Source organism: Strix aluco, chromosome 18 (assembly GCF_031877795.1).
Source record: "Strix aluco isolate bStrAlu1 chromosome 18, bStrAlu1.hap1, whole genome shotgun sequence".
NCBI classification, from domain to species: Eukaryota; Metazoa; Chordata; class Aves; order Strigiformes; family Strigidae; genus Strix; species Strix aluco.
Genome location: NC_133948.1, coordinates 2,259,211 through 2,316,181, shown reverse-complemented (window position 1 = coordinate 2,316,181; position 56,971 = coordinate 2,259,211). Strand labels below are relative to the sequence as shown.

At 45.2% G+C, this 56,971-nt stretch overlaps 2 protein-coding genes across 5 annotated transcripts; one reads left to right on the top strand and one right to left on the bottom strand.

Annotated features, from left to right (window-relative positions):
* Positions 1 to 4,044: 4,044 nt before the first annotated feature.
* On the bottom strand, positions 4,045 to 8,120 carry RPL6 (ribosomal protein L6). The gene is made up of 7 exons (XM_074844570.1): positions 8,096 to 8,120; positions 7,155 to 7,421; positions 6,963 to 7,061; positions 6,335 to 6,478; positions 5,318 to 5,366; positions 4,713 to 4,897; positions 4,045 to 4,240 (listed from the first exon to the last, which is right to left on the bottom strand). Exons 2-7 carry the CDS (start codon positions 7,419 to 7,421, stop codon positions 4,088 to 4,090), a joined length of 897 nt encoding a protein of 298 aa, XP_074700671.1. The 5' UTR covers positions 8,096 to 8,120; the 3' UTR covers positions 4,045 to 4,087.
* Positions 8,121 to 8,505: 385 nt separating this feature from the next.
* PTPN11 (protein tyrosine phosphatase non-receptor type 11) lies at positions 8,506 to 54,727 on the top strand. 4 transcript variants are annotated; one of them, XR_012625679.1, is made up of 17 exons: positions 8,506 to 8,723; positions 13,362 to 13,484; positions 14,645 to 14,839; positions 15,994 to 16,186; positions 17,428 to 17,544; positions 18,065 to 18,178; positions 22,979 to 23,075; positions 23,703 to 23,782; positions 23,902 to 24,060; positions 27,231 to 27,362; positions 28,233 to 28,387; positions 29,077 to 29,144; positions 29,807 to 29,958; positions 33,565 to 33,677; positions 33,904 to 34,005; positions 35,029 to 35,086; positions 53,748 to 54,727. XR_012625679.1 is itself a non-coding variant. In XM_074844567.1 (16 exons), exons 1-15 carry the CDS (start codon positions 8,710 to 8,712, stop codon positions 33,971 to 33,973), a joined length of 1,782 nt encoding a protein of 593 aa, XP_074700668.1. In that variant the 5' UTR covers positions 8,506 to 8,709; the 3' UTR covers positions 33,974 to 34,005; positions 35,029 to 38,747. The 4 variants fall into 4 exon arrangements, 2 of the variants coding, with proteins under 2 accessions (XP_074700668.1, XP_074700670.1); XR_012625678.1 differs by lacking the exon at positions 53,748 to 54,727 and adding an exon at positions 38,225 to 38,747; XM_074844567.1 differs by lacking the exon at positions 53,748 to 54,727 and having other exon boundaries at positions 35,029 to 38,747.
* Positions 54,728 to 56,971: the final 2,244 nt, after the last annotated feature.

Sequence of the window (56,971 nt, the reverse complement as noted above, 5' to 3'; positions counted from 1 at the left end):
CAGTTTCAAATTGAGCAGGGTAATTGCTTGCCTGGAGTTAGAAAACTGTAAAAACCAGTTTTGATCTTAAAAAACAGTTGATTTTAATAAGGACAGACCAGGAAGCCCTCTGCACTGGAAGACAAGAAACAAAATGTACTGAAAGAAGAATATACAGAGAATCTGGAACAAATTCTGGTAGTAAAATCCATTTGGATGGGGTTTCTAATGCTTGAATCATTGAAAATGAGATGGAAATCAGCATTTGGAGAAAAGTGGAAGGAGTTCTCTAGCATTTGCTAGAGGAAGGCTGCCTGGGCCAGCTCTCCTCTACGAATGGTTTCTCAGCTGATCTTGCCTGCATTTTCTGTGAGGCTAAAGCAGAGCTTCTTCCAGGCGTTGATGACAAACTGTCCCCAAATTCTGTTTATTCTTTATTGAGCTTGTGGAGAGCTCCAGAATTACTTTTTGCAGAAGCTGGGCTGGGTATACCAGTGGCAACAGTTGTGAGCTACGAGGAGAGGAAGAACAGGGATCAGGTGAAAATACGCTGGTGGAAAAAGGCTCAGCTGCCCCTGCATGACAAGGCACATCCTACAGGTATCCTATAGCACAGGGGAACTGAGTAGCTGATCGCTGGACATCTGGGCATATTTGGCATATTTTCCTCAACACTTGGCCAAGATGGTACGTGGGGCAGTCCTGTGAAAGCCCCTTCACGCTCCAGCCATAGCATTGTTTCTTAATTAAGGTTAAAACCGATTGTGTCACACCTGAAATGTCAGAGGTCCTGTTCTCTACAAACCTGGCACTGGGAAGTTCTTTGTCTTGCAAATAAGCCTCAGTTTCTCCTAAGGCTCCTAGTCCCAGCAGCAAGGCTGCTGTCTGCCTCTGCGAGGCTGCGGCCAGCACGGCAGCTGGGTCAGAGCCTCTCTGGGCTGGACTGAATCCACCAGGTCATTTCAGAGAGGCAGCTAATAGATAAAAATAGGTGCCTGTAGATAATGAGCCATTGCATCTTATTACCAATTCCCCGAGAAAGCCAACATCCCTCTATCTTTCCTCTCAAAAGGATGCTTTATTATAATTACATATCACTTTATTAGGCAGCTGAAGCAAAGAGCACATTTGATGCTAATGAAGTGCTGCTGTGGTTGAGTCTGTCACTATTTTTGGACTTGCACATCTCCAGCACTTTTGATTGGGTGACTGAGGCTTTGGATGTCTCTAGCTTCTTCTGTGGGGGATGCTCGGTGGAAAGCAATGACTCAGCGAGCCAGGACTGCAGAACTGTTTACATGCTCAGAATGAGAAAAGCTGCGGGACAGCGAGAACACACACAAAAGCTCTTTATGTGGTGGAAGTATCTTTCAGGTAGTGGACAGTATTATCTAGATTGAAAAATCCTTCTGAATATTCACTTTGTTCCTGTGTCGGTCATCTGTATAGTCCTTGTTTTTTCGCTTTTCCATCCCCCACCGCAGAGCATTCCAGAAAAAAGCCAGATTTCACAGAACTCAAGGAAAATATTTTAGAGGTTAAAAGAGAGACAAATCACAGCTGTCCACCAGCTGCCTTTCCCTGAGAGTGTTTTGCCGTCTCCATTTTCTGCAGCAGAGCCCGAGGAGCTGCGCGGCACTGGGAAGGCATGATTTGGTGTTAAAATTTGACTTCACAGCTAGCACCTCCAGAAGCAGGCCCGCTCCCACGCCCCTTTGTGCCGACACCAACATTCATCTGGTCCCACAGTGACTCAGTTCAGGGATCTAAACCAGCACGAAAATACTCAATTCCTCCCCCTCTCCCCACCTTGCAGGGCTGTGTTACTGGCCATCACCTAGTCAGACAAGTGACAGGGCTGGGGCGAGGGAGGCGATGGCAGCACGTGAGACCGTTTCTCCACGCCAGGACCTATTAAGACAACTGAATTACGTTACCAAATCACTTCCTGACAGCACACTGTGAGACAAAACCTCCCCATTCAGTAAAAAAGGTTAATGGTTTCAAGTATTATTTCACATCTTCCGATACACAAATGAGGAATGTATCATAATTATAAAAAACACCATTGTATCTAAATGCCTGGTTATTCTTAGACTATTTGTTACTACCCCTAGACTAGACTAGGGCTATTTTGTTACTACAACTTCCCCATCCCCAGAGACAAAGGGAATGACTGAAGCACTAGTACCTCTTAAGTGTTCTCTTAGACAACTGCGTGACCAAATCTCAGTTTGCAGCCTTTGCAATACCACATGCTATTCTGATCAAGAGGTCTAGCTCACTGGTTTTGGACTTTTCCCATTTAAGTGTTCTGATGTACAATTTTTACTTTAAGTGAGCTTTCTAAGCTATCAGTAAACTTACCTTAGTACTAGCAGAGAGATGTGTGCAACACTTTTGTATCTTTTTAGAGTTGATTTATATAAACAGGCCAGTCCCATCACTGCAGTAAAACATCAACTTAAGAAACCTTTGACTATACGCATTATCCACCCAACCACGTACAACAGAAGGTGGAACTACGTCTGTGGTGAGTTACAATGACGCTGAAAAATAAAGAACCTGGAGTACCACAGGGCAGAACCTAGCACAGAGCAACGTGAGATGCACAGCTCTGCATTTGGGGCTCAGCTGGCTCGCTGGCTCCCTCTGCTGAACCACACTAATATTGAATATGTTAATTACCAAGAGGAAGATGGTGGAAGAGTAACCAGTGCTACATACTTCCCTACTCTCAACACCAGCCAGCATCAGCTGTAAGGATGACCATAGTCCCTTGGTGCAAGAATCCACTGAGCCAGGTATTCTTGTTTCTTCCTCAGCTCTGGAACACCCAAAGCCCAATCCCTCCTCCCCCATGAACGTGGCACGTTGCAGACTTCTGCCTCTGTGAGGGTCATATTACTCCCTTTTCTATTCCTTTTTCCTGAAGCTTGTATGAATTTGATGAAATCTCTACTCCCCGTCAAGTTTGACCCCATTGGCTACTTTCAGCTAAGAATTAATAGGAAGACAGATGGTGCAGTTATATAAGCCTCGTTTCCTGCCTAAGTCTGGCTAAGAAAGAGCTCAAGCGTGCCAGATTTGTTAATATGTACATCCTCAGTTTTTCTAAGAGCAGAGCTATCGCTACCCAAGCATCCTCTTCCAGATATCTGGTAACTGACCTCAACAGATAAGAGAAAACAGACAGCACTAACTTTCTTAACTCACTTTCTACCAGTTTTTGAGACAGGAAAAATTGTTGAGATTCTGGAAGTCTCCCAGGCCAGAAAAATACTTGCCTTTCACAGAAACAGTTTGTTTTTTAACTCATTTCTAAGCCTACAGAATTAAGACTCACGCTTTTTGATCTAAGCAGGTGGTATTCTTCCCAACTAAAAGCGTTACATCCCATGTGGATAAACAAAGAACAGGAAAACACAGACAGGATTTGGGGAGGGACGTACATTCTAAATACTGTTATGGTTCTGGGGTTGATAAATGACCCTGCAAAACTTTGAACTTCTTTCAAAAATGCAAGGCACAGCTCCTGAAATGGCTCTAGGAAGTTGCTATATTAGCTGTGGTTTGTGTGGTGATTGATGGATCAAAGCAGTTCGTCAGAAATACCATCTCAACAAAGCTTTAAAATGCTAACGAGTTACCTAGCAGTGGTTTGCTGCTAAGACCTGGCTGTTCCCAAGACACCTGAAGCAGTAAGGGTGCAGAAGTACACCAGCACAGGCATCGGGCTGGATGTTTGTTCTGGAACGTGTCCAGATGGCTAGTTGATCCAGCACATATCCTCTTTCCCAAAAGAAAATAGGTTGGTTTTGTTTTTCCCTCCCCAACTCATTTGTAGTTAAGGAAACTGAAATTCAAGTGCCAATTCCTTTCTAGTTATACCAAATTGGAAAAAAAATCCTACCCCAAACCCTTATACACTCAAAACCCAGTCATCTACATACAGTTGCTCAGAATTTCATGCTACAACCAGTTTTCTTATCCATTAAGTAACATGTACTGCAAGATCTGCACAACACGTTCTATTATGGATTGCAATGAAGACACCAGAAATCCTTGCTTTTTTCCCTTCGGATTTAATGTGGTGCTTTCAGAACAGTTAGAACACCAATTTGTGAGGATAGACTCCATTTGAGAGACAGAACGTAGAACGCAGGTACCCACGGAGCTGAGGGACCTTCTTGATTCGCGCAAGGATCTGCGAATCCACTGCCTTCTGGTCTGACTTGCGTTGCTCCGTTATCTCGTATTTCTAGAAAGTACAAAGAATAATGTTAAAATCCCGCAGAGCGACTTCATCGACTTTTCTGCGGAGATGAGAAAATTCAGGGCAAACCCTGAGTTCTGGCATTTTCAGGAAATCTTTTCTCCATTTGTTCTAAATGTGGGAAAAGTGGTAGGAGACCGGAGGTGGCAGAGAACTGAAGCCACTGTTTGGCTCATGTTGTAGATATGAGAGCCAGCAGCGTGCTGTTGGCAGTATCAAAACAGTAAAGGTGTTTCTTGGTCAAAAAAGACATTTAACTTGAATAATCATTGCTGCTGTTCTACCCCAATTAAAAAGGGCGCTATCTCAATGCTCTGTATTAATTCATTTTAATGGTATTACCTCACTTTATTGAGGACCACTTAAAATTCTATTGTCCATTCATGGTATTTCCCCCTTTCCAGCCTGGCTTTAGGTAACAAGGCACTCAGAAGGAGTGAATAATCATGTTCCTTACTTCTTTCTCAGTGTCAAAGATCTCGCCTTCCTGGTGCTTGGGCTTACGCAGCCTCTTCTTCTTAAAGTACGCATCAGTGAGATGCTTGGGAATTTTCACTCCAGAGATATCAACCTTTGTAGATGTAGCGATGACAAATTTCTGATGGGCCCTACGCAGAGGGACACGGTTGATAACCAAGGGTCCTAAAGGCAGAGTGAAGACAGAAGAGAGAACAAGGTTAGCTCTCCTGGCAACAACCACTGCTTTTGACTTTTTGTAGGGTATGAGATGACTAGTTTCTTCAGAGATGCCTACAGCTAAAATCTGACCAATCAACAAAGCCCTTCCCCACAAACTCCAGAAAAGCCAAAAAAATGCTCCCTGATATCTTCCAGGTAGTCAGATACTGAAGCTTAATGATCTCCCCTGAACCTCCTTAGAAAGTCACAGAATGTGATTCCACGTAGTCACGTGAAGACACAATACGCCAAACCACGCGCACACGAATCTGCAGCGCTACAGACAGCGGAGGCAAACATGAACTTAAACCAACCACTCAAATCCACCCCCCCCCCCCCCAAACAAACAAAAAAATCATTATACTTATATGAAAGTTTTTTTACCTGTAACAAGCAAAAGGCCAGTAGCAAGCTGCTTCAAGAAGACGACACGCTGGAAAGAGATGAGATGCGACATCAGTCCTCAGGTCCCAGCACTCATGTACTGCAACCGGGCTGGGACCGCACCCGTGCTTGGCCTGTGCTGCGGGTGTAAGCACGGACAAGGCACCCAGGCACGGGCACAACTGCATGACCTGGGAAGCGACCACCACCTGAGCCAAGCTACCAACCTTCTGAGAGTACAGCCCTGGCAGAGTTACCTCATCCAGGACAGGTCGCGACTCTCCACATGCTCCATCGTTCAAGGCTGAGCGAATTAGTTTGGTTTTGAATCTTTGCCTATTCTACAGGATGGCGAGGCAGCCACCTTGTCACCCACGTTCTTTGTGCAAGTTAAAGGGAGGGACTAGATAAAAAACAGAAGGGCACCACAACATATCCCACAGTCAGAGCCATCCCCCACTTGCACTTTGTTCTTTCTGCTCAAGTTTTCCTTCTCTGAACAGCATTAAGTAATGTGACATCAAAGCCAAAGAATTCAACAAAATAAATGATATCGGTTAAGACCTATTAGCAAACATCATTAAGATGAAGGCACGTCTTAACATTTAACAATCAAGTGTTACCTTGGTAATTAATCACTACTCCAAGACGAAGTTTCATCCTCATTGCAACAGTTAGAAGCGGGTGTTAGAAGCAGCACAAAGTTAGCACGACACAAATCTATGCGCTTTTCTGCACTGCAGTAAGACTCCCTTAATTCTAAGTAACTGGACTAGCCTGTTTTACTTCCAGCTCTGTGTAGAAGAGTATTAGTTTAAAGCCTGTTTCTCCTAAAGGCAGGATGAGAGAAAGCATCTAGACAGAAATCACAGAAAAACAGATTTGCATCTAGTGGCTGAGCAGCGTCCGGTGCAATCAGCTGGTAAATCCCTGATACCTCTGCTCAGTCCAAACGGTTTCAGCACAGAAATGCTGCAAAGCCACTGGGGGAGCCAACAAGAAGCAGCCTGGGGTTACCTTGCCTCTGTGACGACCAGTCAGAAGGATCAGAACGGTTCCTGGAGTAATAGAGGCCCGCAGCCGCCTCTTGTGCTGGCAAAAGGGCTTTTTGCCGTGACTCAAAAGCTTGCGAGGAACATCTTCAGTGGGGTAATATCTGGGCTGGAAAAAGAAGAGCAAAATGTTGTACTGCCATGTATTCCACGGGACAGAAAGCCTGCGCTACAGTTTATAGATTCTTCCATTTGTAAAAGATACTGTTTCCCCAAAGATGACCTTTATGAAAGATTTTTTTTCTTCTGCTGCAACCAACACTTCGGGAACACACGGAATATTTTTTGTCCAATTGTGCAACAGCGAAAGTTGACACCAGCGCTGTATTTCTGCGCGTGCTTCTAATTCAGCCCAGCGATACAAGAAGCAGAGGAGGCCCCGCTCTTGTCTACTGACCATCCTCTAAATCACCAGCATCTCCCCCAAAACCGACAATCACCGGGTCCGTATCTTGGGGAGAGAACAGCCGGCAGTTCAGCTGAGCACGACACGGGCTGAGGCTGCTCTGTTGCCCCAGCCCAGAGGTGCATCGTCTAGTCAAAACTTACAAATAACAGCCTTAAACTGTGCACGTCCGAGTTCTGTTTCTTACCATTTTGCGGATTTTAACCACCCGGCTGCCTCCATTCTTGTCTCCACCCACCGGCTTGGTGATGGTTGCGCGTGGCTTTTCTTTCCTTTTCTTTTCTATCTGTAGACAAAGAAAAGGGAAAACATACGACATTTCAAACCAAAGTCACTGTGAAAAACCATGATTATTCAAACACAGCATTTCTTATCTTACCTTTGTTTCCGGAGCAGTATACTTGCGCTTGTACAGCGCTTTTCTGGCATACATGGCTGAGCGGGAATACCTCCCGATACCCCGGGCCAGGACAGGGTTACGGCTGGCATGATGCTTCTTAACCTTCTTTTTCTTCTCACCCGCTTCCTTCTGGCTTCCTTTCTGCTCAGCCGGCGGCTTCTCACTTGTCTTCTTCTTGCCTGGCTTTTTCTCACCAGCCGCCTTCTCGCCTGGCTTTTTCTCAGCAGCTGCCTTCTCGCCCGCCATCTGTGAATCCCAGTAAAATGAAAATTATGATTTATTACAAGGTGTGCCGACGACTAAGTCGCAGAAATAAAAGAAAACAATCAGAATTTGATCTTTTACACCATTCTAACAGCTGTCAGCCACCTCCTGCAGCCGTGCCTAACCAAGACACTACAGAGCCAAAAGCTCTGTCTGCTGCAGGCCCAGCCGTAACGCAAAATGCTCCTCCACGCCGCTTCCTGCGGGTACGAGCTCCCCCACCGCCCCCCAGCCCCGCTCCACCGCCAAGCCCAGGAAAACGCACAGGCCGAGGCCGCAGTCACCCCTCTGCTCCCGAGGATGCTCGCGGCTCCCCTCAGCCCCACCGGGCCCTGCCACACCGCGGGGCTACGCCAGTCTTCCCCAGGCTACCGCTCAAGCCCCACGAAAGCCTCCAGCACCGGCCACAGCCCGCTGGGCTCACGGGCTCCGGTCGCGGCCCAGCCCGGACCCCGCAGCCAGCCGCGGGCCTGGCCCGGCCGAAGGCGACTGAACCTCCCGCTCCATCCCCACATCGCCCCCTCCGGGCGCCATCACCGCGTCCCCAAAGGCACCGGGACAGGCCCGTGAGCCTAACGCAGCCGCCCGAGGGCAGATGGCGGCGGATGGCGCCCGCCGGGGCCCGGCCCGGCCCGCCGCCGCTCCGCCATTCTTACCTTCCGGGGAGGGAAAGGGACCCACATCCGGGTACGAGCGGCCTAAAGAGAGCGCGGCGTCTGACGTCACCGCGCCGGCCGCGGAGCACGCTGGGATTTGTAGTCCGGGCTGGTGCGGCGAGGCCCGGGCCAGGCCCCGGTCACCGGGGAGGAAGCATCGGCCACCCACATCCCGGCTCCGGGGGGGGCTGTGCGGTGGCCAGCGGCTCCGGGAGCGGGGCTCGCCGCCCTGCCGCGGCCTGACCCTCCCTCCCCCTCGGGGCGCCTCGAGGCGAGGCTCCGCCAACGCCCGGCCCGGCTCCGCGGGACGCGGCTCCGCTGCTCCCGTGGCGGGGGACACCGGGGCCCGCTCCCGGGGCGGGGGGTTGAGGCGGGGGCGGGGCGGCGTCGCAGACCGATGACGCAGCGGGCGGGTGACGCAGGGCGGGCCGCGCCGCGCTCCGTGCGCCTCCGGGGCCTGAGGCGGCCGTTGTTCACGCTCCCTTCTGGGCGCCCGTAGGCCGCGGCCCGCGCCGGGGGGGGGTCCCCCCCGATGTGAGAGGCGGCCGTTGAGGAGGAGCGGGGGGGGGGAGGCGGCTGGGCGCACCGCGACCCGCCGGTGCCACGGGAGAAAAATGACATCGCGGAGGTGAGGCGGGAGCGAGCGGCGCCGAGCCCGGCGGGGGAGGGGGGAGGGTGGCGGGCAGGGGGGCCGCTTGCCCCCGGGGGCGCGCAGGGCTCGGGCCCCTCGTTGCCCGCTCTCGGGGGACCCTCGGCTTGGGCCTCCTCTTCCCCGCGGCCGTCCTGGCCGGGCAGGGCCTCCCGCGCCCTGGGGCTCTGGTGCAGGGGCAGCCCCCGCCCCGCTGCCTGCAGCCGCATCGTAGCCCCTCTCCCCGCCCGGTCCTGGGGTGGGATGTCCCCGCTCCCGCCGCCGTGGGGCTGCGGCCGCCGCCTCGGCTCCAGTCGGGGCCTGGCTCGCTCGGCTCCCCGCCCCTCGCCTCGCTTTCCCCGGTGAGCGGACCCTCACCCAGCCGGCGCGGCGGGGGGACGCCCTCTCCGGCGTGGCCGGGGGCCCGGGGGGGCGGGGGGGGGGAGCGGCTGACCTGCGGCTCCGCCGACCCCCGTGCAGAGGCCGGAGCTGCCACAGTAACGTTGGCTTCGTGGGGGGCTTCAAGCGAGTCACCCCGTGCCCGCGTGTGCGTTCGAACCGGAGCTGAGGGATGAATTTTATTCGTGTGGCAACCGCTCGGTCCAGTATCCGAGGCCAGGGAGGGTCGTGCTGCTCTCGGTAGTCCGGCACTAGTGACGTTACTGAAACTAAAACATCAGCCAACTTTAAAACTACCGTTCGTAAGCTGGTCTGGGCTCTCAGTTTATTAACAGCATTCGGTCTAATTTCAAAACCTTGTGGGGTTGCAAAGTCAGCACGATGAACAGTTGAATCTGTTTTCTTTGTTGTAGCTTCTCACTGTCCTGAATGTATTTTGATGTTTGTCTTATTTTAGCAGCCCTTTTTGGGCTGAGGGGTTAAGGTAAATGTTAAACTGAAGAGGAATTAATGTCACAAAAAGGAAGAAGATAGTTATATTCTTATCAAACATACCTATTCTGAAGTTTGATACATCTTTTTAAGTAATATCTATTAAAGTATAACTTCTTCAGCATTGGGTTGTCCTCTTTCTTCTTCTGCTTAAGGTGGTGGAACTAGACAGGTTGTTTTTCAGTCCGTGGCCATTTATGGTTAAATTTGGGTCTGGGGTCTTGAGGCGTGTGGGAGATCTCTACTGTGTGTTGGGTTTTTCTGAATGTCCCTACTCACGCACTGGCTTGAGTAGACAAGTTACCTTTGGAAACACTTGCGAATTTCCTTGTTGTTGGGAATAATCCTCATATTCTGCTCAGGACTTTAAATTGTAACTTGTGAGGGAGAGTGAAAAAAGATGAGAAATATAAACTGATGAGCCTATAAATAGGTGTAATTAAACTACCAGTCACCGCCTCCCTGAATGCTATGGTTGTGACAGCTGAGACTCAGAACTGATTTAATCTCTCCTGCTCTTGAAAAGGTGATTAGAAAAGCCCGATCACAGCATGGAAAAATGTATTGATTTTTTTCTTTTCTCTCTTCAGTTTGGTAAGAGAGAAATATGCTGGCGATGTGTGACTTACAAAACACAGATCCTGATGATCTTTTCTGGCCTATGCTAACAACAACAAAAAAAAAGAGATAATTGTAGCAATTCCTACCATGTGTTAGTTTTCATCAAAAGGTTTCTTGCTTGGCTAATATCCCCTTAGTTTTGTAAATGAGATCCCTGCTATTTCACTGGTTACTTTTCTGCCATCATTTTTGTCTTACTGTAAACTAATAAGGGACTTAGAATGGTGTGTTGCTGAACCCCCCAAATCAGAACTGCTGTAAGGAGTATTCCGTGCATAGTGAGGACAGCTAGGTTAATTAGAGTGTGGGGTTACGTGTGCGTGTGTTACTTTCTTGATTGTATTTGTTGGCTGTGATGTCCTTTGCTTGGGATAGCCTCTGCACCTGCTCATAATAGAGGTTGAAGAAGGAAAGTAGAAAAAAGTCTAAAATGCATTCCATCCCTATAAAAGGAAGTGCAAGAGAAAGTTCTCTATAGGGCTTATGTTACTGGTATCGGTGTCTGCAGTCCCCTTTGCTCTCTCCTCCGGTTTTGGAAGGGATGTAGCCGCCAAGGTTCAAAAGCACATGTGATGGCAGTACTTCAAATGAAGCGAGCTCGATCACCGGTCCGGAACCATTTAACAGAGATCACTAACACCCCCATTTTTCTATTTGGGGTGGCTGACAAATGCATCTTCCTACTCAAAGCCAAAAATATAAAGATGAGAGAGCAGGAGTACAAGTTACCATTAGAACAAAAGTTACATAAAGTGCAATAAACTCCATCGCTCTCCCAGATGTAGCTTTTCTTTTGCTACACTTGCTTGCTTTTTGCCATCTTCAGTAGGAGTGTGTGTACGTGTGGGGGTGAGATTTTTGTTTTTAAACAATCTATCATCTTTTTAACCTCTCCTTTAAGCACAAGTTATTTGTAGTCCCTTCTCTTCATTAAATTATTATTTTTCTGTTATTTTACATCTTTTTAACAACTTGTCTACAGTTACTTCCAGGTGTATTAGGGTTTAGGATAAGATACAGAAGATATTATATTAATTACAGTTTATGGAATGTTGCCATACAATAAATTTGTAGAATTGATCCCAATAATTTCTCCTTTGTATATTTATCCATTTTTGTATATAAACTCAGAAACTTGCAAAGGTGTCTCTTGAATCCTATGTGTGTTTGAAAAGCTTATAAACTCTTCAAAATGGTGCTGCACTTTTTGTTTGTTTGTTTTTTGCTTTCTCCTAATGGAAGTAAAATTTTAGGTGTGGAAGTGTGGCAAATACATTATCAGCTTCTGCAGGCCAACCTGTCATATTCCAAAATGTGGTATTTAATGTTCAGTTCATACCAGGTACCGATGCTTGTGCAGTTTCTTTTGTGAGACTTTTCTTAAAGTTTGAGTCGTCATTACATAAGTGTAGCGTTATTTATTAATTGATTCCCATTTGCTATAATAACTTGAAGTATTTTTAAATATTTTTTTCATGACCCGTGCTGCATAGGTTTGATTATTTTTTTGTTGTTCTTCAGTTAAAGATGTAGTAGTATTGACTAGATTTTCTTGGTGCAACTAGACAAAAAAGCAAGATTAACAGGAAGAATCATAAGACACATAAGTAATCCTAATTCCCAATCGAATGATGTGCTAGGAGTTTGGATATTCTGGAATCTCTAAAACTCTGCAGGCTGTTTCTGTGAGAATCTGTCTCTGAAGAGAATAGGCTGGATAAGGCCTTGGTGGGAATACTGTCGACTTTTCAGTACAGAAGGAATTGCTGGAACAATTACAGTAATAACCCTAAATTTAGACATGCATACGCATATTTTGCTGTTTTAGCAGTTTATGAAATGAATTGAAATGCTGACTGTATCGGGTAGGATCAGAAACGCTATTCAATTTTTTTTAGATGTAGCACTCATATATGTAATGAGATTGGTTGCAGAGTCATTTGCCTTAATATTTTGCTTTACTTCGGAGAAACTGAGAACCTGGTGTACAAAGAGAAGTAGCCTGGGTTCTTTCTGCAGATATGGATGTGCGTTTTCACTTGTTTCATAAATAGTCTAATTTATGGCAACTCTGAAAAATAAAGGTGATCTTTTAATTGCCAAACACAAGTCTGACAAAGCCACTAAAACAGTTCTTAGTTGCTGCGTTCACATCTCTGTCCCTGGGCTGTGTGGTGGTTGGTTTGGGGTTTTTTTTTAAGTTTGCCTTCTAAAATCGTGCCTCATTATAAACTCCTTTCATCCAGAACACACAGATGTAGTTTAGTACTGCAAGAGGGCAATAAAAATCCTCAGTTACAGATAAGAGAAAACACAGATGCGTTAACTGAATGGCTAAGAATAAATTGTCTCTACAAAGTTAATGCCATAGGTGGGGACACTGAGCTTCTTGGATATAGACCATATAGAGCTCTCCTTTGGCAGGGCACTATATTAGTCATTCAGAAGGCTGTTTGTGGGTGGTGAATATCAATATGAGATTCCTCGGTGTTTGTATTTAAGTGGGATATATTCGGACCAGAGAAATTGCCATGGTAGTTAGAAGACAGAGCGGCGCTCTGGCAGCGGGCAGCACCACGTTCTGTTGAGGACGGTGGAAGAAGACGGGACAACCGCGTAGGTTGTCCACAAGTGAAGCTCCTTCCTGACCCCTATCACCTGGTGATCAGCCTGTGCCCTAAAGCATGAGGTTTTGTTAAATTTTTAACCTTTAAAATGTTGTCAAGTTGTCACTTTGGAGGTTTTGTTTTATTTTTAAGTATTTTTCCGGATTGTCTTTCAGTTTCTTTGTGTGTCCTGTCTTCCCAGAGTAAGGAAAATGCATGACTTGTGGTCGCTGCTCACATTGTATACCTTTGATACCCTTTTAATTCAAGCAGTAGAGGTATAGGTCTTCCTCTTACAAAACATCTCTTAGCAATATGTAAAATTGCAATGTAATACGAAACGGACAATTTATACTCTCTGCTAAGATACAGATTCTTATTTCTTTAGGAACAAAATTCAGTACTTTCTGGTTTTGAAGCTGTTGAATTTTTCTGTTTAGTCTTGTCGCGTAAGTTAACTCTGAAAACCAGAAGATCTTCCGTTTATTTATTAACACTCTTTATTTTTAACCTCTTCTAGATGGTTTCATCCAAATATTACTGGGGTGGAAGCAGAAAACCTGCTGTTAACAAGAGGAGTGGATGGCAGCTTTTTGGCACGGCCCAGCAAAAGTAACCCAGGAGACTTTACGCTCTCTGTTAGGTGCGTTTAAATGGGGTTTTTTTGTCTTTCTCCCCAAATTAGTCAGGGTCTTCATTTGGTGCTGTTCTATGGGGAAAGAGTTGCAAGTGAACTGCTTCTAAGAGATGAAAGAATGCACGGATCACTTTTTAGTCTGTTGTTCACTGTTTTCCTCTCTTTCTCCTGTTTTCCATGCAGAGGTTCTCAAATGCTTTTACCTAACTTGGGGAAACTATTGGTTGGAGAATAGTGAATTCTGATTCTGCAGAGGGACAAAAAAGATAAGGGGAAGCAGAAGTAGATTCATAATAACATTACTTTTAGCCCTTTGAAAATCTATTCGGTAACTATCTGAAAGTAGCAGAGACGATAGGAATTACTGATCGAGCACGTGCAAGGAAATGCTCTCCAGACTCTCTTCTTACAGGAAAAGTCAGCAAGTTTTTAAGGGCGACTGCGGTGCTGTTTCAGCTTCCAAAATAGGCCTTTTGTAACACTTGTCCCCTGACACTGTGTGTATAGTGGTAGGGATGGGGAAAGGACGGCAGGAGGAAGTAGATAAAGGAAAAAGGAAAAGTGGGATTGGTGATAAGAGTAATGCTTCTGGGATACCTTTGAGATAATGGGCCTTGTTGAACAGAAGGGGACTGTCAGAGAGCTGTTCCTCGTTAATACTAGAGACTGTGGGAGCAAATGACTTGCATCAGGCAAAGGCAACTGTTTACTGAAGGGGAGATCTTAGTGATTAGTGTGAAATTCTGGGGAAAGGAGTAAACAGGCTTTGATGGGTGTCTTGGATAGGCTGAATTCTTCTCACCCCTCCACCCCTCGTGCTTGTGTGTGCAGTTCTTGGGGGTTTGAGGGACTTCTGTTGGAGATTGTGAGGCCGCAGAGCTTACACTGGCTTCAAGGATCCCTTCGTTACAGAATTAAGATTTTTTCTTTCCCTATTCTTCCTGACTGTTGGACAGCCACTTCCCCTTCTTGCAAGCCACTGAAATGTGGCTGAAGCACACTGCAGAGGTGCTCTAGCTTAGCTCTTCTGCAGTATTTCAGTTGGAAAGCGATGCAAATGTAAGTATGGATTTCTCCAACTCAGACAACAGAACACTAAATATAAAAGTGATTGATTGGAAATCAGCTGACTCGTGTGGGTTTTTTTCCTTTGTTTCAATTATTAGACGAACTGGAGCTGTCACCCACATCAAGATCCAGAACACGGGAGACTACTATGACCTCTATGGAGGAGAGAAGTTTGCAACGTTGGCTGAGTTAGTCCAGTATTATATGGAACATCATGGACAGCTCAAGGAAAAGAATGGAGATGTTATAGAGTTGAAATATCCACTGAACTGTGCTGATCCTACATCTGAAAGGTCAGAGAAACGGTGGTGAAAACCTCAGTGTCCATGCACTTGCTAAATGCGTGTGTTTATCCCTATTAACACTGCAGTCAGCTTCCCTTTGATGAAAGGGTGGCCACTGTCTTGTACCAAAAGTGGTCCCACTGATTTCAGAGAAGTTATCTGCAAAGCAGACTAATAAACATGACTAAAGATAAAGCAATCTAAGCCTCATAACCTATTTTCTTCAGCATTCTCCTGGTGTGATAAAATACTAAAAGAGAGGGCGTAGTTCCCTTTATTTTTACTGGGAGAATGTTTTGTTGTAGAAGTTGTCCCAAAGCTTCCTGAAGCTGTTATTACTGCAAGGAATGCCCAGGTCTATTTCTGGGCATAACTTTATACGATTTTTCCAGCAGTGGGCATATGTGTAAGAATGTGAATGACAGGGAAACCCTCAAATTGCTGAAACTCATGTTTTGAGGAGTGTGGCTGATAAGGAGAATCTGAGACTTCAGACATATACTGAGGGAGTATGTGTCTGTCAGAAATAAACCTCTATGGCCCATAGATATCAGTTTATTCTCAGAAGTGAAAAAACAAGGGAAAATATTCAAACAAGTTCTCTCACTCCTCCGAATGGCTTTTATTTAACAGTAGTGGGGAGGGTTATTGCCTTTTTGGCCATGTTTCTTGAAGAAATGAGATTGAGGTGATTCTCCTGTCCAGTTCCTAATCTGATGGAAGGATAGGGTCTCAAAGATGCTAAGTTCCCACAGGTTTATCAGCAAAGGGCATCCTCATGAAGGATATAAAAGAATAAATGCCTTGACTGAGGAAAAGGCTGCAGTATAAGCTTGTGTTTACTGGACGCCATTTGGATTGTTGTAAAGGATCCAAATTAAAGCTTCATTTGAAGCTTGTGTGAAATGCAGATTTCAGTGCTTATGGAGGTGCTTGCTTTGATGTGTTTCTGTAATCGCTGGTGTGTATGTTGCAGGTACACTTCCAAGGCTTATTTTGTTTTTTATTTTTATAAACTGAGGCTTTCTGTAGACCCGGACACTTGTTCTGTGTATAACTTAGCACGAGTGTTTTACTTCTGTTATAAATATTTAGAACAAGCAGATTCAGCCATGGCTGGAATGACAAGTAGGGTACCTGTCTATATCTTACTTTATTTAAAGGTGGTTTCATGGACATCTCTCTGGAAGAGAAGCTGAAAAACTATTAACAGAAAAAGGAAAACATGGAAGCTTTCTTGTGCGTGAGAGTCAAAGCCACCCTGGGGACTTTGTTCTTTCTGTCCGGACAGGAGATGATAAAGGAGAGAGTAATGATGGGAAATCTAAAGTGACACATGTCATGATTCACTGCCAGGTATGATGAAGCACGAGCTTCTTTAACAGGGCTACTTCCACGGGCAGTGGGTTTATTCTAGCAGGAGGCCATCTTGCACTTTGCTACGGAGAGCTGAATACATTTCCCTTTTCCCTGTGGTACTGTATGTGCTATATATCATCTGTTTGATCAAATTGACTAATTTGGTAGTATCAAAATTCTATTAGGGTTTTATTGTTTTTGACTGCTTGCCTGACTGAATCATGTCACGCTACACTATGCTGTCAAGTACCTTCTAATAGATTTGCTTTTGAATGCATCAGAAGTCTGTCTCAAATCCTCTGCTGATGGAGCCTTTCGTGTTCATGAATCTTCTTAAGTGAGTTGCAGTCTCCTGGATGAATTATATAAAAATAGGAGTAATTGGGCAAATAGAGATCTATCCAAATATATTTGCTTCTCCTGTCAGTTTGTAAAGTTGCACCTAATAGATGGTCAACATTCTGTGAAAATTGAGTATTGAATCCAAGGAGTACTTTTAAATCTAAAGCTTGAATTGAATATAGGGTAGTTCTTCACTGAAGTATTATTAAATTATGGTCTTTTGATTCATAAAAGCCCATGGGTTGCTATTAAAAAAAAATTTATAGATGTTATCATTTTCTTCTATTACTCTAAAAGACAGTGAAACAACTTAGTTGTTTAAAAACAACTAAAATGCAATAACACAAATAGTCTGGAGGTAGAAATGGCCTGCGAAGACTGTAAAAGCTGAAGTACCAGAACATTTTTTTTTTTTTTTTCCAAGAAAATCTCTTTGATTTGCAGTTAACTACTAGTAGCATTTATGACATTGAAGAAAATAGTTCAGCATTGTTTCCTTAAATAGGGCTGATGCCAGTCAATACCAGCCTTTCAGGAGCCAATGATTCCCAATGATAGGAATTTGAATTGATTTCCAAAGTTATCTCCTGGATTCTGGTCACACAGCTCAGGTAGCCTGCTTGAGCTGCCCGAACCTCAGTTCAGAAGGAATCAGCTCTCCTGAAAAGGCAGATAAAATGATTTTCAATTAGATGACAAAAAGGGTAATGTCCTCCATAGTGCATGGGTGGCTTTTTATTAAAATTCTACCATTCCTTAGCAGAAGGATTTTTACTAGATTCTTCTATATGTGGCTTTAAAAAGAATTTCTCATATGTTGTGTAGCCTAAAGATGATGTTAGCGTAGACATCATTGTATTAAGTGCATTTATTTTGATGAGCATCTGTCTTTCAAGGATCTAAAATACGATGTTGGTGGAGGGGAAAAATTTGACTCTCTGACAGATCTAGTGGAACATTACAAGAAGAACCCTATGGTAGAAACTTTGGGCACAGTATTGCAACTCAAGCAGGTGAGTGAATGGAGAAGACACCACTAAGCTTTGTTACCTGCAGCATTTATTGTTGAAGTGCAGGCTTTTCCATGTGTTCTGTGAGACATCATTTTTTTTCTTTCCTAATGCAAAAATGAAGATTTAAACTTCGTGAAACTGGATGAAGAAGTCAGTCATTTAAACGGGAACAGTTTTTTATATGCCTGTGAAGGATAGACTCTTGTCTGTGATGCATGCAGAACTTCTCTCGGTGTCATCGTGGTCCATAGGGATTGCAGGACTAGTCCAGAAATGAGACAACTTAATGTATTGAAGAACAACCGTGAGACTTTATCTAAAAGCAATTGTTCCCTGCCCCCTTCCTTGGTACCCTCGCTGCCCTTCATTGTATGAATTGTAAAGTTTTGAAGTCCAAATAGATGCCTGGATCCTAGAATTGCCTATATAAAGTAAACTTAGTGTAGGATATTTGTGTTTTAACTCTCTTCTCACGGTTGTCATTTGTTATACCTTTGTTTAATATTTGTATCTTTCTTAGCCTCTGAATACGACCCGTATTAATGCTGCAGAGATTGAAAGCAGAGTGCGAGAGCTAAGCAAGCTAGCAGAGACTACAGATAAAGTCAAGCAGGGCTTCTGGGAAGAATTTGAGGTACTTCATTACATTCCAAGTGTTATGGTATTAAATCTCTACGCTACTGAGAAGTTAGGTTTGCTGCCTTCCTGACATTTTCTCATCTCCCACTCTCTCGCTTCATATCCCTGTTCTTGCTTCCATCTCCTGTCCGGTACAGCAAGTGTTAAAATTTTACCAGTTTCATTCTTGTGTCTGCTAGTAAAACGTCTGAAATATTTGCCTCTTTTCCTGATTCTGAGAGCTAATTATGTTCTTCAATGCCAGCACAATCCCTCTTGAATATCCTCCCTGCCATGAGGGAGCTCTATGTACAACTGTGTCTGGCCTTCCAGGACAATTAAATCAGGTTCATTCCTGTGTTCCTTTTCTTCACACGGACAGGAAGAGGTCCTTAGGCTGGATTAACGTTTCTGGAGGCAAAGGACTAATTCCCAGCCTCAGTTACTCTTGGTGGCCCGAGCCCCAGTACAGCAGCGATAGCCGATGCAGCTGGAATATGTCAGATGTATTGTGCAAAGGGAACTGCACCGTGCTTTCTGTTGCATGTCTTGGTGCAGAGGGTGTTTCAGGTTGCACTCTGCTGTGTTTGGGAGGTTGGGCACTATTGCTTTAAGGTAATTTCAGCGTGATTTCTCAGTCAATATATGCTCTTGCCCTTGCGTTTGTGGCTTTTTGATAGCTGTTTTTGGGGATCTTAAAACTCTAAGCAAGCTCTAAGATGAAGCACCATTGATTATGTGTATTCCTTAGACTCCTGAAGATTTATTTTTGTTTTGTTTGGCTGTTTCACTTCTGCCTGGAGCCAAAATTCCATTTCCCTTCTAGAAAGTAGCATTGCCTTTCCTTCTGTCTTATCCGTGCACATCTCATGTCTGTAACATAGCTGTGCTGGCCAGCTCTCCCCTTCTTTGAAATCCTAATGATTTCAGGGAGCTATTTATGTTTGAAAGAAAATACCAGTGAATCTGTTAATTTCTCAAGTAGAGCAAATTAACTGACATATTCCAAACTACTTGAGTCTAGCCTGGGTCCTAACCCTTCTCTGACAACTGGAGTCACTTAACAGCTGCCTGCATGTGATGGTCATAGCCAAAATCTTACAAGTGTCTGAAGTACAATGGACTGGTTTACGCCACACATACAGAAGAAAACCACAGTGGAGTCTGGAACTCTACCAGCAGATGGCAACAGGAAACTGGAAAGTCCTGGTCTTTGAGAGAGAGGCTGGTTTTGGCTGTGTAATGCTATTTTGAGAAATTTCTTGAATAGTGATGGATTTGCAAAGCAACCATTCTTGAAAAAACTCTTTTTTGATCAGGCGTATTCATAAGTTAAATGCACTCTCCAGTCTGCTCTGAGATTGTCAGGAGGTGAAAAATAAATCTATGAAAAGCAAAAGACTTTTACTGAAGGGGTAGCACATTTCACTGTGAATGTGGATGGAATATAAGAAAGTTGAGGTCATGGCAGTGGGGAAATCATAAAATGAGGATTAAGCGTTCTCCTCACTCTTCCCCCTTGCCCAGTGTGGGGGGGCAGAATCCCACCTGGAGGGGGAAGCAAGGCAGCAAAGCCTGCTCTGGCCTCTACTGAGGACCTGGGGCTCTGCTGTACCCTGACAGTAGAGTGGTGGATCCTCCCCCGGGGAGCAGATCTCATCTATTACTTGTGAACCTTGCCTGGAGGTAAAACGGCCTCAACCTTTGAATTGCTTCTCTTGCAGAGTTCAACGTGTGAACTTTGATACGGGGCCTGAAGGGTCAGGAAGATTAGCCACGCCTGCTCTAATGGCTAAAACTTGAATATGGGAATTAACTGCTTTTTCCAAAGACTGATTAGTGGTGTGCTTGATCCAATCATGACACAGTCGTGTAGATTGCCTGTGATCACTGCCTGAACGTACATTTACAAATTCACCAAGCAGAGGGTGTCTGTTGGCTTCCCTGGAGACTCTGAGCATACCTTACCTTACTCTTATTCAGAGGGCATAATAAGGAAAAAGTGTGCCCTGTTGGCTTGCCCTTCTTGTAACTGGTGCTGGCTTACTAGAAGCCTTGTGAATTAATGTTGGTTTTCTTTGTTTGTTTGTTTTTGTTTTTTTTTTTCTCGAGGGAAGCATTCTTGTGCGGTGTGTTTAGGAATGGATTGTTGATTTGTCAAAATATGACTGAACTATTACTTGACACTTATGACTCCTTTTCTGACCTCTGTTCTTTATTGAATAAATTTGTCTTGTAATGGATTTTTTGGTCCTTAGAAGTAAGGTACTTTCCTGAAGAGTGTTTGCTAGCGAGCCAGAAGTCTTAGAGAAAAAGTAAATGTAACAAATGAGAGATTTTAACTGTGAGACATTCCACTTCTCTTTCCCCTTCACTGCTGTTAGTGAGGTCAGCACTAAACCTTATTTTTTTTTCCACTGTGTTTTTGGAAATGAAGCAATCTCCTAGCAGTTTGTGTCATGCTTTTTCATTCACCTCAGCTATAGCTGTCAACCTTGGTAGCAGGAGGCAGGGGGGGGCAAACTCCAGGTTGTCCATGGATCTCTGCCGGTGCTGTTTATGATTTGGCAGTCCAGATGGTAGTTATAAATTACTTGTCTTCAGGCATATTTAAGAATGTACCTCTCATCCCATGAACCACTAGACAGAAATGTTGACAGACCTTGTAATGTTTTTGCTTCTGAAAAATGGCTGTTTGGTGAGCTTAATGCTTGGATGTTGTAGTGGGATTGAGGACTACGTTTCAGATTTATTGTTGCATTGTGTACATCTCTTAATGGGCTTGTTAGAAGTCACCGCTGCTCATAGATCTCTCCTCAGGGATGCTCAAAGCAATAATAATTAACTGTATGAAGTGAAGATGTGTTTGAAGCTATGGTTTCCACACACTTAATTGTTTCCATTTTTTAACCTGCTAGCAAAGTTTAACTTTCGGTTCATCTCTTTGGCGTTTCACTTGGCTGAGACTCAAAAGTGTTAAAATTATCTAAAGATGCTCTCTGACAATGGCACTTGAAAGACCCTTGCAGCGTAGCAAGAGGTGAGCTTACTACAAAGTGCCATTTCACCTGTTGGTAGTAGTAGCAAGCAATGCTTTATGGGGATGTGTTTTCTGTCTTTGCTTCATAAGCATGAAACCTCACAGCTCTCCTGTATTGCTTTTGTTCTTTGGTTTCCCTGTCTTTAGGATGAGCCTGATTGTCCAAGGTCACTAAGTGAGGCACTAACAATAACAGAGACTGAAATAGAAGTGAGCAAATGCGCCTGACGTGCCCAAGCTTTGAAGTAAAAGCAATCTCTGCAAGAGTATTAAGGGTGGTAATAACAAGGGGAGCAGCTTCCAAAGCCTGAGTCTTCTTTTTAGTCAGGCCAGTACTGCTTTTGGGATTAAAACTTGGAACAAAGACATGGAGATTCTGGTCCCTCCAGCTTCATTGCAAGGAGGGAGATTTGCTACTAAGCTGCATGGCTGTGAAGTATGGAATTGCTGTTGTCCCTCTCATCTTAACTGTGAACCAGGCACTGAGAAATTAACTCCTTGCCAACAGGAGAAATCCCCATGCAGATTTATTGTTTCTGCACTGGGATGTTTTATGGATAACCCTGTTTGTAGTTACCTAATTGCCCCCCTTCTTCCCCCAACAGGGTAATACGATAAAGTCTGCGCAAGGTTTTGTACTGATTTAGTGAAATGGCCTTGTGTTGGTAGAAGAGAATAATTAGAGCACTTAGTGGTGTGTGGCTGTGGTGGTGGGTTGTACATTGAATTGTACCCTTCTCAATCATACCTTTGAAATACGGTAGCATTCCCATGTGGACTTTTGTTTTGGGGGAACAGACAAGAATATCTTCCTAATATGCTGCTTCTAAGCACTGAAGGACTTTTCCTTGTGCTTGATATTTAAATAGAGTTGCTTGTGCTGTGCTTTGCTGGGTTTCCTGTATGCCCCTTCCTCCTCTTTGGCTGTCTGGAGTTGGTCTGGCTGCAGCTCGCGTGGATCCGCTCTTGCGGCGTTGCTGTAACAGCCCTCGTAACCTCAGGGACTTTTTGGGGGCTTTCCAGCGGCGTCACTCCAGACGCGCTGTAGCTGAAGGAGCGGGAGAAGACTGGTGAGGTCTGGAGGAATCCAGTACAGATGAGGGACAGAAGCACTGGATCACAAAGTGCCTTACTCCTTTGCAGGTTGGCAATGTTGTCTGTGCATTAGTTACTAATCTTTATTAATACTAAAGCTAATGCTGGTTCAGAGGAAAGTTTTTAACTCTTTACTGGCCTGATTCAGCAAAAAGGAGAAATATGATAGTAGTCCTAACTTTTATGCTTGGTGAGAAAGACATAGTGATAAATATGTTTATTTGGACTTGCTCTGTAGAATGCTGCTGGTGTTGTTTGGTTTATTTAGCGTTCCCTTCTAGGATGGCCGCATTTCCACAGGCAAAAATTTTGTTGTGGTCCTTTGTAACCACTTAGGTTTTCCTTTTACAGCTGAAAGCTTTAAGGGAGCAGCTTGTGTCTGCTTGGCCAGAACAGTATCATGAGGACTTGCTGGCTATAGTCTGTGGTTTAAAGAAGCTTTGAATTCGTAGGTGTTTATCAGGTGGAAAATAGCTCGCCTTGTCACTCATGCTGCTGTGTTTCTTATATACCTTGGAAGCAATGCTGTACTAAGTCTGAATGGAGAAATCCAGTATCTCTCTGACTATCTGGTGTTATAATCAAGCAGCATCATTTTTGTGAGAAAGGATCGCTGTAATGATGGTGAAACAGTCCATACTGCTTTTATTTAAACCAGTTATTTGTGCTGTTTTCGTTTAGACTTTACAGCAGCAAGAATGCAAACTTCTGTATAGTCGTAAAGAAGGTCAGCGTCAAGAAAACAAAAACAAAAATAGATACAAAAACATTTTACCCTGTAAGTATTGATTTCTTTCATTATAGTGTAAGCCTGCTACCTTTCTACGCTTTCCTTTCTTACCTCGTAAATACAGGGTTAATTAAGCACCACTGTGCTTTTTCTTCTCTTTAGTGATAATTCCCCTCTTACGTTGTCAGTATTAGCCCATGCGATTTCCAATTCGTGTTCAAACGTTTGCACTTTGTAGATACCAATATTTTGATTCCCAAATATTGTCTTTATCTTCAGCTTTTGTTTAAAGCATCACATCCTTAAACTGCTGTTCAGCAAACTGGAATGCTTAAATTTAAGAGGATTAATTTGTGGTACAAAACTGCAAAGAGCAAATCCAGGGGCCATTTGCCTTGACTTAGTGCTTGGCTGTCCGTGTACTCATGAGTTACTAGGGGGCATGAACACGTATTTTGGTCTAGCTTGCTGTGAATGGGCCAATTGTTTTAAGAAATGGCAAAAGAGGAAAGCTTAAATATTCTAGCCCCTAATTGACTGAGTTTGAGAACTCAATGGCTTCTGGTAGCAGTAAGAAATGTACCTGTCTGTGCATATTTAAATAAATATTTAAAAACAGCTGTGTGTTCGCAACCATAGGATGCAAGTGCTTAACATTCATATATATTCTTCCAGTTGATCATACCAGAGTTGTTCTACATGATGGTGATCCAAATGAGCCTGTTTCAGACTATATCAATGCTAATATTATTATGGTAAGTATACTCCTACCTACAGAAGCCTTGTTGGTACAGCTCATGTCTCCTCTTTAACACTTAAATCCAAGTTAGTCTTGTACCATTTGTCACCATTTGTTAAATTGTTTTTTCTCCAGCCTGAGTTTGAAACCAAGTGCAACAACTCAAAGCCAAAAAAAAGCTACATTGCTACTCAAGGTTGCCTACAGAATACAGTGAATGATTTTTGGAGGATGGTGTTCCAGGAGAATTCCCGAGTTATTGTTATGACAACAAAAGAAGTTGAAAGAGGAAAGGTAAAAACAGACTCTTAAACTGGCCTTGGGAAAGGTAATGAAGTTTGAATGCAAGCAAGGACTAAACTGACTTGGTTATATTGATTTATATGCTGAAATCTGGTGTGTGTGGAGACCTGGAAGGTGCTGGGTGTCCTTTTTTATTGGTGCCTGTGGCAACTGAGGGTATACTCATATCATCAGGCCTCCCTTTTTTAAGGGTTGACTGATTAAATTTTAGCTACTGAATGTGAATCTGTGTATTTTAAAATTATTCAGGGACTGAGGCACCGGAATGCGAGATGCAGCCACACGCATTCTGCGTACTTGAAGGGGTAAAATCCCTGTTCCTCTAACAAAAGTATTGCCATTTCTTTTAGCTTACCAAGCCGGTATAGATTTCACTAGAAAAGCAGAATTGTGGGACTTTATTATAAGAATGAACGTAGATGATATTGCTTCTTAAAAACTACAATATGTGAAAGTGGTTGCCCCAGATTCATCTTAGTCGAGTCACATTTACTAGACTACTAGAATGCTATTCTCTCTTCTGACTTGACTTTCTGTGCTTGAATTTGATAACAATACGTGCTGAGCTAGTGATTACGGCTGATACTGTGCCTGGTTAGAAAGCCCCCAGCCAGGTGTAATTTAGCACTTTTATTCCTAAAGTCAGGTCCTTTGCCTTTGCCCTGTTTGCATGAACGCAGCTGCCTGTTCAGCCTTGGTAATCTGCAAACTCCTTGTGAACTGCTTGGGCAGTATTTAAAACTCCAAAAGAGGAAATTTTCCTGCAATGGTGTATCCCAAGAACCTCCATTTTACCTTTTGAGTACAGAGATCTTGTCTTATTCACTGTCTTCTGGCAAATCTGAGGCTATTAGTTTGTTTCTGGGTTCTAATGACATGGCAGGAAAGTATAGGAAATAGTTGAATACTGATATTCTGGCAAGTCATGTACCACTTCCTTTATATAGTATAGTTTTATCTTTGGAATGGGTTGCTTCTGATTTTTTTTTTTTTTTCCTGTTTGGTAAACAGTTTCTATTTTCTTTTTTTTTCTTTTTAAAGTTTCTCTGCTTTTTCATGTACCATTGTCCACCTTTTTCAATAATCCGATGATCTGTTTCTGAATGGAAAGCTGTTATCTTGGTAGATGACTGTCACTTCTGAAGAAAATGGAATTGAAAGTATAGCTAATGTTTTTCTATGGGTGATTGATAATTGTGGGTGTTCCTTACCACTGCCACAAAAAAAGAGGCTTTGTGTATATGTACTGAAGATAAATAGCAGTGGATTTTATGGGCTTCTGTTTCTAATCTAGGTATCAAAGCTGCCATTGGTGCTGTTTGTAGAAACCATTAGACTTTTCTTGTGAATTTTTTTTAGGCTTTGTGAACTTCTGCCCATTCATCACCCTTATAAAGGGGCATGATTTGTGTTTCCTTCCTGAGAATGCACTGAAGGAGGGAGAAGCTACCCCTTTCCAGTGACCTTCATCTTAGAACTTTCTCTTGGAAGAAGGGAAATAATTTATGGGGTTATTTTGGAAGAGTTGACTTGAATAATTTTTTTTTTTTTTTTTTGATAATCTACTGAATGGCCTGGGCTCGTCTGCAGTTTCTCCATGATTCTTTCCAAATTTTGCTAAGCCTGTTCTCTGTGCTCTGGCAGTATAAAACATTTTAATGTCTGATTACTTAATTGGTGCTATATGCATTGATTTTGTTTTTTCTTTTTTCTTTTTCTTGATACCTATTTCACTACTTTAAGAATTGCAAATAACAGTCCTGATATAAAAGCTTTTTTTATCTCAGGCCAAGATGCTTTCAGCTCTGCAGAAAGGAGAGAAACCTCTGCATCAGAGATGACTTCAAGAGCACATTGCCTAAGGAAGTGAGGCACTATGAAACATCTCAGATCTGCAGAGAGATCTGAATATGCTTTAGAATGCACTGCAGGAGCAGCGAATACTTACAAATTAAAATAGTGGTGTTTTGGAGGCAGTCATTGAGCCGATAATACATGCATCTCCTCTATCAGACTAAAGCTTATTTTAACATTGCGTGTTACTGTTCAGACTCGCTATACCAACTGCTCTCGCGTTCAGAGTTCTGTATTGAAACTGCAAGTTATGTTGGCATATGCTAAGATCAACATCTTTTATCTTGTACCCTTTTGGAGATGGCAGGGAAAGAAGGGCAAAAGGAACAGAAAAGCATCTTGTTGCCAAAGTAGGCTGGAAAGCATGTGTTCCATCATCTCTTACTGTATCTTGTGTTGGCAGAAGGAACTTTCTTGTTGCCATGTCTTCTCATACATATGCAGTAGTAGCTGCAAATAAGAAATGTTTCTCCATAGTATTCGGTGTTTGGTCTGCATTTGCTATTGCTGGAAGCTGCATCTCTATGTGCTGTAATTTCTCATCCGATATTTGGGGACTTGGGTTACATTCCCAGGCTAACAGGTGTTGCTCTTCCCTGGACTGTCACAGGAACCAAATCCAAGTAGTAATAGGTGAACTTGTTCTTCAGTGGATGGAATATATCCCTGGCCAACGATGAGAGAAAAGCAGCACACCAAAAGCTCTAAATTTCAAAAGCTGCAACAAACACATCAGACTTCACTCCCCTGCCACAGGGAACGCTTCTTTGTTCCTTTGGTGATCGAATTAGAGAGCTATGTTAGTCCTTTCTGCTCCAAGCGATGAAAAAGCAAGCATCCACCTTTCATTGCCACTAAAAATGGCTTATGCCTTTGGTATTTATTTTGCAACCTGCTGGGTTTTGATTGTAGAATAGCCTGTAAGGCTACAGCATTCCACTGGAAGTTCTCAGTATTTTGAAACCTGTAGCTGGCTGGAGATAAAAGTAACAATATTTTAATCTCTGGGTTTTGAAACTATCGAAGAAAAGCAGGTACTAAAATGATTACGAAACCTGCTAAAAGGAGAGATTGCCTGTACCTGTTTTTCTGAAATCATCTGGTGTTTGTTAAGGGGAAGAGAAACTTCCCCCTAAAATGTACTTCATCTTGTCAGCTAGCTAGTAATTGTGTATGTATTCAGAAATCAAAGCTTCAGAAATGTGTTTGTTAACCAGTTTATGAACCAGCCTGCCTTTTTACTGATTACTCCTTTTTACTGATTACTCCTTTTTTTTTTTTTTTTTATCCCTCTTTTAATCTTGCAGAGTAAGTGTGTCAAGTACTGGCCTGATGAATATTCCCTAAAGGAGTATGGTGTTATGCGTGTTAGAAATGTGAAGGAGAGTGCAGCACACGATTACACACTAAGAGAACTTAAACTTTCTAAAGTTGGACAAGTAAGTATGTTAATAACTCTGCCCTTTTATTTTAGGTTGCAGATCACAGAAAAAAAAATTACAGAAATAGACTGTTTCTTTGGAATCAATAAAAGCACTAAGAGATTAATAAATTGAGCCCTGTCTCTTTGAAGCTCCAGGTTTAGTTCCATACATCTTTCTCTTTGTCCTTGGAATAATTGAAGGTTCTTATACCTAAGCACTTCTTGGCAGAAGATGCACGGCTGCAGAGCTTTGAGGAAATCTGGAAAGAGGGATGATGCTTTTAGGTAATCACACTTAAGTTTAGCTAGTATTGGCTCCCTTTCATGGAGATGATTGTACTAGAAGAAAATGGTTGTGTGTAGATCCAGTATGTAGGAAAAACACTTAAGGGAAGGAATACAAAAGATGAGGAAGGAAACAGTTAACTAGTGTAGAAATAGCACTTCCTTGTTAAGGAACAAATTGGATCAGGGTGCAAAATGAATTGTGTAAGAAGCAAATAATCAGGATGTGTTAGATTGGTATGTCTCTGGGATAGAACTGAGTGGGAAGGCGAGCGTAAGGTAAGTGCCGCTAGGTACGAATCGTCAGTACGACAGATAAAGGTCCTTTTGGACAAAACTTTGCCCTGGCTTCTAAAGGTGAAGCTGGAAATGTTCTTGGAAACAATTGCATGAGAAAGAGAGAACTGAGCAAGCAGGTGGTGTGACTGGCTTGTCAGGCCAGGAAGAACTCTGGGTTGTTCCCTCCTTTGAGAGAGTTGTGGTGCCGTGGATACCGAGCAGCAGGTTGGATGTGCCGCCTTCTGATCTGACTCAACTTTGCCACATAATCCTTTTAGCTGGATTTTGATCTGAAGGATTTTGTTTGGCATCTTCCTTCCAGGGGAACACAGAGAGAACAGTCTGGCAATACCACTTCAGAACTTGGCCTGACCATGGAGTCCCGAGTGACCCCGGTGGGGTACTGGACTTTCTGGAGGAGGTGCACCATAAGCAGGAGAGCATTTCTGACGCAGGACCAGTTGTGGTCCACTGCAGGTATGGCGATGCACTGTGCCTCCTCTGCTACGAAGACAAAGGCTCTCTGTGCCTTTGGAGTTCTGTTGGATGTTGGATCCTTTTCAGCTCTCCCTGCCAAAAAAATCCACCTAACTTCTTTTAAAAGAAGACAGCTTTCCCTGAGAGCTACTCAGACTTTGATCTGTCAAGGCGTTTGTGCTTTGTTTTGCAAAATGATATATTCTAGATAGCTGTCCAGTGGTTACATTTTGGAGCAGGCCGTCTTTCAGAGTGTGTGTGTCTGTATGAATAAGAATTTCTGATGTTGTAGGAGAAGGTGTTACCACTCTTGGCTGATACATTTCAGGTACAGGATCATGGAAATTCTAGTATCCCGTCCCACCTCCTGTGAGTGCTCTGTCCTCAGTCTTGGCTCATAAATGAGATATTTTTTATAAGGCAAGGAAATGTTAGATATGACCTTGTAGGTGTTTTTCTGATTCGAGGACATTAATAAATGCTGAGGTACAGAAGTGCTGTTATGACTTCTGTCTCTTCTGTGTTAACCTGATTAAGTCTCTAGTTACTTTTGGCTGCGTGGTTTGGTTTGGCTCTGGTTATAATTTGGAAGTCTAATGTCTTTAATGTTAGACTCTTGGACTGGCGTTTTGATGTCTGTTCAGGAAGAGCAAAACAATTAACTTTATTTTTCCCTTCTCTTTTTACAGTGCTGGGATTGGGCGAACAGGAACTTTCATTGTGATTGATATTCTTATTGACATAATCAGAGAAAAAGGTAGGTTCCACCCCCTCCTTGAGTTTTATTTTCCTGTGGGACACTGACAGAGATATCTCAGTAAAACAACAGGAGTGCTGCCAGAATAGAGGATTCTAGTGATGCTACAAATTAGGTGTGTGTGTTTGGCATAGAAGGGACTTGCTCATTCCGCTTGATTTAGCTGGAGTCAAAGTGCTGAAACCCTGCTCCAGTTCAGCATAATGAAAACTGAGGATTAGCCAGGAGTCTGATTATGTTTTTATTATTATTATTTGTATTATTTATTTTTCTCTTTTAAAATCATTCATGGGTGTGTGGCTGTCAATGTACTCAGGCACGCTGAATTTGAGCAAATTGTTTTTGGAGAACGGTGTTGTACTTAAGTATAAACTGTCATAAACACTAGCTCGGCATGTATGTTGAGCTAGGTTGCATTTAAAGTCATCCTGGAACATTGGGAACCGATGCAGTTTTTTCCCTCAGGACAGCTTTCCCCATTATGCCACAGTTCTACAGATGTGTGTATTAGTAGCCAAGGACAAATCCTCTGTGTTAAATGTTAGCAATCTTGCTTACTGCAAGATCATTCAACTACGCTGTGTTCTGCTGGAAGATGAGGACAATCTCTCCTCTAGAGACAAAGTTTATTTCACTGTTATTAACATGATGATTCTTCCTAGGTGTGGACTGTGATATTGATGTTCCGAAGACCATTCAGATGGTGAGGTCACAACGGTCAGGAATGGTTCAGACAGAAGCACAATACAGATTTATTTACATGGCAGTACAGCACTACATTGAAACGCTACAGCGCAGAATTGAAGAGGAGCAGGTACATTTGTCTGAAGTATAAAATGTCACAAAGGAACACGTTATTGTTTGAACAGGGAGCAGAGTTGCTCGTTTGCTGCCTGTGACTTTGGGAGGTGTGACTGGCTGGACAACCAATGCATTGTGAAAAGGCTGGGTCTGTAACCTGTTAACCCTGTGTGGAGGAGTTAGCCTGTATTTCAGTTCATTATGCTTAAGGATTACTTAAACTGTTAGGTGGAATTAGAAAACTGTAAAATAGAAACAGTGTGTTTGGCCACTGGCGGAGGAAGAAAATCAGCAGTCTGAGAAGCTTCTCTGTATGGCTGCAACTAGTGCTGGTTTACCTTCCACAAAAATGCTTGCATACGTGGGGGCCTGTCCTCCCTGTCCCCCAGTCCCTGCACCTAGCTCTCAAATTCCCTTGATATTACCTAATTTTCTGTGCAAGAAGAGTAGAAAGTAAGGCTCTGTTAGTTAATACAGAACCTTGTGCTCTGTTGAGTTTTGAAGAGATTTCAAATCTGTTAACTGTATTTCTAAAGTATGATAAGCAAATTCAAACGCTAGTCACTGTAATACCAGTTTTGGACTCTTAAGGTGTATGTTTTATTAACAAGAGTATGTAAGTATGTTGGACTAGAAGATTAAAGAATGAGTGTGGTGTTCTTCAGTGCAGTGTCCAACAAAAAGCAGTTAGAGGAGTGATTTGGTGTGGCGAGATGAGAAAAGTTGTCAGAATATGTGGTGCAACCGCAAGCCTCCACCTTACTCTTCCTGTTTTACTTCATTGCACTGAAATTCTACAGTCTTTTTCGGAAGTTACCTCCTTTTGTAAGAAGGAACTGATGTTCCACTCACCGTTGCTTTCATGCTCTGCCTGAACCTCTGGTCATCTGGGGCTTTTATTTTTTTGTTTCAGAATTGCAGTATCTTTCCTTTTGCAGCTGGCTTGCTGCTCAGAAGGAGATAAACCCCACAGCTGATGAGGCAGACGTGGGGAGCAGCGTGGTTAGCGCAGTGCCAGGTGTGAGGTGTAATCCCTGGTTAGAGCTGGAGTGTGCCAGCTCGGGCTTGGCACTTCTGTGTGGCTTCTGGCTGCTTTGGAGTGTGGCAGAGCTTATTTTTTATTTGTCTACATGATGTAGATGCGCTGTTCAGCAGAGGGTAGAGACTTTATTCCTCTCCCCAGGACAGCTGTTGTGTGCTCTGATGGTGATTAGACACAAAGTGAAGAACAAGAAATCCCTCAGGTGTACTTTTTTTCCTGGCTTTGGTGTCTCACTTCGCCTTAGAGCTGCCTCATATCTCTGTGTGTGTAATTATGTGAGCCTTGTATCCTCAGCTTTTTGAATATGGTCTTTTTCTGCCACTGCCATTTACAAAGTAGATCTGCAACTCTTGATCATAATGGGTTTTGAATAGTGTTTTGATACTGAGTGAAGCAGTGTATTTCTCCTGTAGTGATGAGGCTCCGTTAGTTGTGTTTCATCCTCTATTCCATTACTAGCTCAGAAGGTACGGGTATAAAAGTTTAAGAAACAGAAAATAGAGCGTTGCTTTACTTCAGGAGGTCTTGACCTCTAGCTAGGGCTAGTGGCAGCTACATGAATAAAACAGTATAGAACTTCTCAGACAAAAGCACAGCTTTGTGGTGACTGTAGGAACCAATGTCCTGAAAAAAACATGGTGAATTGGGAATGCTCCAAAGCATGTTTTGACAGAGCAGAAAAAAAATTGGCTGAGGAGTAGAATACTGTGCAGAATGCTTGAATCTCACCCCAATAAGACAGTTTGGGAATGAAACGCTGTGTTTTGAGAAACTTTAACTTCTGGAACCTTCTTTCTACGCTTGCTTTGATTGCAGTTGCAAGCAGTGGAAGTTGGAAGAAAAAACCTGGTGAAGTCAATTAGGGCACCTTGATAGGAAACACTATGAGGTCATGCTCCCTGTCTGCTTTTCAGTCTGGCTGAACGCAAGCCAGCACTGATAAGGAATTAGGTAGTCACATTAGCTAGCCTGTTGGCATGCAGGACTTACCCACTTCTTCAGGCCAGCTGGTTATGTGAGTAGCTGCATCCATTCACATAGATATGCCTGCTTTTTGTTTGTATTTGAGGAAAAATTTCCTTGCTCTGCCAGCATTCCCTCTTGCATTGCAATGCTGAGAGTCTCAAGATTTCTTAGAGTTAAGGGTTGTGTTAAATATTACCTGTCTTCGTAAAAGTGTAGAAGAAAAGCAAAGTGATTTTTTTTTTTCCTGTGGAAATGTGTATATTCTCTTACATCTAGGAAACAAGTAGTTCTTACCACATTTCTATTATTCTGAATTAGAAAGGATAGTTACAGTGAATTAAGCAGAAGGAAGAGAAGCCAGATATCTACTTTTTCTTGGCTTCTCTGTTTCAGTCAGCTTAAGTAATAGAAGAATTGACCGATTACGTTTTTTTAAATCGTTTTTACTGTAACTTGAACTGCCATTCGTCACACAGTTTGGGGGATTGGGGGTCGAAAATCAAGCCCTAGTTTTGGACTTCAGAATGTTATTGGCAGATGAGGGGTTTATAGCCATAACACTGTAGAATGCAGCAGAGTTTGAACCTTTGCGTTTTGTTTAAATGTTATTTTTTAGCATTAACCTTCCAGGTAATAGATCTGTTTGAAAATGATTTGTTGGGAGTAAGTAGGAGGCTGAGAGGGGAGAAGTTCAGCAAAATAACAGAACAAGTTGAGCAAGTTTTGAGCAAGTCTCAGAAGGCCATCTTGGAAAAAATTCAACCTACATTGCTATACAGAGCATTCTTAATAGAAACTCAGCAGCCAGAACTCCCCAAAGGCTCCAACAACCTCTGCTGTGAGATTGATTCAGGCCAGTTATTTAGTACTTGTTCAAGCACACAAAACCAAAAACCAACCCCACCAAAAAAAACCCCTAAACCCCAGTACCCTGTAAAACTTTAAAGCGAGGCTTTAATTTATATGTAGGTTTTGGTGTATGTGTGTGTTTTGAATGTTTGTCTTGAAAAGACAAAAAAAGAAGAAAGCCATATCCCCTTTCTTTGCTGGTGTAGCTCTGCTTGCTGGAGCCTTCAGTATCTTTAGATGAATGCCGGCATAATTGGCTGCAGCTTGTAACATATGCTGCAGAATACAAATAACAGCTTGGGTTCTTTTTATATCAAACCTAATGGGCTAAGATGTTATTTTATTAGAGATCTTGCAAACAATGTTGTTACTCATTTGGCCACATCTCCAAGCTGGAAATAAGGTCAGTGGGAAGCCCACTGGCTGGTACTGTCTATTAAAGAATGAAGTGTGGTTTCTTCTGCCAAGTAAGATGAAGACTGCGTATGAGTGCTGGTTCATGAGGTTGGTATATTCTGCTGGTGGAAAGGGGAATATTGCAAAAATGAGGCTTTTCAGGTCTTAAAACCAATAGGTAAAGCTGACCTTTAGGTCTTGTCCATGTTGTGTGTTATCTACAGAGCTGAGCTCTCTCCTCCTCATATACAAACCTTCCTTCTAAAAACATACATGGTTAGTTACACATCTAATTTCTGTGCTGCTTCAATGATTGTTTCTAGTAGTAATTCACAATCTGGCTTTTTGGTGTGTTTTGCTTCACAGAAGAGTAAGAGAAAAGGTCACGAATACACAAACATTAAATATTCTTTATCGGACCAGACAAGTGGGGATCAGAGCCCTCTTCCACCCTGTACCCCAACCCCAACGTGTCCAGAGTAAGTTTGCTTCTGTTGTTAGTGTGTAAGTTTTGAGCTGTACTAACTAATCTTCAGGGACCTCGAATGAGAACGAGTTATCACAGAATCTGCCCTAGACTGTTGCCCTGTGCTTTGCTCTTAAAATAAATTGAGCAAAATAAATTGTCACTGAATTCTATTGTGTGTCCAAATCTGTGTTTTTCAAACTAGATTCTTCAGACTGTAAATATTTGTTTCATTTCAGAATGAGAGAAGATAGTGCTAGAGTATATGAAAATGTGGGGCTGATGCAACAGCAGAAAAGTTTCAGATGAGAAGATGTACAGAGACTTCCATGCAAAGGCGGGTATGTACGTTCAGGAGTGAGGGTGAGCATCCAGCCTGCAGTTGTGGTATTCAGAACCCAAGTGGTGACTTTCTAATGCCAAAAGTTCATGTAGTCTATCCCTCTTAGGGCATTTAAATTCCAGAAGTGAATTTTGATTGAGTTGCGTCTCCGTCTACCCTTTCAAAACCACGTGGAACATTAGCTTGGTAGTTTGGCCTTTGTTCTCAGGTCCTGACTCACCAGTGACATAAGTTGGATGTCTTTATTATTTAGGAGACTGAAATGCTGCATGCTAGCAAAAGATGAGTAGCAACTACAGTCTGAACTTCCCACGTCTTTTAAAAGTGACCTTTGCTCCTGGTTGACGATAAGGATTTGTGTGCATCTAAAGAGATTCAAAAAACACTTAATCTCACGCTCAGCCTTGTAAAAGATGTGATGAGCAGAGTTAACTGCTGTGCCTGTGTGCTGGGAGCAGTTGGTGTAGGACTGTTGTCATACTAGTAAAAATTAAATCCTTGCTTTTGCTGGGAGAGAAATCTGTAGATTCTCTTTGTTAGATTTTAAATATCTGTTGCAATTTGGTTCTTGCAATCAGACAACTGAATAGATGTATGCAGGTTATTAGCTAGGAAGTTTATCTGATACTTTGGTTAATGGGCTGCGAATACAGCAAAGGAATACCTTTGAATTCAAGGTGTCTTTAATCATTAACTTCTTTTAGATTCTAATTAAAGCTTTTTGTCATCTCTCCCCCTGTGTTCTTAAAGCCCTCAGAAATCCTATTTTCCCTTTTCCATTTGGTAACCGTAAGTGCATTTCATCCATTTAGTCCACGGACCTTCTCCAGGTTTAGACACAATCTCATCTTCTACTGCCAAAGTACCACACAGTTTATAAGCAAGGTTTGAGACTTTTGGTTGAGTGTAAGGTTTTGTTAAGTCAAAATTGGGCACGTCGGTGTAACGTCAGAATAACAAATAACTGCTGGGTTTTTTTTCCTAAATAATTTTTCATTTTCCTTCTCCCTTCCTTTCCCAGAAATGAACATGGTTTTTAAAAAGGTCAAGAAAGAGATGGAAGAAGCTTCACATGAACGGTGAACTCTGAGGGCTTGGTACCTTTTTATTTACGATTTTAATCCTTCAACAGTAGGCAAAACTTAAGACCATCTAAAGATTGTTTATATCTCTTCTCTCCAATACGTGATTTACAATTGCTCATTTTCCAAATAAAAGGAAATCCTTTCTACAATGTAGACAACTACTTTGTAGAGTCAGTTTTGAATCCCGCAACCTGTTGGACTGTTATCCATTTGTTTTTTAAATAGTATTTTTGTTTCACAGTATGGCTATTAGTTGGGGTTTTTTTTCCTTATTTGAGCAGTTGTGGGATGTTTGTTTTTTATTTGGCGGGAGGGGGGGTGGTGGGAGAGCAATGATATGGGTAAATCCGTTACACTAATGTAAAATACTGATGGGAACAATACTTGATTGTTTGAAAACAGTGGATCACCAGCGTGAATAGAATCAGCTACATGATAAAATTAGTCCTAATACATTTCAAACTCAGAGTGAGTTTCAGAGGGGTTGAGCAGTTACTGATATGAAGGTGCTTTTTGTGATAACTGATGACTTTGATTACGACTTAGCTGAGTGGCTGGATGGGCTATTTTTGAGTAATTATGCAAGGTAGCCTTTACATCAAACAAAATTTCTTTTACATGATCTCTACCCAAAATAGAAATTTACTGTATCTCTCAAAAGACACAGTGGCCTAATGGTTTGTGAGGACACTGTCTTAATTTGTCTGTGTTTGTCTATTAAGCAAGAGATTGAATGTGTAGAGTTAAGGTATTTTTAAAAGTTGCATGATGACACCGTGACATATTAAAACCAGTGAAACAATTAACTGTGCAGGCTGTTACCTTAGGATAAGGTAACCCTCTTCCCTTCTGCTGGGGAGGTGGAAGCTGTTGAGCCTTCTGGTTTTTTAGTAAGGCCTTATGCTAGTGCAAGTGGCTAAATTAGGGTTGTGTGGGGAAAGCAGTGCATGGAAGCTAGCTATCCACTAAAATTGCCTTAGTTGAGAAGGGCAGCAGGGGCAGCAAGGCAAGCAGGCTTGTTCTGGTTCGCTTCATCAGGCAGGAGTTTATCACCATTCTACCTGAAGTGCCTTTCAGAGCTGCGTTGAATTTGCTGTCCCCATTCGATTACAAAATCACGTTCATCTGAAACCACTTCTGATTGTTGTCAGTGAGACAAAGTCCTCTTCTAGAGACTCTAGGATGAAGAACTGCTGTTAAGCTGCCAGTTAATTGGGTTTCTTCGCTTCGTTTGCTCTGTCCAATTATCTGGACCAGAAGCTCCCCTTGAAGCCGTTAGCAGCTGCATGTGTGCGTTAATGGCAGAGTCGGTCCCTCGGAGCAGGTACCGGTCGTGTCTTACCAGTGTCTTTCCCCAGGTTTCTGGGGAAATTCTGTGACTTAGGTGGTAAGGAAGGATTGCCGTTCTCATACAGCAGGTGCAGAGGGTGAACACTGCATTAAATTGCTGGATGCAAGGGTGCAGGGCCAATGGAATTGTGTTGTTGGCCGTACTAGTGAAATTATGCTAAAGCCTGGAATGTAATTAATGCAGCTTTGTGAAAGGTTAAGTGGGAGATTTCGTTACCTTTTCCTGAGAGTGCTTTGCAAAATCAAATATTTGAACACTTTGTTTGAACTGAATGAAGGTGCTTCTTTAATGTTAAGCAGAGTTTTGTTACTTTGCCTATTGTCCTTTTTGTCTTTTGAGGCTTTGGGTTTTCTTTTTTGGAACTCCTGTCACCAGCATACCATAATACGTGTTTTAATCTCACAGCCTTATACTCTAGTCATAAATACTTGTGCCCTTTCTAGATCGAAAATTTCTAGTAACGATGAGAGAGAAATCTATTCATTTGATAGTGAGATACCTATTCTGTGTTGCCTGCTTCCTCTCCTGGCCCTACTTACAGCTTCATCCTGCTGAACAGGGATCAGTTATAAGTGTTGGTATTTGTATAGGGCGATTGACAGCAATTAAATATTTGTCTAAAACTTGCACAAAGTTAGACAAATTCTATACTTCATACTTATAGCAAGGTGGAACACATGTTCAGGTTTGGAGCTATTCTGCACCAAACTGAAAAGTCAGGGGAAGAGTCAAGAGAAATGAGAGAAGGATCCTGAACGAATCTGAACTCTGTGAACTCAGTTAATGTGATGTGTCTTAAAAGATTGACCTGTGTAAGCAGCAATCAGTTACATGGCCAACATAAAGTTGCCTCTTATGACCTCATTTTAGCTGTTTAGAACCTGCCGCTATAGGATTTATTTTTTTTCTCCTTTTTTCTTGGAACCAGGGAATTCTTACTGCAGAATGTGTATTAATCCTGGGCAGCATATGGTGGAAGAATGTCAATGAGGGGGGAACAGAATCTGAAAGATTGTGAATAAATACTCCTCTCCTAACTGGAGGTTGAAGCCCTGCTGAATACTAAAGGGGAGACCTTGCAAAATAAAATCTGTCTGCCCTTCATGCACCGGCAAGAGAGGGATGATTCTTAAAGCATTTTAAAAATTATTTTAAACAAGGACTGGGGTTTATGACAGATGAAGCAAGAAAGAGAAACACCCTTTGGTTCAGGGGAGATAAGTGAATGTGGGTTTCATGTATTTCTAGTGAGTTTTTAGAGAATAAATTTTAAGCATTGATTTACAAGCTTTTGCTGTATCAATGGCATGGAAAAGGGATGCAGTTCTGAAGTGTTCTGTTGTAGAAGACTTTATACCACAAGGGAAACTTTAACCCAACTCCGAAGGCACAATAATTTATGCCAGCATGAAATTGCTGCAGACTTCATTTACTGAATGTTTTATAGCATACACTTTAATTTCAGCTAACTGTTGTTAGGACTGATTGGTTCTCCTATTAATCCTGACCAAACTTTACTTTTTCCTCTTAAGATATGTGTTTGAAACACGTTTAACTAGGATATGGCTAACAAAGTTATAAAACCTGTTTCCTTTTTTGTTGTAGGGATGGGAAAAATCACAGCTGGTACTAGGATGTGTTGTCAGGTTTTGATTTTCTACCCATAACTTCATTATCTCAAATTAATTTTTAATTTCTCCCTTTTAAATAGTGAAACGTAATTAATAATTTTGAGCCTGTTTATTTATGACATTATTGTGATTTTTTTTTTTTTGTTACAGTACTAAAGACTAATGAAAAAGGATCCTCTTATTAGGTGGAGTAGACCTTGCATTTATTTTTTTCCTGCAATGTATGAAGTATTGTACCAGAGTATTAAATGAAATGTAATATTTTATTGAAAAAATCTCTATCCTTTAAAAGGAATACATTTAGGATGTCATCAATTTGATGTGAATCATGTAAATGTTGATAATGCGCTGTTTATTATACATCTAGTGTTTCAAAAGACTCACTTATTGCCTTTTGCCCACATACATTCTGTAGACCATTTACAATTGTCAAAATGTGACATTAAAATAATAGTTAATGTATAGAAATATTGGTGGTTGTCCATTGTTTTCTGTGCTGGTATTTATGGGTCTTAGTTCAGCTGCTCTGCTAGCTGCATTGTGATTTTTATTGCTGCGCAGCTATATTATCAGAAATAAAAGCATATCTGTAAACATTGGAACTTCAAAAAAAAAAAAAAGGGAAAAAAGAAATTAAAAAAAAAAAAAAAAGAAATAAAAATCATTTTCTTAAGATGGTTTGTCAGTTACTCTGTTTTCCAGCTTGCAGTCAGAAAAGATGCTGCTGTGTGGGCACTCGTCTTCCAGTGTAGATCGTAGTGTTTCTGCGCTGTGCTGCAGAGCCCCCCGCGGGATGAGATGCTGTTGAAGAGAGCAGCCCTCCTTCCCGAGAGCCAGTGGAGCAAAACTCCTATTAAATAGGATGTACACGAGCTTCTATCTGCGCGTGCCTCCCACCACGGCTGCCTGGCTGCCCCGTGGGAGGGTCTCCCTGCTGTCCAGGTACTGCCTCTCCAGCTGCCCTCAGTGGCTCTTCTCCTGGGACTCCTGCACTTGTGTCCCTGCTGCTTTTCCTCTCCTGTTCCACCTCCAGATAACTGACCCTCGTTGTTTCTTTCCTGATTTTTGAACTTGGTGTGGAACTTGCTCAAAACTGGGATGGGACGGGCATTGGCCTCTTTTTTTGCTGTTAGTGTACAGTCAGTTTTAATTGGGGAAGGGAAAGACAATCCTGTTCTTTCTCTATCCACATCACACCTAGCTGCAACTGGCTCTTCTGGGGTGAGGGCACAGCAAGCTGTTGCTCTCACTCCTGCTGCTCCTGCCTTCCAGATCTTTTATCTCTTGTACCATTTGTCTTTGGGGCTCTGCTGTTTCCTGAGATCCTTTTATGCCAGCGCCATGCAGTGACTCAAAAGAGGGCCTGGTGCTTTGAAAAGGAGCTGTATTGCACCCCAGGCTCCTTTCTGCCAGCTGCTGCTACCATACTTCAAAAGCTATCAGAATTTCTGACTCTCTGTAGCACTTGGAGCTAGACACTTCCAAAAATGTAATGTCCTACCTGTTCTCTAGCCTGCAGCAGAAGAGCGTACACGTGCCCCTAAGTATTGCATATCAGTCTAATTTTAGGTCCACTAATACTGCTTTTTCTTTCTTAAAGCTGTTGGGAATGTTCCCGCTAGGCATGGCATTGCTGCTACTGATTCCCTCAAACTAGACAGCCTGCGTGGCTTCACGAACAGATGAAGGGTTTTTAATTCAAGGAAAAGTTCCACTAAGCATTAGCTCTCCCCTCGATCCTGCTGTCGGGGCTGAATGGTAAAAATGCAGCTGAGCCATCCTGCAACTTTTTAGGAAACAAATGCTGTATGTTGTAACGCAGGTGACACGAGCAGTGCCGGTTGAACACAGAGCAAATATCAGCTGAATTTGTAGTAAAACGAGCTTAATCTCAAGGCAATGGCAAAGCATAGAGATAATCTACTGAAATGCCAGGAAGGAGGCAAAGCCTTACGGTTGAGGCCTCTGCAGATTCACGTACAAGCTGCATTCAAATGAGGACAGTAGCTATGTAGAGCAGCTTGGTTTTAAGGCGATTATCTTGCAGAGTCAGTTTTGTTTTTTTTTTTTTTTATGAATGCGTCTAAGAGTTTGCATCCATCTCTGTGTATAGCAAGGGTTCTATAATCTGTGTCAGGGTTGGGGAGGGAGGGGGACTGGCCCAATCTAAGAATTTTGACCAAGATTGAAAGTGATAGTGATGTGGTGATGCCCATAGCCCCTTCTGCTTTCTCCCAGGCTGTTGGGTTGCGTTTTTGCTTGCCCTGTGTGGGTAGGTATGAATAGAATTTATTCTCGCAGCGCTCTTGGTGTTTATTCAAACCTAGATGATAAGATATTGCTCAAGGACAAATTTATCTCCTTAAAACCGTGAAACTTTGGCTGACTCTTCTTCAGTATGGGCTCCTGTGCAGTTAGCCTTTAGGTTGAGTGAGTTCTGACACGTGGCTCCCGTTACACGGGAAGGCGTGTGCATCACACCATCTTCTGATCCTGTAGCAAGCAGAGCTGAACGGGTCAGGAAAAATGAAGGTCTCTTTCAATCCACCTATTTATCCTTTCCAAAGAAAACACTTTTCCAGCACATCTCTCTTGGCAGAGCTGGTGCAAATCAGGTTCCATTTTCAGGGTAACAATTGGTGTTTCGTGTCCCTGTGTTGCACCTGGTTGTGCTTTTTAAGCCTTCATGTATTCGTCCCTTCGCTGGGGATCACCCTGGAGCCCATCGCATGGTGCTTGTGCTTCGAGTCTCCGAAATCTTCCTTTGCCTGGAGCTGGGGCCTGAGGCTCAAATGTGTATCTATTTTTTCCCCTTTTTCTTTTGTAATGGTTGGGAATGACACCTTCAAAGGATTCTTAATATGCTGATTGCTTCCTGTTTTCCCCACGGAGTAAGACTCAGAATAACAATTCATAGATCAAAACGTTTGATTTGGGGAAAAAAAAAAAAAAAAAAGCAGGTCTCCCAGTGAATGCCTCCAAGTATTGGAGGGGCTGCTACATTTTTAGTGTGCATCAACTTGACAACTCACTGTTTTTCTTGACTGTGTGCAAGTTTGCTCCTAATGGAGGAAAGATCTTTGGATTCTTATGCTGGTGCTTCTCTCAGTTTCCTTCTTTGTGTCATTGGATGTGAAATGGGAGGGGGAGGAACTCCCTAGTCTCTCTTGTGCTGAAAATCAGGCTGGAGGATGCTGTGATTCCTTCTGGTCTTTTTATTTAATAGTCTTATGTCTGAGATTAGTTTATGATTGTTTTTTCTGGCTGCAATCTTTAGATCTGTGAAAGTCCCGTGTATATTTACAACTATGAATGATAGCTAAAGGGATATAAAGTGCTGTATAAGAAACAAGAGAGAGAAATAATATGTAAGAAGTGGCTTTTTCAAACTGCTTGATCTCATCTTGCACATTTAAGGTTTCGTGTTTGTAGAGCGGGTGAGTGCCCTTCTGAAGGAAAGGCACGGCTCTGTCCTTCCTGGTGGCTGGGCTGTGGGTATGCAGAGCAGGTCAAAGCCTGGCTAGTCAAGATTGATTGTGCTCACTGTTTCAGCTAAGCCTAACCTCAGCTCCTGCCCGAGCACAGCAAGCCTGGCTTGGTCTGTATATATTTGGCCACCCTAGCCTTCCCGTGGGAGTTGGTGTCCCATGGGAGCCTGTGCGTTGGGTACAGACCTGCACATGGACACGTCCTCCCGCTGCTTTCCTGATGCTTCTGGCATCCTTTGACAGCAGCTGATCGCACTTGTAGCACTGTCCTAATTTAGCCTAGCAGAAAGCTGCTTTAATTGGGGTATTCTTTCTTTGTGTAGGCTTTCGTGCAAACAGCAAACCTCCCCGGCACTTCTCAGCCGCGCAGGCTCCGTGCTTTGCGGGTCTTTCCCCCGACAGCGTCAAGAGTTCTGATTTTCACCCGCCTTGCCTGTGCTACTCGGTGTGTTGTGTCGGTGATGGATCTGCTCCCCTTCCTTCGGTCTCCTGGAGTCCTCTTGTTAATCACAGATGTTTGCAGTGACTTGCGTTATTGTAATTAACGGCCTTTCTGCACATTGCAGTCAATTCACATTCCTCATGGCTCATGAGCTCAGGGAAATGCAGTACTTCAGAGCATCCATGCTGGATCTCTCCCCGCTGCTGTCCCTGCAGGTGTCCTGCATTAACCTCTGTGGAGCCTTCAGCCTTCTCATTTCTGTGATTTGGAGGCTGCTGTTGTCCCCTAATAAAGAGATTTGACTAAATACTGTATGAAATTGGAGATCAATCTCCAAGGGTTCTCCCACAAGGATCTGTCTGAGAGTTAACCTTTTGATTCATAGCAGCTCATATTTGTACAAATCATCAGTGGCTGCACTGAATTTCTATTAGCTTTGGTCCATTTCCCAGGCCTAGATCTGCATAGTAATATCAGTGTCTGGACAATCTGCTCCTAAAATTCCAGTTGAATCAATCAAATGGCTTTGAGTGGTGACTTCCATTGCAGAGAGGCATTTCTGCATTACGTGGAAAAGCAGTAGACTCTCTTACTCAACGTGCTCTTCCCAGGCACAGGTCACTGGATGGACTCAGGCTGGATCACAGTGCTTTTATCAGAGGCACAAGAAAAATATGAAGCTACTTTCTCAAATACTCAGTGCCTGCCATTGAGGAAAACCAAAGGATGGAGCCAGCATGTTGCTGTCACCCTGCAGTAGAAATTAGTGTGTCCTTGGGGTGGTCAGCTGTGACAGCCCTTGCTCTGTCCTGAAGGAAGAGTTGGGGTCCCACTCCCCATAGCCCTGTCTTGCCCTTTGGACATGAAGCTCTTCAGGATGAGTTAGACAGTCTGAACAGTAGCGCAGCTTGGGAAATTAAATTGGGGGTGGAGCCCTTGTCTTGGCCACCACTTGGACTTGCCTCATTTTTGCTGTCCTTCCTCCCGGCCAGCATTGCTGTAGGACAGGAGGGTCCCAGCAGGACTGATGTTGGGAGGGATCTCCCTCTCAGGGGCTTGGAGCCTTCTTTTTCCCCCTATTTCATGAGAGGTGTGAGAAGAAGGGCAGCGGTGGTGGTGGCATTCCTTCTGCAAGGCTTGCTCCCCTTTCTCCGGCCGGTCGCTGAGCGTTTCTGACACGCGGCGCGCTCGGCACTCCGGCGCGGGATCGGAAATGCCGGGGAGAGGCTTTGTCCCCGTCTGTGCCGCAAACGGCCTGATCGCTGGTGCGTAAGAGCCCGGAGGCTCTTGCATGTGAACGCTTGTAGCTCGACTGCAGGAGCCTCTTTGTGCTTAACGCGTTCGGCTCCTCTGAGTTTTGGGGCAACGGGTTGAGTTAAACAATTCACCGCAGGCTCCGGCTCTGCTGAGTTTGACCCTCGGAGATGCGGGGAATAATAGACTGTGCTGACTTGCCAGGTATATTGTGAAAATAAATGCCGTGGAGATCTCAGGCCTCTCAAATATTACCCCGGCAGGCGCCGTAAGTACTAGCGTGAGATGTTTATGTATGGTTCACCTGGCTGGATTGCAGACTCTGCTCCCCTGGAACCCCTTTGCTGGAGCGAGGAGGTAATCTCGTACTCTGGTGCTGTTGGACGCGGCAAGGGCTCGCTGCGAGCCCCCACCATCACCCATGGGCTTTTGAGGAGACTGTGAGCAGCGTTTGCTAAAGCATCCTTGAGCCACTGTTATCCCCATCCCTTTGCAGCACAAAGTTTCACTCTTATGGGCTCTTGCGTTCATTATTTATATGCAAAAGTATCTGTGTTTCCATTACTCAGCTTTACTGACCCCACCTGCCTTCCCTTTCCCTGGAGGCTGTTTTGCTCGTGTTGTCCTCGGCGTATAGCAGCGATGCACAGGCTCAAAACGCGCCCCGTGTGCCGTCGGTCTGGGGCTAATACGGGCAGTAGCTGTTTTATCTCTATTAATAGTAATTTCCTCACTGAGGACTTTCATGCTTCCGTGCGCTTAGAGAAGGTTGCTTTCAAATTCTCTTCCTATCACTCACGATAAATGGTGTGTCAGTTCCAGGATAAATAGGCAGGATGGGAAAGGTGTTGCCATAGTAACAGAGGGATTTCAGTGATTGGTATCCATGGCAATTGTTGCTAAATTCTGAGAGATTTTAAAAATGCTTTATTTAAAACATAATGAGTGCGCTGCTGCCTACGGTGCCGGCGCGGTGGGGAGCGTGCGTGTGTGTGTACGCACACGTGCATGGACCAACGCGCCCGCTTTCGGGAGGAAGCTTCATCACGCATAAGAAAGGAGGGGAAGTTGATTTTAAGGCCGTTTGGGTGCTGTGGCAGCGGGACAGTGGCCCTGCACAAACCTGCCCATGCAGGGTGCTCGGGGGCTCCGTGCTGCAGCCGGGGGATGCTGAGGCTCCTGCATAGTGGCTGTGGGTGACCCTCGGGGCCAGCTGGCTCGTGGAAGGGGGCAGGATGTGTGTTTGGGGGGGTGTGAAGGATACCCAGCTCCATCCCTCTAGAGTTGTGATGATGGGAGCGCTCTAGAGGTGTGTGGATGGCCAAAAGCCTAGGGTACAGTGCTAAAACCTGCTGAGAAATGTGGTTTATGCTATGGGGATGTCAGTCCCGGTGCGGAACGGGGCTTTGTAAACCCAACTACCTCTCCCCTCTTTTGTCGGAGAGTTGTTAACTCTATTTCCTCCCTGTACCTTGCTGCGACGTCTTTGCTTTTGTTTCTCGTAGAGGAACGGTTGGAATGGAAGTCGTGAGGCGGGAGGGATGCTCCTGGCCCTGTCACGCTGAGCAGTGGTGGGAGCAGCAGCCTGTCACCATCCACTTCTCCTCCCGCGGGCCCCGGGCTGGGAGCAGGCTGGGAACAAACAGGCCAAAAAAAAAAAAAAAAAAAAATATTCCCTTTGCTGTAAGCCCTGCGCCGGCCTGGGAGCGGTGGGGGAGCTGGGTCGGTGTCCGCGCGTGCAGGCGGCGGTGGCCGTGAGCGGGTGGCTTGGTGCTGCCTCCTACGACCCTGTAGTTACTGGGAGTGGAGCGGGAGCAGCTGCTGCCCTCTTCATTAACTGGCCCATCCTGGCAGGGGGCTGGAGTGCTACCGCAATAAACGCCAATTAAACACCTCTCCAAAATGATCCTGGACTAGCCAGGAATTATATTTTATTAGCAGCGATGGAAAGCGTCAGAAAATTCTTCCTCAGGGACCCGGCTGATGAGGGCTTGGTTTTTCTTTCATATCTCCAGGATGCAAATATTTAACCTGCTCATTTGGAAAAGGTCCATGGAACGCCAGTGAGGGCTGGGTGACGGTCCACCCAGCACGTCTGCCCACAGCCGGGCATCTCGGGGCGCGGGCAGAGCCCTGAGCCCCTGGGTGGTCGCTGGCTCCCTGCCCCGGTGCAGAGGGAGGTCCTGAGCACAACTTTGGGCTTCTTTCTAGGGTGGGGGGTGGGAAAAAAAAAGCAATTTTGGGAAGAGCAGCTGCTGAGAGTGTCCAAGTCCTAGTGGCAGGTTTGGTTTAATAGGTGGAATTTGTCTTTCTCTCTCTTAGTCCAAATACCCTTTTTCTGAGCCAGAACAATTCTGCTGTTTCTCACCCCAGGCTTTTCCTCCTCTTGGACAGAGGCAGCGCTGGGCTGCAGGGTTGGCTCTTTTGTTAAAATGCCCTGGTTTATGTAGCGATTGCTCATGCAAATGCCTCCACCTTTGCTGGCAGAGATGCAACTGCCTCCTTCCTTTCTGCACATTAGGACATTGAAGTATGAAACATTTTTGTAGGTCCTACAAAATAACAAGTTTAAGCGATCTTGCAAACTCTTCCGTGCAAGACAGACACTTCTAGTGCGAGCAGCTTTTTCTTTGCTGAGATTTTTCCCTCGCTTTTCAGTGTGGTTGTGCCGGGGATTAAAAATAACGCTGACATTTTTCTTGGGTTTTGATGGCTCGACTCCTATTAGCCCTGCGCTCTGTTTTGTACTTAATGCTGTATTTTGTACATCAAACCTTGGTATTTAGAGGGTTTTTTTGAGGGTGTCCTGCGTTACAGCCTGACCCGGAGCCTGCGTGGGCTTTCTGCTGCGATCTGCTGGCTTGGTCTCAGCGCGGTGGCTTCCCATCAGGCTGACATCTCCTGCCACCGCCCTTCCAGCGCGCTCTGCTCCGCCGGCTGCTGAGACACCGGGGGTAAATGTTGTGCATAAACAAAATATATTTGTCCTCGATAGACTGTGTTAGCACCGCTTGGCCTGCTGCTGCGTCTGGCCGTGGTGCCTGGCTGATCCCCCGCTGCATCACATCAGCTGATGTAATTTTGGGGGCAGGCATCACCAAGGGCAATGTTTCGTACCTGGTAGAGATATTAAATGACTTTGTATTTCTGATGGAAATGTAACCTCGGTTTTATGTCTCGGTGCCCAAAGCAAGTAGCGCTGAAGCATGTCAGCTGTTGGAAATGAAAAGATCTGTGGTGTTTTAGGACGGATGGCTGAGCCCTGCCCGTGCTGGTGGGAGAAGGGAGAGATCTCCAGCGCCGGCGGATGGGGCGGAGGAGAGAGCAAAGCCCCCCAAGTGTTTCCCCAGCTGAGGTGCTTTTTCTTGGGAATACATCAGCTCTGGCACATGCCGGGTTCTGGTGTTTCTTCTTTTGTCATTTGGAGCTGAAAAATGAAGTGTGTGCTGGTGATCGTTACAACATCCGCCAAGTTTGTTAAAGGATCTTTTTATGAGCCGATTTGCACAACTCCCTTTCCAGGCTGCTAGGCATGATAAAATACTGCCGTTCGGCCTGTCACGGGGATAATTGGTCGGCATTATGAATCATAAAAGTATGTTCCCCCCTGGAATTTTATCCTGACATTTGATTTAATTTTTCTTGACATCACATCCATTATATTGCATCGCCTTGCCCTCGCTAGCTGAATTTGCATGCTGGGAGGAAGGACCAACAGGTTACTTAGAGCGAAGCAGCTGTTAGTGGGAGAATTTTGCTCTCTGCAGAGGAACCCCTTTCTAAATGAGCTAAAATGTTATGAAAGTGCCGGTGGGAAGCAGGATCGTCCCTCCTGCTTAAACCTGCTGGGAGGAGGATGGGCAGCTCTGCTTTCTGATGGGGATGTGATGGGGCCATGTCTGAGCTGGGCTCGTAGGGCAGGAAGGAAAAGGTGTTGGGTTTTTGTTTTACACCGCCTTACTCAATATTTTTGTGCTTTTAACACTCCTAAAACGAGGAGACGGGGTAACTTCTACGCTGGCCACTGGAGATGTGGAGCAGGCATGGTGTCCTCTGTGTCCAGCGCTTTCCCCAGGACCCTCGTGGCACATGGTGACACCCCTGGCATGATCATGGTGTGGTCTGCAGCCCACCGTACCCGGGGAGGATCGTGCCGGGGGTGAGCCTGGCTACAGGATCAGTTCCCTTCCCAGTTTAAAGCGATGCCACTGGGAGTGGGTTTGACTTGCTGGAGGTTTAACGAGCTTTGTGCAAGGCCCTGAGTGCGCTGGCATAGCTCTGAAGGCAGGAGACCCCCTCGAGCCCTCCAGTCACCCCTGCCACTTCTATTTTGCCACGACTCTAGATGGGACTCCCTGTAGCATCCCCAGTCAGTGCCGGGATCCGCCGCTCCGGCAGGTCCACAGGCTCCCTCCCTCCCTCCTGGCGCAGCCGCCTCTCGCGCAGACTGGTAATTAGCGCAAGTGTAGGATCCTATTAATTGCAGCAATTGTGATGTTTAGATTTCTGGGTTAATTGGTAATATCTGGTGTAACATTTTTTTTTTCCCTCTGGATATTTTTGATCGCAGTAATTAACCTCCCCCGTTCAGAGGAGCAGACGTTCACCGCTGCAGCCGCCCGCAGCGAGGGTCCTGGTGGGATCCCTCTCCGCGGGCGCCGTGGTGGGCTCCGTGCTTCAGCGAGGAGACTCACCGCAGCACGTCCCCTCCGTGCATCTCTCTGATGCATCCTCGGGAAGCTCAGGAAAGCAGAGGCCATGCTGGTGTGCCTTTGAACTGGCAGCGAGGAAGCCGCTGCTAATGATGCGTATTTTTACGAAGAGGCTGGATCGTTACAGCTGGCTTCGCTTGCTTGTTATTTCTGCCATGACAAATGGGAAGCGGAGATGGGACCACGAGTGCCAAACACAGTTGCCTAATCATGGTGTCCTTCCGCTTCCCACCCCCTCCTGATGGGAAACGGTGCTGAATGTCCTTCTCCGGCCACGCCTGGGACTGGAGAGTGGGAGATGGGGGAGAAAAAAAATCAGCTTTGTAAAGGTCAGCGTGGCATTCCAGCGTGACTTGCTGTCTGCCCTGTCGTGCTACAGCGGCAGGTTTGCTCTTCCCAGCGTGCTGCCTGAGCCTTTCTGGGTGGGTGATGGCTCTCCAGTGATACTGGTTGAACTCTCGTAGGGCTGGGGCCAGATTTTATGTTTAGTTTGCAAACTTCTCCCTGCCGGCCATGGAGCTGCATAAGCAGAGCTGTGTTGAGTCGTGTCTCTTCTTGCTCTCGGTGTGGAGACGCTGCTGAGCGCGGCCTTGAGCTTTACCCAACAGTCATATAGTGAAATGCTTGGCTTTTCTGAAATCCCTCTCAACCAGCAGCTTGTAGGCAGGGCAGATGTCAAGTCAGGACTAGCTGGGAGTAGAGCAGGTTCCCCAGTTGTGTTTGTCAAGAGCTGTGTGCCGCTCGAGTCTGTCTCTGCAAAGAAAATCATCTGCTCCTGGAAACAACCTGATTCAGATCAGGTTTTACTTTAAGGCAGCAGCTTTTCTGGGCAAGGTGGAGGGAATGTTCCTGCCCCGAGCAGCAAGTCAAACCAACGCTCCTCCATCGCACACGTAGTCGTCAGGGTAACAGCCCTGGGGGGAAGAGCAAGGGTCGTTCCTGTGCATAGGATGGGTCAAACTCATCAGAAACTCGATGGCTTCTGGATGTTGTCTTCACGAGCTTCCCTGCTGAGAATGGTCTTTATTGAGAAAAATGGGAAGATGCTGTCAGCACCACGCTGTGGTCGGTGTCTGCAGTTGAGTGCGTGGCCTGCAGCACATCTGGAGGGCTTTGATGGAGAACCACTCCTGGCAGTGGGGCTTGGCAGCGAGACATCTAAAATATTTAGTGTAATAAATCAATAATCCTCTTTTTTTTTTTTTTTTCTTCAGGAATACTCGCTTTCTAGTCCCAACTCTAGACCTTATCTCTAAACCCACCCCTCTCCCAAGCATGGGGCACATCTCCGAGCAGGCCAGGTTCAGTGGCCCAAGGGCCAACTCTTTGGCCAGCAGGTCTACCTAGGTGATGATTTCTTTTTAATCCTGTTACTGGGCATTTGGATTTTAATAACATTTCTCCCACTGGGCACAAACTGAGAGTTGTAACTATAGCAGGGGGCTGGACAAGCTGGGACGCTGCCCTGGCAGCACGTGTGGCCCTGTTTGAGCAGGCAGCCTGATTCCTGGGGGATGAAACCATCCCTTAGTGTTCCTCCTGCTTTCAGCTCAAACCCAGACCACAGGCTGGGATTTTCAAAGGCATCGAATGCTGAGAGTGCTGCAGAGCTCCATCGCTCTTGATTTCCAGCAGACTGGGATGATGTCCTTTGAAAACTCCATCTTAAGCCAAGACAAACCACAACTTGCTTTTTTTTTTTTTTTTAATTGGTGCTTTATCCGTTTTCTACTTTAAATTGGAGGAAAAGTGAAAAATCCAAGGAGCAGCTGTGATGGTGTGGGCTGGTTGAGTGGGAAGGGGAGGCCGGCACCCCACCGACCCGGGCGGCTGCGGGGACACACGCACCGGACTGATGGGAACCCTCGAACAGGTGAACAAAGAACAGGTTCGGTGAAATCCATCACCTAATTTTTCAGAGGATTATCCTTTGTAATCGCCTTTTAAAATAATTTGGGTGAAAGCAGTGGTGCTTTGTGATTTATTTTTTTTAAATTTTTTTCTTTTACCTTCCCTGCTCTTGGAAAATAACAAAAGGTGCTGATCTTCTCAGGGAAGGTGAATCTAATTAATTGCCTTTAGCAGGGCCTGGAGAGCTTTTGATGAGAGACAAAACGTGGATGCAATGGTTGTGGGTTTGATCTGTGACTGCCGCTGGGTTGTCTTTAAATACTTGTCTGGATTTCAAATAATCTTTATCCTCCGTTGCTGGATCAGTTTTCCACCATGGCAGTGGCCCATCCCTGCCTTGTACCTGGGTGGTATAGATGACAATTGCTTCTTTGCATGGATTTAACAGCTTGTGAGGGACAGAAAAGGGCAGACGGCACCATCCTGGCATCCTGCATCCTCGGGTCCCACCAGTGATGGGGAAATGGGACGATTTCTGTGTTCCCACGGGGCTCTCGGGGCCAGGGCTTGTCCGTAAAGAGCCTGAAGGTTTGTACCTTGCTGAGCAAAACACGTTTCACCCAGCGATGGAAGGAAGCTCCCCCTGGTCACAGTTACCTGTGAACTCGTCTGCTTGGGAGAGCAACCGCTCCCCACCCGAACAGCTCCACTCTGCCGCTGCCACGTCAGGTTCCTCCCCCGAAGGAAAGATGAGGACAAAATGCTTTTTCTCTACCCGGAGAATGCTCTCAGCTTGCTTTCCTCTGTGGGGATAAGTGATGATGAAGCAAGTGGAAGTAATTCTTGACTGTCTTAAAGTTATTGACTTTGCAATGATGCTGTGATGATGATGATTATTTTTTAGTTAGAGATGAGAGAGGTGTGATCTGAGCTGACTGCAGCTCCGAGTCTTCTAAGAGCTTGTTTGCCAGCCTGTCTTTAATCATTCCTGTTGTTAGGGCTTTACTTGCTTTTCCTCTAATAAAAAAAAAAAAAAAAAAGAAAATGGAAATCTCCCCCCCCTTGAACTAAACTAAAACGATGTTTAAATTTTAATTGGCAAATGCCTAATTAATTGCACAGATTAATACAGCAAGCTGAAGGAGGCTTTATGTATAGAAGATGACTGGAATAATTTACGTTGTCGGAGGCTGTTGGTGCGAGATTGTTGCTCCAGGTCTGTGATAAATCCCCAGCAGGAGAGAAGGGGGTGGGAGAGGTCACTGGGAAGCACTGGAAGTTTCCAAAAGGGGTTGGTGGACAGAGATGTGGCTCATCGAGTCTGCCTTGTGTCCCACCAACTCCAAAGCCAGAGGGATGAGTGCTAACGGGAAGGATGCTTCTGCTTCTGGGCATTGGGACCCTCTGCTTCTCGGGGTGGTCTGGCACTGGGCGCATCCCGTGTGCTGCCTCTCTGTTCCCTGGAGGAGCCGGTTTCTGGCCCGTCTCCTGTGGCTTTCTGCCCCAGCCCTGCTTGGACTTGCTGTATTGCAGCGTTCAGGTCAACTTCTCCTCGGGAGCATCCCTCCGGTGAGAGCAGAGCACGGAAATGCAGCAGTGGTGGAGCCAACGGTGTATTTATGGGTCATTGCAGCCAGAGCGCTTGGATGGAGACCTGTAATGTGCAGCCTTCAGCGTCCTCCCCGGGGCTTGAGTCATCTCAGGAGGCCTCGTCTAACCAGGTGGTTCTTGCACCCTCGCTCTGGAGCCTTCGTGTCTCTGAGCATCAGACCAGGTGCCTGATGTGACACGTCCTTCGTGTTCCTCTCTCCTGTTTTTGCCTAAAGGAGGAGGAGGAGGAAAGGGAAGCGGGGAAGAGCGACCGACAGCCACAGCCTGGAGGTGAACCAGAAGGTCATGTCTGAGTGTAAAACTCTCCAGGGAGGAGCGAGGAGAGAGTTTGGGCTTTGCAAACAGGCTGGCTGTGGCTGTGGCAGTTCAGGAGCACGGTGGGGAGGAGATGTGCTCCTGAGCCCTCAGGAGGTTCCGGCCTCAGGTTGTCACTGCTGGCTTTGTTGAAATCAATCCCAGTTTGTGAGAGGTCTCTGGGATAAGAATCAGCGTCTGGGCAGACCCGGGGAGGGGCGATGCAAGGTCGGGGGTGCATCACCACGGGGATGCTGAGGGGTCCCTGCTGCTCCCAGCACCTTGCAGAGCGCAGGGGGTGGCGGATGCTCCGGGGCCCCAAAATCAAAGATACCAGCTTGAGCTTTCAAGATTAATTCCTCCTTTTGTCACAGCTCCTTCCAGACAAGAGCGCTGATGAGCTGCAGCACGGCGGCCACCCCCTGTCCTCCTCTCCAAAGAGGTGACATTTGCAGCCGCCGCCTGGCTCAGGCTGTCCTATTATCCCTGCCCAAAGGTAAAGGAGCGCGCGGGCTGGGTACAAAAGGGCTCATCAGCGGCGGGAGGAGTGTTTGCTTCTCCGCCTGCGCCTGTTCAGAGACGTGAAGGTTTTGCAGAGGAGCGGAGGCTGGGGAGGAAGGTGCCTCCGCATGCCCAGAAGCACAGACCTGCTTTATTTTAATTTTTTTTTTTTTTTTTTGCTCCCTGCGATGCTGCTCGCAGGGGCAAACGCAGATCAGGAGCTGGTTGCCCAAGTATGCTGGTGCCTTTGGGAGAAAACCTTCTCCCTGGGTGGTATAAAGGCACCAGATTTCAAAGAGATGCCAGGGCTCAGCCTGGAGCTCACCCCTCTGCGCTAATACCCGCCTGCTCCCTGCAGCTCCCTGCTCCCCCGCATCCTTCCTCCCGCCACCCCCAACCCTCCCTATCACCTTCAGCCACCATGAGGCCAGGCAGGACAGTGGCTTTTCTGTCCCCTCCCTGCCACCCAGGTCCTCCTGGCAGCCCCTGTGCCTGGTTTGCGTGGCTGTTACCCTGGGGCTGATGTAAAATCCTGCTGCGTCTCCCCCCAGCTCTGAGGCTCTGGCTGTGCTGTTGTCCCTATGCTGCTGGTTTTCACCCCAAAGACGTCTCTAAGCCACCCCTACAGCTGCCCTTCTCCTCTGCCACGGGCGAGGGCCGCAGCCAGAGCTCTTCATGCATCGACTGCGCTGAGCAGAGTGATGACTTTCCCCCCGCGGTGAAGGTTGTAAAGTGTCAAAGGGACTTTGCAAGGAGATGGGGGTGGCAGCCAGCCAGGATGGTGGCTCTGGGCTTCGGCACGTCCTTCCCTTGGAGATGCTGTTGGAGGGGAGTGTGTGGGTGTGCAGAAAGCTCCCTGCAGTAATTAGCAACGATGAAGAACAACCTAAGCCAGGGCATCTCCTATGTAGGAGCAGGAACCACTTTGGGCTGTGGTGGGTCTGTAACTTGGGCTGGGACCGTGGTCGTTGCATCTCCCCCGGGGGTGATGTCCCCACGCCCGGAGCCCGGTGACCCTGGGGAACCTCCACGCACGGGGAGGAGGCTTCCTAACACCTGCAATTTGGGTAAAAAAGACGGGTGAGCTGGCCCTGGTGGGGCTGGGTGAGCCCCGTGCCCTCTGCGGGAGGGGAAACGTGTCAGGACCAAAACGGGACCAAAAGCCGTGATGCCCAGACGCGGGCAGCGTGGCTCTGCCACGTCCTGCCTCGCTCCCGAGGCTGCGGGGAGAGAAACGCCCCGTTCCCAGCGCAGGGCTTGTATCTAACCTGTGTGTTGTGCCAACCAGCATGTGGCAACTACAGAAAACCCCCCCGAAAGCCCAGGTCTGTTGATAGGCTCCTGTTTTGCTGCAGTTTAAGCTCCTTTTCCGCGCCGGGTGGCATTGGCACCATCTCTGCTGCCCTCGCTCACAGCCTTGCGTGCGTTTGGCTTTCGGATGAGGCGGGCAGCCCGATTTCCAGCACTTTCCTTTTCTGATTGTCCTAATAAGTGATTTCTTTTTTTGTTGCCTGTTGCAGAGCTTGCTACTGATTTCCCGGGAGAGGAATAAGAGCTGGAGCACAAAGACAGCATGGAAAATAACCGTCAGCGGGCAGATTCATTGCGCCGAGGATGGAGCCCTGTGTGAAGCCGCAGCAACACGGTGACGTGCGTCTGCATCCGGACAGGGTGGGAGGAGAGAGAAACCCCTATGCTCTCTCCACCAGATGTTTCCCCTTTCCCCAGCCCTCAGTACTACTGGTTTTTAAGGCCAGAAAAATCTTTTAGCCTGAGCTTTGGTATTACCCCAGCTGTAAAACTGCTTTCCCTGCATTCATTATTACCCTCGTTATTTAGTGAGTCGTCAGCCGGCAGATCATCCCTGTCAGTGGCGATTGCTTCCTTCGCCTGACATTTGGGCAGCTGTGTGTTAGCCAGCTGTTTGGAGATTTAGCAGGTTCTGGTGTTGATTTTTATATTGTTCCAGCTTCTTCATCAAAATGTCACCCACAGCTGCATCAAACGCCCTGTCGTGCTGGTAAACTCATTTTGGAATCTCATAAAAAACTCAGGTTCGTTTAATGAAATCTGCTTTTCATAAACGTGTGCTGATTGGCACTAATTAAATTTCACTTCTTCATTAAGTGAGTCCTGTTTCAGATCTTCCCTTGTTTTGCCTGGCTTCAATGTCAGCCCAACGATTTGCAAGACAACACGGATTGTTTTAACATACAAGGAAATAAATCATACCGCTGTAACTTTGAGTAGCCTTTTAAAAAAGACTTAAGAAGCAAGAAAAAAAGAAATCTAGAAATAACTCCTTGGCCAGCTCTTTAAAGCATCCTTGATTCAATTGCTCCAGATCTTGCTGATTTTTAAAAAGTTAATTTGGCATTAGTAATCTCTGTTTATTCATTTATTTTAGTCCGTGTTGCAATACAAAATGTCTCATCATACTATGGCATGAATACATCACCTCATTCTTCCTCTTCCATATTAAATAAACTCAATTTCTCCGCATTATCGTCAGCACTTCCACCCCATCTGTTGATTACAGGGCTGACACCCCTGCTTGGGTTTCTCCATACCCAACCTGATCGAGCTCGACAGCGGGGACCACGGATTTCTTCCGAGCCCTGCTTTGCTCTCGCTGCTTTTGCTCACTTTCTAATTTAGCTGCTAGCAACTATCTAGTTCTTGTATTTTTTAAAAAAAACTTTTAAAGCCTGACTACACTTGGCTTCTGAGCGAGGCTTATATGAATTTCTTTCTCTGCAGCTTGTCAAATAATTACGTAAATGTCTCTCAGCAGTGTCCGATTCTCTCTTTTTTTTTTTTTTTTCATTAAATTCTTTCTCCTAGCTGACCGGGCTCACCAACATCTCCAGCTTTTGTGTTATTGGCCTTTTTAAAGCAGAGAGGATGTGTGTGTGTGAGACTGCCAGTTCAGACTTTATTGTGCCCGATGCACTTGCAAAGCCGACGCACAAACCCCCATCCTCTTGGACAGCCACGGAAAGGCTTCGAGTACCTGTCTGCTGCTTTATTTGCCTTGAGAGACAAGAAAGCTGAGCCATCTTTAGCTTAACTTGGTCTTAAAATGTAAATGCTGCCTCTCTGCTGCTCCTTGAGTCTCCCTTTGCTTTCCTCAGTTTAAACTTGCTTTTGGGATCTATTTTAGCTTTCAGGGGCTGCGTTTGCCGGGAGCAGCCCTGGGGGGAGGCGCTTGGGGCTGGCGGTGCTGGACCACGGGCTGGACCTCATGGTCCCTTGGGGCTTTTTAGAAAGCTGATGCCCGTGCAAGTTTTGGGAAGGGAAACAGCACAGGAATCCAACCTTGCGTCCAGGGGTTTTGGGGGGCACCCGCAGCCACGTCCCCAGCCCTGACCCCACCCCCCGCCATGGGTTTTCCAGGCACAGGGTGTGAGCGTGCAGGGGGGTGCGGGCACGGCAGGGGAGCTGTTGACAAACACATCCGACAGAATCTGCCTCCGGCAAGTGTTTTTATGCCTTTAGATTATTCTTATGTGGTGCATTTGGAAAGCTGTTAGTGGATCATTTTATGGGGGGAAAAATTCCATCTCCTTTGAGAGGACGCGTTACATTCCTTAAACTGCGCCGGGAGAGTTTTAAGTGTGCTTTTAAAGTGATTTGCTCTGAAATATGCGCTTGGTTTGTTCCCCTCTTATTTTTCTTTTCTTTTGGGGTGGAAGAAGAAAGAAGAGGAGGAAGAAATGCTTCAGCCTCGCAGGGCAGTTTAGCTGGGAGAAAGGTGCATAGTCCGTGACAGTCCTTCAGGGTTTTAACATCCTTTTAATTTCTTTTTCCATCCTCTCACCCACCTCTGGTACCACTGTTAAACCTCTGTTTGATGGCTGTGTGGCCTGAGAGGTGTCCTGGCTCGCTGGGAGACACGAGTCCTGCTCCCCGTGGACTGGGGACAGGCTGCCCTCTTAGTTTGTAAAGCGCTGGTGCCTGACATGTGTCCCCAAAATAACACCGACACAGCCCGGTGGCAGAGGAGAGCTGTCCCCTGTGACATCCTGTTTGAAGGGAGCTGACTCTGTCTGGCATTAATAGTTGAGGAATATTTTTCCTTGTCCTCAGGTTGATGAGGCAATAAATAACCACACCTGCTGTGTTCAGCATCTTTGTGGGAGATGCTTGTTGCTGGGTACTGGGAGGCGAGATGGGTGATAGCAAAGGCTGGTAAAAAGAAAGGGGAAAAAAATGGTGGAAAAAAAAAAAAGGAGGGGAAAAAAGGAAAGGGAGAAAAAGGGAAAAAGAAAAATCAAACAGGAGAAGAACCCAATTTGCTTTCCCCTCTTGCTTGTCTTGTCTTTCTTGACTTTGGAACATTCAGCAGCTTCTCCTGGAACATATTTTTGGCCTCAATGGGAATTAGGGAATGAGGAGAGGAACATCCCCAGGATCTCTCCCACCGCATGTTTTAACTGGATGATGTGCAGCTCCAGTGGGTGCCTATTCCCTGTTGATCAGTGAGTCAAGGACAAGCACTTTGCTGATCTCACCACCCGCCTGTGATGAATCCCATGGAGAGCGGGACAGGAAGGGTTTTATTGCAACGAGGTATCCGAAAGGATAAATGCTCAAAGCAACAGCGCTGAAAGAAAACACAGCCCCGCGCTTCGCCACACCGGGATTTATTTCTCTCTCTTCCACCTCCGAGCAGCCCTGGCCAGGGGAGGTCATGGGGCGGCTGGTTCCTGGTCCCAGCTCCGACAGCTTCATTTCAAAGCAC

Excerpts from the sequence above, each read along its gene's own strand:
- PTPN11 (XM_074844567.1), top strand. Across the intron at positions 14,840-15,993 it reads GCTGATCCTACATCTGAAAG|GTGGTTTCATGGACATCTCT; the intron begins GTCAGAGAAACG and ends CTTTATTTAAAG. Across the intron at positions 23,783-23,901 it reads TCAATGCTAATATTATTATG|CCTGAGTTTGAAACCAAGTG; the intron begins GTAAGTATACTC and ends TTTTTTCTCCAG.
- RPL6 (XM_074844570.1), bottom strand. The coding sequence starts at position 7,421 with ATGGCGGGCGAGAAGGCAGCTGCTGAGAAAAAGCCAGGCGAGAAGGCG. Across the intron at positions 7,062-7,154 it reads ATACTGCTCCGGAAACAAAG|ATAGAAAAGAAAAGGAAAGA; the intron begins GTAAGATAAGAA and ends CTTTGTCTACAG. Across the intron at positions 6,479-6,962 it reads TGGTTAAAATCCGCAAAATG|CCCAGATATTACCCCACTGA; the intron begins GTAAGAAACAGA and ends TTCTTTTTCCAG.